At 38.2% G+C, this 60,948-nt stretch overlaps 1 protein-coding gene across 3 annotated transcripts; it reads right to left on the bottom strand.

Annotated features, from left to right (window-relative positions):
* Window positions 1-666: 666 nt before the first annotated feature.
* Window positions 667-44,590, bottom strand: PLSCR4 (phospholipid scramblase 4). Of its 3 annotated transcripts, none has more exons than XM_043474168.1 (9): window positions 44,181-44,583; window positions 23,443-23,470; window positions 22,841-22,948; window positions 16,579-16,814; window positions 12,507-12,549; window positions 11,374-11,600; window positions 8,588-8,749; window positions 5,300-5,458; window positions 667-2,788 (listed from the first exon to the last, which is right to left on the bottom strand). In XM_043474168.1, the coding sequence occupies exons 2-9, from the start codon at window positions 23,447-23,449 to the stop codon at window positions 2,732-2,734; spliced, it is 999 nt and encodes a 332-aa protein (XP_043330103.1). In that variant the 5' UTR covers window positions 23,450-23,470; window positions 44,181-44,583; the 3' UTR covers window positions 667-2,731. The 3 variants fall into 3 exon arrangements, with proteins under 3 accessions (XP_043330103.1, XP_043330104.1, XP_043330105.1); XM_043474169.1 differs by lacking the exon at window positions 44,181-44,583 and adding an exon at window positions 43,774-44,165; XM_043474170.1 differs by lacking the exons at window positions 22,841-22,948; window positions 23,443-23,470 and having other exon boundaries at window positions 44,181-44,590.
* Between the last annotated feature and the right edge of the window lie 16,358 nt (window positions 44,591-60,948).

Genomic DNA, 60,948 nt, shown 5'->3' with positions numbered 1-60,948 from the left:
AAGTTCCACCTTTCACCAAAGGCTAAACAGAAACACAATTCACCAAAGTTTTGTTTGTTTGTTTGTTTGCTACTTTACAGTAAGGATTGAATCTCTTCTAGTTTTCAATAATCAGTTCCTCATTTCCATCTTGGTCTTTATTGTCCATATTTCTACCAACATCCTATTCATGGTTAGATAGGTATTCTCTAAGAAGATTAAGGTGTTTTCTACAGTGTTCCTCTTTCTGAGCTCTCATCAGAATCATCTTTAAAATTCTGTTCATGGCAACCTATGTTTTCTTCAGTATGCACTTCAAAATTCTAGCCTCTATTCCTCACCCAGTACCACATTTTTACATATTTGTTATGCACCATTGTCACTTCTCAGTACCAATTTGTTTCTTAGTCTGTTTGGGCTGCTATTACATAAATACTGTAGACTGAGTGGCTTAAACAATGCATTGATTTCTGATGGCTCTGAAGGGTGGGATGTTCAAGATCAAGGTTGGCAGATTATAAGGGCACTAATCCCATTCATGAGGGCTTCACCTGCATGACCTTTCACCTCCTGAAGCCTCTATTCCAAACACCATCACACTTGGGTAACCCATAAATTTTGTTGAGGGAGGATACAAACAGTCTATTGCAAAGACTCAATCACAAGTCAAAAATAAAACAGTATTTCACTATAAACCATATTATATTTATTTAGAAGCCAAAAACAATATGATGAAACATGAAAACACACACATTTCAGAAAACAGCTTGTTGTGTTCATCAGTCTGATCAATTTTGCACAATGAAATATTGTGTATTTTTATATATTTCTTATTTTTATATAAGAAATATAAAAGTTATAATATAAACTGTAGTATAAAAACATAAGAAACTATTATTTTAAAGAAGGAAATTGCAAGAGACGTGTTACTACTGCAAAAACTTTAAATAGAAATTTTAAATGCCATGCTAAAACTAATTTTTTCCTAGTATTATGCATCAGGCCTTAGAATGTAGGGATGTAGCAAATAAAAATGAAAAGTTTATATAGTAAACTTTCTGAATACTATTGTCTCACTTGTTATATCAAATGTCATACATCATTATAAGAAATAATATATCCATCTATTTAAGACTACAAGTACCTTTCCAAATAAAATTATTATCTTAGAAAGCAACAGATTTTACTTTTTTTTTTTAGAAAGCTAACAGTAGCATATAAAAATGAACATTGCAAGAAACTGGGTAAAACAACACTTATCATGAAAACATGAATATAATTTAAAAATGAGGCATCTTTCTTTCACTTCAATACAAACTTCAATAGGAAATTCAATGGGCAAAGGCTTTCATCTCATACTTAAGCACATTCAGTCTTGCTTCTTTTAATAAGCAGCAGCAGAACACATTCCATTCTATATACTTGTTGTGTTGAAAGAACACAGTTCTTGTCCAAATAGGAAACTAAAGTGCAGTAGAGGCAAGCTGATTTATCAGAGTGTGTTCACTAAGTGTGCTTTTAGCTAATACAAATAAGTATAATTTTTACATTTACTATGTTAGTCTAAATAACCTTTACTGATAAGCTATAGATCCCAGAGAAGTAGCATGTTTGCTCTTTTATCATTTTCTTTTCCTAGATACAGATTTATCTATCATTTAAATAAAAAACAGCAAAGTAATATTACACAGTATCTGCTTTTGCAGTTTTTGCATTTACAAAATGCTACAGAGAATGTCACATTTCAAAATTTAAAAGTGAAACTCCTACTCTTGCAATTTGAACAGCCTGGTTTGAATCAGGCATCTTCTTTTAAGAGAAAAAAAAAATCATCTCTTCTGTGTCATATCAAATGAGATACAAAGGTTTAACAGGCAGTCCTAGAGATTTGACCAAACCTATTTTATATGTAAGTCATCTATAGCCAAGAGAGGTTAAATGTATCAAATGAAAGCTTCTCATAAGGGCACTGATGTCTCTAAATTGCTCAGAGATCCAGATTGGTCATGGCCCTGGTCACCTCTTTTCCTGATTGTCTGACCCTATCTTCATAGGGAGACAGCTCCTGATTGTGTATGCTAGTAAATGAAGCATGGGAAATATAACTTTATGATATAAAAAACATGTTTTATTTTGTAATAAAATAAAAATTTCCATGGAAATTTTCATAAGTTTGCAAAACAAATTTCTGATACATTTGCACAAGTAAAATTTTTCTTGTGCAATAAAACATAATATTTCTATCTGCCTTCCTTTTTGCTTTTAATAATGAAGTGTATCATTCTTTTCACCTGGAATCAAACTTGTCTTCAGCAACTGGACATGATGGAGAGGAAAGGGTTAGAGATAGAGCCTATATGACTCTATCTCAACAAAGATTGCCCTTAAAAGTCTATCATTTTACTATCAATTAGTGTAAGAGCTTTGGGATTCCTCTTATCTCATGTTTAAAGTGTTTGGAAGTTCACCATATATATGAATATATATATATATATATATTCACTTGGTTAATGAGTCATAGTTTTTTCATGGCAAACACCATGTCTACCAAGTAGACAGATAAGCAACTGAAACACGTTTAGATGTGTTCTTCCACTTACACTCTCAGCCTACCTGTCAATGCTAACATCCAACAACATTAATCTTCAAGAGCAGATAAATATATCTGTGAATAGTTGAGGGCTGACTATGAGCCCAGGCAACTTTTCTAAATTTTTCTTTAATTAATCACCATTGCTGATGTGCGGTTCCATCAATCATGATGAATGTTTGAACGTTGTGGTGGAGAGCTTTCAAAATACATGAAGTCCTGAAATTAGAAAAATAATTATAGGTGTAATAAATATCAAATTAGATAGATAAATAATTATATAAATAAAACAGTGCATAAGTAATTAAGTGCAATGCATAAAATGTTACTCTTTATAACTTAACAGGTAATCTTCTCATTCCAGGTAAGAATAAATCATGAAATCTTTGGTGAAATCTTCATGAAGAGAACCTAATAAGAAGAACAGCAATTGCAAATGTGAAACTGTGGAAAGTAAATAAACTTTCCACTTGGGGTACCAACTAACTAAATTTTCATTGTTGAAATGAGGAAAAACTTGATAATCTATATTAAACATGTTTTTTTTTTCCATTTATTTTTATTAGTTGGAGGCTAATTACTTTACAATATTGTAGTGGTTTTTGCCATACATTGACATGACTCAGCCATGGATTTACATGTATTCCCCATCCTGATCCCCGCCCCCAACCTCCCTCTCCACCCGATCCCTCTGGGTCTTCCCAGTGCACCAGCCCCGAGCACTTGTCTCATGCATCCAACCTGGGCTGGTGATCTGTTTCACTATAGATAATACACATGTTTCGATGCTGTTCTCTCGAAACATCCCACCCTCACCTTCTCCCACAGAGTCCAAAAGTCTGTTCTGTACATATGTGTCTCTTTTTCTGTTTTGCATACAGGGTTATCGTTACCATCTTTCTAAATTCCATATATATGTGTTAGTATACTGTATTGGTCTTTTATCTTTCTGGCTTACTTCACCCTGTATGATGGGCTCCAGTTTCATCCATCTCATTAGAACTGATTCAAATGAATTCTTTTTAATGGCTGAGTAATATTCCATGGTGTATATGTACCACAGCTTCCTTATCCATTGTCTGCTGATGGGCATCTAGGTTGCTTCCATGTCCTGGCTATTATAAACAGTGCTGCGATGAACATTGGGGTGCACGTGTCTCTTTCAGATCTGGTTTCCTCAGTGTGTATGCCCAGAAGTGGGATTGCTGGGTCATATGGCAGTTCTATTTCCAGTTTTTAAGAAATCTCCACACTGTTCTCCATAGCGGCTGTACTAGTTTGCATTCCCACCAACAGTGTAAGAGGGTTCCCTTTTCTCCACACCCTCTCCAGCATTTATTGCTTGTAGACTTTTGGATAGCAGCCATCCTGACTGGTGTGTAATGGTACCTCATTGTGGTTTTCATTTGCATTTTTCTGATAATGAGTGATGTATAGACCAATGGAACAGAATAGAAAGCCCAGAGATAAATCCACGAACCTATGGACACCTTATCTTCGACAAAGGAGGCAACGATATACAATGGAAAAAAGACAACCTCTTTCACAAGTGGTGCTGGGAAAACTGGTCAACCACTTGTAAAAGAATGAAACTAGAACACTTTCTAACACCATACATAAAAATAAACTCAAAATGGATTAAAGATCTAAATGTCAGACCAGAAACTATAAAACTCCTAGAGGAGAACATAGGAAAAACACTCTCTGACATAAATCACAGCAGGATCCTCTATGATCCACCTCCCAGAATATTGGAAATAAAAGCAAAAATAAACAAATGGGACCTAATGAAACTTAAAAGCTTTAGCACAACAAAGGAAACTATAAGCAAGGTGAAAAGACAGCCCTCAGATTGGGAGAAAATAATAGCAAACAAAGCAACAGGCAAAGGATTAATCTCAAAAATATACAAGCAACTCCTGCAGCTCAATTCCAGAAAAATAAATGACCCAATCAAAAAATGGGCCAAAGAACTAAACAGACATTTCTCCAAAGAAGACATACAGATGGCTAACAAACACATGAAAAGATGTTCAACATCACTCATTATCAGAGAAATGCAAATTAAACATGTTTTAAAAAGGATTAAACAAGTTAAATATATCAATTGCAATATGTTAAATAGATATTTTAAGGTAAATGCTACCAATTTTATTTCGATGCTTTACTTAATAATATTAGCCATTAATCAGATAGAAATACAGCAAAGGAATTGTACCTAATAAATATAGGATGGTACAATACCAAGGAGTATATTGACAAAGAGGTAATGGGTGAAGAGAAAGAACATAAGCTTTAGACTTATTTTATTTCACTAAGAAATCAAAGGACAGGCATCTTTAAGTAGTGAGAATAATAAGTAACATGCAGTGATGACAATCACATTGAGTGGATGCTTAGTATCTTTCAAGCATGGTCCTGGCTCCTTTACTAATATAATAGCTAATATTTATAACCCTGCAAAATACATATATATGTGTGTGTGTGTGTGTGTGTGTGTGTATGTGTGTGTGTATATACACATACATATTCCATTTCCATTTTACAAATGAGGAAACTGAGGCTTGCAAGTGTTAAACACTTTGCAAGACATATAACTCACAAAGAGTCGGACACGACTTAGTGACTGAACAAGACATAATCAGTAAGTGGCAGAGTCAGTTTCAAACCTTATTGCCTTTCATCATAAAGAATAATTCTCTCAGAATAGCTCAACAGCAAAAGGCTTACAATGAGGAAGCAAGCTCCAAAAATCATGGCTTTCATGGTCACATCCAGGTCTAATGGGAAGTGAATTTCAAAGTGGTCAGCATCGCTCATTGCTGATAACACACCATTCCACTTCCGAGTGATACTGCCAATAATGGAAACACCATCCAGGGACAGGATCTAGAAAGACAAGAATATGACTTCAGGATGATTAAAAGGTGTTAAAACATATGCTTTATTCTCCTGTTTGTAAGCAGTTCACCCTGAGGTCGCTTTCACTACTTTTCAGTACAAGCACAGGGCAGGAAATGAATATAGTAATAATAAAATTTCAAATAGGGAATTATGGCCAGGAAGAGTTAAGTGCCCTGGAACTGGTTAACAACCAAGCAGGGGAATATCTTACAATTCTCAGGCCTCATGTTCTTTTCTTCATCCTCCACTGAGTTATTAGGAAAGCCTTTCAGTGGAGGTACGATTTAAACTGATTTTGAAATTCTTTTCCTAAAGTAAAGGGTGGGAATTACAGATTGGGAGGGAGTCTCTCCACTGGAGGGAAACAAGCTAACAAAAGTAAGATGGTCTGTACTTCACAAAATCCCTGTAATCATTCAGACTTCTATGGGTCCTGGCTCTTCTTCTTTTTCTTTTTTCTAGTATTTATTTATTTGGGGCTTCCCTGGTGGCTCAGATGGCAAAGAATCTCCCCACCTTGCAGGAGACCCAGGTTTGATCCCTGGGTAAGGAAGAGCCCCTAGAGGAGGGAATGGCAATTCACTCCAGCATTCTTGCTTACAGAATTCCTTGAACAGAAGAGCCTGGCGGGCTACAATCCAAGGTGGTCTGCTTTATTGCACTTCATAGAATCCATGTAATCACTCAGGCTTCTGTGGGCGCTGTGTTCTTTAAAGTATTTATTTACTTATTTAGCTGCATCGGGTCTTAGTTGTGGTACACGGGACCTTTTGTTGCGGCGCGCAGACTCTAGTTGTAGCCCCTGGGCTCAGCAGTTGTGGTGCAAGGGCTTAGTTGCTCTGTAGTATGTGGGATCTTAGTTCCCTGACCACCTAATCCCCTGCATTGCAAGGCAGATTCTTAACCACTGGACCACCGGGAAAGTCCTAGTCCTGTCTCAGAATCTCAAAGGGCTTCAGCTTCTAAAAGGGAGATTCTGGCACTTGTCACAAGGAAAACACACAAATATCACTTTTTGTTAATTCAGTTCAGTTCAGTCGCTCAGTCGTGTCCGACTCTTTGTGACCCCATGAATCGCATCACGCTAGGCCTCCTTGTCCATCACAAACTCCCGGAGTTTACTCAAACCCATGCCCATCGGTGATGCCATCCAGCCATCTCATCCTCTATCGTCCCCTTCTCCTCCTGCCCCAAGTCCCTCCCAGCATCAGGGTCTTTTCCAATGAGTCAACTCTTCACACCAGGTGGCCAAAGTACTGGATTTTCAGCTTCAATATCAGTCTTTCCAGTGAACACCCAGGACTGATCTCCTTTAGGATGGACTGGTTGGATCTCCTTGCAGTCCAAGGGACTCTCAAGAGTCTTCTCCAACACCATAGTTCAAAAGCATCAATTTTTCGTCACTCAGCTTTCTTCACAGTCCAACTCTCATATCCATACATGACCAATGGAAAAACCATAGCCTTGACCAGATGGGCCTTTGTTGGCAAAGTAATGTCTCTGCTTTTTAATATGCTATCTAGGGTGGTCATAATTTTCCTTGCAAGGAGTAAGCGTCTTTTAATTTCATGGCTGCAGTCACCATCTGCAGTGATTTTGGAGACCAAAAAAATAAAGTCTGACACTGTTTCCACTGTCTCCCCATCTATTTCCCATGAGGTAATGGGACCAGATGCCATGATCTTAGTTTTCTGAATGTTGAGCTTTAAGCCAACTTTTTCACTCTCCTCTTCCACTTTCATCAAGAGACTTTTTAGTTCCTCTTCACTTTCTGCCAGAAGGGTGGTGTCATCTGCATATCTGAGGTTATTGATATTTCTCCCAGCAATCTTGATTCCAGCTTGTGCTTCTTCCAGCCCAGCGTTTCTCATGATGTACTCTGCATATAAGTTAAATAAGCAGGGTGACAATATACAGCCTTGATGTACTCCTTTTCCTATTTGGAACCAGTCTGTTGTTCCATGTCCGGTTCTAACTGTTGCTTCCTGACCTGCATACAGGTATCTCAAGAGGCAGGTCAGGTGGTCTGGTATTCCCATCTCTTTCAGAATTTTCCACAGTTTATTGTGATCCACACAGTCGAAGGCTTTGGTGTAGTCAATAAAGCAGAAATAGATGTTTTTCTGGAACTCTCTTGCTTTTTCGATGATTCAGCGGATATTGGTAATTTGATCTCTGGTTCCTCTGCCTTTTCTAAAACCAGCTTGAACAACTGAAAGTTCTCAGTTCACATATTGCTGAAGCCCGGCTTGGAGAATTTTGATAATCAGAATGATCCAAACATCCTGCCCTCAAAATCTGGCTTATCTTCATTTTCTACCTATCTACAATGGTCTTTTAATAAGTAAGTAATGGTTGACAATATACTTATGTAAAACAAGAACTAAGGGAAGTTTATTGGGTGTCATAGAAAATATTTGAATGAGCAATTTTAGATTATGAGTCTTGCTGAATTCCAAAGCATTAGGAAGAATGCTTTAAGGAGCCCAGGAATCTCCTTTGTCAGAACTGTAGGGTACTAAGATATCATTCGACTCCCTTAGGGCTTAGCTGGTAAAGAATCTACCTGCAATGCAGGAGACTTGGGTTCAATTTCTGGCTTGGGAAGATCCCCTGGAGAAGGGAAAGGCTACCCACTCCAGTATTCTGGCCTGGAGAATTCCAAGTTATGAGCACTGTATTGTGTTTTCAGGATGCAGCAGGCTTCTAGCTTCCACAACCTCAGGGATGCTCTATTTGTTCTGTGATATGTGGGGCCTCTTCATTACTCAGGACCTATATTCTGATTGGAAATCCTTGGTAAAATGGTCAGTGAAAAACATCCAAGAATAAAATGAACGCACTAGGTCAGCCTATTTACTCTCAGGTTGAATATTTTAAATGGTTTCTTCTTATTTTCATCCAATACGGAAATCAGAAAAAATGCTTGTGGAAAGCATTAAGCAATCCCCTAAAAATAATTTGAAAACTTCTTGATGTCAACCTGTTAGTTAACTCTTTCCTCACATTATTCATTCACACACATAAAAAAATCATCTAAAGCCAGATCATTCTGGGGCCTGTTAGTACTTTGGGAAAAAAAAAAATTGTAGAAACATGTTTATATTTGTTTACCTCAAAAACAGAATCTGAACCACAGCCATAGGTGGAACACGGCCCAAGTACTCCCATCATATCTTCTTTCTTCTCATTTTGGAGGCTGTACACGGCCCTGCACAGGTTCCAGTGTTCGGCTACAAAGCCCATGGTGATGCCGGGAGGACACTGCACCTCCAGCTGCCAAATGAAGCAGGGACAGAGGTGGGTGAAGATGCCATATTTATACACACACACACACACACACACACACACACACACGATGTGTTCTTAATTTTCTCCAGAACTAGGGAAACTGTCATTGGTGCAGAGTCTTCCATTTTTCCTGGGCTATATCTTAGGGTAGTGTATCAGAGATCAGCCTTGAGAGATGAGGCCATGTTCCCTTCAGGACAAAATTACTGCTAGTTATAAAATGGTCAGTTCTCTAGGCTCTGTGTCCCTCAGTTGTATATGGAGCATCTACTTGGGATCCTCTGAGTCATCTCTGTAGAATGTGGGGAGGAGGCAACCCATGCACATGTGCTGCAGCTCATGCTGCCTGGTGACGGTGGTTTGGTTGCTAGGTCCTATCCGACTCTCTGCTACCCTATGCACAATAGCCTGCCAGACTCCTCTGTCTGTGGGATTTTCCAGACAAAAATATTGGATTGGGTTGCTGATCCTTCCTGGGGATCTTCCCAGCCCAGGGATCAACCATGTATTTCCTGCATTGGCAGGTGGATTCTTTACCATCTGAGGCACCAGAGAAGTCCCTCATGCTGCTTACTGGGATGTAATAAAGTTCTTTGTCCCTGACCTAGGGGGCCATGTCTTGTGGCACAATCCACAAAAAAGTAACATGCTAGCTTCTCAGATTGACAACTCAGACATGACAATTATAATAGAAAACTTAAGGGAAAGAGGCATTCTGAAAATTAAATGCTGTGAAGACAACAGAATGTGCATACAAGTATCAGATGAGGTGGAGATTCATCTCAAATATTACAGTTGTTACAAAGACAATAGTGACAGAGGAGTAAGCTATCTGACAATTGCTAATATTCACTGAGCACTACACCATTTTCCAGGCACTGTGCTAACAGGACTTCCCCGTGGCTCAGCGGTAAAGACTCCGCCTGCAATGCATGAGCTGCAGAAGACACAGGTTCAATCCCTGGGTCAAGAAGTTCCCCTTGAAGAGAGCATGGTAACCCTCTCCAGTATTCTTGCCTGGAGAATCCCATGGACAGAGGAGCCTGGCAGGCTACAGTCCAGGGGGTTGCAAAGAGTCGGTCACAACTGAAGTGACTAAGCCCACACATACGCGGTAACACAGCTGACATTTATTTACTACATGATCCTCAAAATAATCATCCTATGAGATAGTACTATCAATATATCCATTTTATAGGTGAATAAATCAAGACTATAAATAATAAATAAATAAATAAATCAAGACTATAAATAATAAATCAAGGGCTATAAGTTAATTCTATTGCAAAGGCTGGTACTTAACATATAATTAAAATCTCAATAAATCTAAGGGATATTGTTCTGCCCAGGTCATGGATTAAGAACACTGAGGCTCAAACAGGCTAAATCAGGCATCCCCAATCCCCAGACCATGGACTGGTACCAGTCTGTTGCCTGTTAGGAATGGGCCACATGGCAGGAAGTGAGTGGCAGGCATATCTGTATTTACAGCTGCTTGCTTCCCATCACTTGCATTACTGCCAGAGCTCCGCCTCCTGTCAGATCAGTGGTGGCACCAGATTCTCAGGGAAGCATGAACCCTACTGTGAATTGCGCACGCTAGGGAACTAAGGCTGTGAACTCCTTATGAGAATTATCTCCAAACCATCCCCTGACCCAGGTCATGGAAAAATTCTCTTCCATGAAACTGGCCCCTGGTGCCGAAATGTTTGGGGACCACTGGGTTAAGTAAATTGCCCAGTTTTAAGTCAGTGGCATATCTGAAATTCAAATTCTCTTGGATCACTCTCTGAAACTGCTTTTCTTTTCCTTGCAGCACACAATTTTCCAAGGGTAGTGTGGATTATAGAAGAACAACCAAAGTGTAACTTGACACATTTGCTTTCTAGTTCCACCATCTTCCAAATGTAACACCATCCTCCAAAAAAATTTTTTTTGTAACACCACCAAAAAAATTATTTTTTTGAGTCACCCTTTCTTTATCTGTAACAAGGTGTAGATATAATGGGTAAAGTAAAAGTATCTGAAGTTCCTTCCGATTTTAGAAGTGTGTCTATATTTAGTGTGAACTTATTTAGGGATATATAGGAACATTTAGATAAATGAGTTGTAGGTAATGGTCTTTCCGCTTGCCAATGCAGGAAGGAGATGTAAGAGAGGAGGGGTTGAGCCCTGGGTTAAGAAGTTCCCCTGGAGGAGGGCATGGAAACCCACTCCAGTATTATAGCCTGGAGAATCCCATGGATAGAGGAGCCTGCCCGGCTATAGTCCATGGAATTGCTAATTTCTAGTTCAACAGATACAGCTGATAGAATTTCAAACACTTGACTGACTGCATGCGTGCTGTCACTTCAGTAGTAAATAACCTTAATTGGTACTTGATCCCCCTAATTAGCACCCAAAGACATGAACCCACTAGAAAACTGCCTTAGTGATTCTTCATAGGTAGGATTATTTGGCATTTGGCTCCCTTCCTCCCCACTAGCTTCCATTCTGCTTTGCTATGAAAGTCCCCTCCTGAGTGGCTTTGGAAGGAGCGTAACTGCGCGGTGAAGAATTGAATCAGGAAAAAACAATGGGTGAAACCTCTGTCTCATCTGTCCTCTTACCTCTTGCCTGGTGGAGGGGCAACAGAAGCAGCAGCAGGTGCATCTGAAAGGTCTTTGCATTGTCATGACTTCCCGGCCCATACAGTCAGTGACCCGGAGCACGAAGGGCCTCAATGTCCGGTAAGCATTCCTGGTGTAGTCATCTGTGTCTTCAGTCACAAAGTAAACCATCTGGCCCATGTTGTTTTTAATATCATATCTATTATTAGTTTCAAAACCTGTTATCACTAAAAATAAAATGAGAGATTTCTTATTTTAGAAGCAGTTAAAATGGGCCCCACGAAGTCTTTCTGTAGTATTTGACAGGGGTCTAAAACAAAACAGCTTTTTAAAAAATTCCTAATGAAAAATATGCAATGATTAGAATGCCAATAATATTCACCTGTCCTAAAAGTATATAAGTTATTTTGAAAATTTATAACATTTCTTTTAAGACGTTCAGTATAAACTTTTCCACATAGAAACAAATACTGGAAATGATATACCTGTAGTATTTGAATTCAGAAAACTTTAATTATAAAACTATTTAAATGAAATTATCCACTGGACCATAAATGAATGAATCAGCTCATGAAATATGCTGAGATGATTAGGGTCATCACTAGTTGTAAATAAGAAAATCAACCAAGACAAGTTAAAGGCTCCATGTAGTGGTCAAGTGAATGAAATGAATCTCGTACAGTGAGGGTCAGGAAATTTGGGAGAACAGGCATTGTGTTTACCTTGATTTCTTCTTACTTCCATAGCATGGACTTAGAACTCAGCAGACGGAGACTATTTCCAGCTCCTCCACTGATTAGCTGACTAGGGTGCCCTTGGCTAACTCAACTAATCTCTTGGCTTCTTCTTTCCTTGTCCATGAAAAGTGAATATGGAGGAGTTAAGATGGATAAAGGATAGGAGATTCGACCAAATAAAATATAAGTCCTTTTGAAGTCTTAGGTATGATGTGTAAATAGACAAAATTACACAAGTAAGTCCCTTTGTTACTTTCTTGAAGATAGGGCAATAGAAAATAGTCTTTTCTCTTTAAAACACTAAAAAATGATCAATATAAATAAGGAACTAGAAGTTGGATAATGCAAATTTTCACCTGATTCAAATATTACTGGACACTACAAAATCATACATACTTTCCAGGGGTTCAAAATGCTGAAGAACGTGTATGTTGTCCAACTGTTGGGATAGAACAAAGCAATTAATTAGGAGAGAGAAATAGCAGACATAAATTAAACCCATATTAGAAAAAAAAAACTAATGAGATAGAGGCTAAAACATATCAATGGATACAAGAACACCTTTTTGAAACTGAATGGAATCAAAAACATATGAAGTGAAATTAGCCTATTGGCACTTGACCAGTCCATCCTAAAGGAGATAAGTCCTGAGTGTTCATTGGAAGGACTGATGTTGAAGCTGAAGCTCCATTACTTTGGCTGCCTGATGCGAAGAGCTGACTCATTTGAGAAGACCCTGATGCTGGGAAAGATTGAGGGCAGGAGGAGAAGGGGACGACAGAGGATAAGATGATTGGATGGCATCACTGACTCAATGGACATGGGTTTGGGTGGACTCCAGGAGTTGGTGATGGACAGGGAGGCCTGGCGTGCTGTGGTTCATGGGGTCACAAAGAGTCAGACATGACTGAGCGACTGAACTGAACTGAACTGACCTGATCAGGTGGTTATTAACAGAGCTATCCAGAAAGAACACTTTCCTTCAGTTCCACCAAAAAATATTGAAACATTTGTTTAAAATATTATAAAATCATTTTCTTGCTCCAGTAACAGCATCTAGAATAAGCTGTGTTGACATCAATTGCTCCTAGCATCCATCATGTCACCTACAGACTGGAGATATCAGAAAGTTCAGGACAGTTTAACATAGACCAGCCACAGAGAAGCCAATTTTCTTCCACAGGAATGTCCAATCTTCACAGGTACCTCTGAAAGAGGTTAATACACCAACTTCCATTCACTTGAGCTGCTGCTTCCCTAGTGCCTACTTTAACAGGGGAGGACCCAAAGAGCTGGAAGTATGTGATTAGGAATAGGGCAAAGGAGAGGAAATGTTTAGGGATTTGATCCCTTGAAAATGGAGGTTGGGCATACCATCGGATCAACTTCTTCCTTAACTTAGGGGTCACTGTAAAGATAAACAGTTTGACTGGCCCATCATCTGTTATACTTAAGAATATTCTAGCAGAAAAGAAACCCCCTTAAAGACAGACTAATCATATCTCTGTAATTTTAGATAACTTACATAATTTTTGTTGCTGTTCAGTTGCTAAGTTGTGTCCAACTCTGAGACCCAATGGACTGAAGCATGCTAGGCTTCCCTGTCCTGCACTATCTCCCAGAGTTGCTCAAACTCAGGTCCATTGAATCAGTGATGCCATCCAACCATCTCATCCTCTGTTGCCCCCACTTAGATCATCAGATCATTCCTAATCCTTGAGTCCCAAAACATTGCCTGAAATGCCATATTTCACCAACTATTTGTTGAATACTCTAATTAATGAACACCACATTAATGTGGTAATAAGCAAAATTTAAAATAATGTAAACAGACATGAAAGTTTTGTGGCATGATCAACTACAGGAGGGCATAGAGAGGATACAATCTTTATTTGACTAAAATATTTTCTTTATAAAAATTCAATCAAAAAAAAAAAAAATTCAATCAGGTTAGAGTCTAAACATGTCTTATAAAATTATCAAAGGCGGCCACTCAGGGTTGCTTTACAATCCCTTTGAAAAAATCTAGGGGCTCTCTAATACCTATAACTAAAATGTAAAAGTATTCACTGCTTGGTAAGAGCTTCCACTGCTGAGCAAAATATGCTAAAGAAATGATGCCTATTAATGTGAATGGAGTTTATCAAGTAAGATGCTATAGTTTTAAGAAGCAGTACTAACCAAGTGTGAAGTCACTGGCCAATCCAGTGTCTAGAAATAACGTAAACCTGATAGCCTGGATGTTAAAGTGTCAGGATAGTCCTGAGAATGATTCATGTAATTAGCGCATGAGATAGCAAAACACTAGGACAGGGACTTCCCTGGAGGTCCAGTGGTTAAGACTCCAAGCTTCCATTGCAGGGGGCATGGGTTCAGTCCCTAGTCAGGAAATGAAGATCCCACATGCCTTCAAGTGGTGCAAAGAAAAAATAAAAAAGAGAGAGAGAGAAAGAAAACTATATAAAAGAAAATGCCTGGATGCTTGGCTCTTTGTCTTCCATGCATATACATAAGGTGTTTCAAGTAATAATATCTGCACAGGTTATTATCCACTGGGTGGGTCCTTGTGCCAGAAATATCAGGCATATTATAAACTTTATCTCATTAAAAATTCTCCTAACAGCCCAATTGGGTAGGTATCATTAGTACTATTTTATAGATGATGAAATTCAAGCACCAAGAGGTTAGAAAAGTTACTAAAGGTAGAACGAGGAGGGCACAGAGCTAGAATAAAAAGCCAGGTTTGTCTGGCTGTAAACCTGTTTTGTTTCTTTTACATTTTTTTAAACTAAAAACACTCCTAAAAGGGAAAACAGTATGCATAAAATATGTTCATTTAACTTAATTCAAAATAATAGAAGAAATTAAGAAAATTTTTAAATATTTGAATGAACAATATTAAAGCTATACATTTTTTTAAAAAATCACATCAGATATTGGATTTCTAAGGAAATTTTCTGTTTTTAGAAAATATGAAAGTTTATGAAAAAATAAACTTTTTAAACCTGATTAACTTATAAGCATTTTATAAGCTTCCAAAATAATACAGGGGTTATTCTAGCACTTTACCTGAAGGCTCTGTATTTCATCAATATTTTGTCAAACAATAATTTAATGAAGTTTTTGGTTTATGTAAAATCCAAATTTTCCTGATCTAGTGGTTTTATTTTCAAGATCAACACTATAACTTTGTAACAATGGTTTTCAGGGCTCAGGATTAACAGTCAGTATTGCCATTTCCTTCTCCAATGTGTGAAAGTGAAAAGTGAAAGTGAAGTCGCTCAGTCGTGTCCGACTCTTAGTGACCCCATGGACCAGGCTCCTACCAGGCAGCCTACCAGGCTCCTCCATCCATGGGATTTTCCAGGCAAGAGTCCTGGAGTGGGGTGCCATTGCCTTCTCCGATATAAAGTCAAAGAGAAACATGTCAATGCCAAGGAACATTTGGTTGACTATGTGGGGAGACAAGTATTAAATGAGCAAGTCCCTTGCTTTTAAGATTTTTAAACACTTGCTTTTTCTAAATGTGAACATAATTTAGTAGTTTCTAAGGTATTTACAATACTAGGTTTATCTTATTTTCTTTAAGCAACATTTTTGTTTCTGACATGGGTTTTAAAACAATACCATTCAGTACACAAACATGTTGGCATATTGCTCCAGTTTCTGAAATAGCTGTCTTGATCCTAAAATGTCCATATACATGAAAATTAGGGAGTCTCTATGTTGTGAAAAGTGGTTCTCTGGAACTTGGCCTGAAACAATATCCTTGCTATTGTTGTTGTTGTTTAGTTGCTAAGTTGTGTCTGACTCCTTGAGACCCCATGGACTGCAGTATGCCAAGCTCCCCTGTCCTCCATTGTCTCTCAGAGTTTGCTTAAATTCATGTCCATTGAGTTGGTGATGCTATATAGCCATCTCATCCTCTGCCATCCCCTTCTCCTTTTGCCTTCATCTTTCCCAGCATATGGACGATATTCTTGGATGGCTTCTATTTTTATTTACATTGTATGTTTTGGGAGGCAGCAGGACTGGCTGATGAAAACTATGGGTAGTGAAAAAAAGCAAAGGCACTGAGTGATTCACTCACTGTCCTCTGTTCTTTGTAACATTGCTTTTCTTGTTGTTCACCCTTTACTTCTAAACAAATGACAACCTAATTAACATTTTCATAGACTTTCTACTATCCCTATTGCTATTTTTTAAACTGCGTTCAACAGGACATTGTGAATGTCTTAAAATTCAGCACACACCCTTCAGGAGAGTCATATTTGTACCACAAAAAACAAATCCCTATCTTCTTTCTTCCCCATTCCCATTCCTGAAATTATCATCACCATTCCTATAGTCACACAAATTAAACATCTGTCATCACTGACCCATTACCTTCATGTACTCTATCCAGTCTCTTCTTCTTGGATCCCCAGTCATCCTTTCTAAGAAAATAATTTGGATTTGTGTGGAGTACCTGGGCAAGGCATTCCAGACCCGGAGGACAGTGTGGTATGGGAGTCGGCGTTGGCATCCATATTACTGGAGCAGAAAGTTGTGGTGCAGGATATTTTCCAGGTTGGTACTGGATGGGGCAGATACTTCTAGTCTGCATGTACAAGGGGAAGGTACTGGGCTGATGTGGACCATAGTATCCCATAGGCAAGCCTCCTGGGTAGCCTGCAGGTGGAGGGATAGCTGGTCCAGTGGGCCCTGCATTCAAAAACAAATGGAAGAATTATACATTATGAACGCTACAATATGTGGTGGTGTCAGCATGACTTTTTACATGGAAATGATATGGATCACACAACCATCACTTAAAAATAACAAGGTGTTCCATTTTATGAGTATATAGAATGTACTGAAATGCACTAAGGGGATTTATCCTTAACTCATTTAATACTTTTAAATCTTATGAAGTAATTATTTCCATTTCATAGGCATAGAAGTAAGGTTCAAATATCAAGTTAACATGTTAGCCTTTATGCATTAGTTTCCTTCTTTGGAGATGATATTCCTACTTCACTGGGCCTAGCATACAGTTAGAATGGCAAATTTTTTGCTACTGTGTTTATTGGTACTATTGTTTAAGGTCTTCTCTGGTAGCTCAGATGGTAAAGAATATGCCTGCAATGGGGGAGACCTGGGTTCAATCCCTGGGTTGGGAGGATCCCCTGGAGGAGGGCATGGCAGTCCACTTCAGTATTCTTGCCTGGAGAATCCCCATGGACAAAGGAGCCTGGTGGGCTGTAGTCCATGGGGTCGCAAAGAGTCACACAACTGAGCAACTAAGCAAACACACATATTGTTTACAGTCAGAAAGATGGTAAGGTCTACTTAACTGCAAAGGGGTTCTTTTAAAGACTACTGTCTAACTCCAGAATAGTTCATCACCGCCTAAAAAATCCTATACCAATTACCAATCATTCCCCACCTTTCTCCCAGGCCCTAGAAACTACTACCTCCACAGATTTGCCTAAACTGGACATTTCATATAAATAAAATCATGTAATACATAGCCTTTGTACCTGATTGCTTTTTGTGGCATATTTTTGTTTCATCAATGTTGTAGCATGTATTAGTACTTCATTAATAAAAATAAGATGAAAACTATTACTAGAGGTAAAGGATATTTTATAATAACAGAAGTGGCACTCTGTCAAGAAGACCTAACAATTATACATACCTAAAAACAGAAAAACAGAGTTTCAAAATATATCAAGCAAAAACTGACAAATATAAAGTGAAATAGGCAATTCAGCAAACAATAGTTAGAGATTGCAATATCCCATTCACAATAATGGGTAGAATACATGAGCAGAAGACCAAAAAGGAAACAGAAGTGTGAACAATACTACAAATGAAACTAGACATAACAGAATGTATAGAACACTTCACCCAACAATAAACTCTATAACATTCTTCTCAAATGCACACAGAACCTTCTCAAAGACAGACCTACTGGCTGAGCCACAAAACAAGTCTCAATAAATTTAAGACATATGAAACCTAAACAAAATATATTCTATTACAATGGAGTAAAACCAGATATCAATAATAACAGAAGGAAATTTGGGAAACCACAAATATGAGGAAATAAAATAATGTACTCCTAAATTATCAAAGGGATAAAAAAAAATCATGAGGGAAATTAGAAAATACTTTGAGATGAATAAAATAAAAACATTATATACCAAAGCTTATGGGATGTAGTTGAAACAGTGCTTAGAGAGCAATTTATAGCTATTAACACCTACATTAAAAAAGAAATATCTTAGACTTCCCTGGTGGTCCAGTGGTTAAGAACAATGCAGGAGAAATGGGTTTGTTTTCTGCTCCAGGAAGATTCCACATGACTTGGAGTGACTAAGCTCACGGGCCACAATCACTGAAGCCTGCAGGCCATAAAGCCTGTGCTCTGCTTTAAAAGAAGCTACCACAATGAGACGCCCACACACTACAAAAAAGAATAGCCCCTGCTTGCTGCAACTAGAGAAAGCCCATGGAGAGCAACAAAGACCCTTGCAGCCAAAAAGAAAGAAAGAGACATCTCAAACCAGTAACCCAACTTTCCACCTTAGAAATAAACCAAACTCAAAGCCACCAGGAGGAAATGATAAAGATTGAAATGGAAGAGAGTGAAATGAAAAAATAAAGATAGACAAAATCAACAAAACCAAAAGTAGGTTCTTTTAAAAGATCAACAAATTGAGAAATCTTAAGCCACACTGACCAAGGGAAAAAATAGACTTCAATTACTAAAGTGAGGAACGAAAATGGAGCCATTACTAAAACCTTACAGAAACTAAAATATACCATAAGGAAATATGACCTTATGTATGCAAAAGGAGAATACTGCCCATGATTTCTGCACACAGCACAGCTAAGGGGGTGGGCAGACCACCCCCTATGCGTCCTGTCCAACCCACTGATTCACCCCTTCCCTCACTCCATTTAAGGGACTACCTCACCTACTTGGCACCTGTTACTTGTTCTCACTTCCTCTTGCTGTAGCATGAGCCTCAGTAAGCCCTGTTTGAATTTCTCGTCTGGCATCTTTTCAATTTCTATTGATTAAATAGTCCGAGGACCTAGGTCTATAACACTCACATAGGTAGACGCATGGTGGATGAAGGGATTAAAGAGGAGGGGCAAGGAACTGAGGCAGAGGAGATACCCTATGATCTAAGTGCTGACACATGAGACCCAGTTAGCACCTTCACGACTGGGAAAGGTTTTAAGACATAACAGGCACAAAATGAGCAGCTGCATAGGGAAAGCTCAGTACCACATGGGTAAAGGCCTTATGTGAAGATTTAGCAAACAAAGCAGAAAGGAAGGTGGGAGGAAGGGATAATGATGAAAGACCTCTACTCTGTGCAAAGGACTTTATGCTGATAACATGCAAACTGGAGTGACCAGTTTTCCATTTAGAGGAGAGGGAGATGGGAGGGGGGATCGGGATGGGGAATAAGTGTAAATCTATGGCTGATTCATATCAATGTATGACAAAACCCACTGAAATGTTGTGAAGTAATTAGCCTCCAACTAATAAAAAAATTAAAAAAAAAAAAAAGAAAAGTAGAGCCTTTATGAATAGGAAGGTTGGCTGAGGCAGGAGGTGCCTGAAAGAGTCTAGATGGGAGGTAAGGAAATTTAATTATGATGAAAGGAGTAGAAAGTGGAAAAACAATGGTCGACTTTAAAGAGACCTATTGTCTTGGTAACATGATATGAGGAAAGGGTCTCAAGTTTCTGACTGCAGGAATCTAGTGTAGAGAAAGAATAGGGGGTATGTGTTTAGGAACAAGATGCCAAAGATGTATTGAGGATCACTGAGTTTGAGATCCCAGGTCACTAAGGGCAAGTGGTCTACAGGCGGGTAGAAATGTAAGTTTAGAGCAGGGGAGACTGATTTGGGTGGGAGCTGAAAGATTCCTAGGGCTTCCCTAGTGGCTCAGTGGTAAAGAATCCGCCAGCAATGCAGGAGACAAGGGTTCAATCCCTGGGCTGGGAAGATTCCCTGAAAAAGGATATGGCAACCCACTCCAGTATTCTTGGATAGAAAATCCCACGGACAGAGGAGCCTGGTGGGCTACAGAGTCACAAGAGTCAGACACAATTTAGCAACTAAACAACAACAAAGGGATTCATAAGTGGTTAAAAGCAAATGAAACCATGGGATATTCCCAAGATTACGAATGAGAGTGGAAAAAGACAGGTAAACGAAAGAGCTGAGAGAGGGGACAGGGTGGTGCAGCCGGGGGCTGGACAGGGAATCAGACCAAGGACCTCTGGGAACACCAGTTTTTAAGTGTAGTTTACACAGAGCTCTTGATGGAGACAGACTCAGGAGAGACTAAAGGAAAATAACAGCAACTAGAAACAATGTCAAATTAGAGCTGAGTGAGAAAAAAGAGCTAATGTCTTTAGAAAAAATGGAGAAAATTCAGTTTGTTGTAAAGAATGTATTGGGTTGGCCAAAAAGTTCATTTAGTTAGGGAATATATTGGGCAATAAAGTTCTTGGTGAAATGAAAAATATGCCTTTTATTTGTACTTAAAACTGAACGAATTTTTTGGCTAACGAAATACTTTTAATTTCTTTAAGAACTATGTTCAAGAGTAGCCAAACTGGAGTAGATATTGGATCTCTCTCTCCTCTTTAGAACTATTATTAAAAAACGTCATACAAACTATCTCAAAAATACTAACTGTTATATCGTTTTAATGAGTTGATGATTAATTGTTGTGGTATTAACCATGTAATCTTAGGATAAAAGTATCTCATGGAACAAAATCTGAAGATCAACAAATTAGCAAGAAAATTACTATTTAGATTATGGTGCTATTCAGTATAGAGACTATATTTCTAAAAAAATTATATAAAAATGTATATAATCAAATGATTTATGTTATAAGAATGCATTATTCTGAGATGTTAAGAGAAGAGCGTGATACATGAGGGAAATGGTATATGTTTTATACTCCCTTTTAAGCTTTAAAACTGCTCTTAAAAGTTCTGATTGTTCTGCAAGAAAACACAACACAATAAAACATGTTTAACTTTGTATAACTTTGTTTTGGAGCATTGTCCTACCACTACTAGTGTGAGAAATACGGCTTTATGGAATTTGTATCTTCTTAGTCATTTTGACTATTATTATCCTTTTTTACTTTAAAAATACATGTCATTTTCTCTTCCAATAGACTATACATAACAAAGGTTTCTTTATTAACTATTCTTTTAAATATATTTGGGTCAAAATTATTTTCAGTGGGAATAAATATCCAGTAATATAATGCAAATGGAATATATAATTGAACCTTAAGAAATTCATTAAAGCTAAGTATTTCAAGTATAGTATTTCCAGTTCCTTAATGTGAATTAAAGGGACACAATTTGCATCAGTATAGGCAAGTATATCGTTCAGCCACTAGATGGTGATCACAGTAAATTTTTGTTGGCGATTTTCATATATGAAAATTCATTAGCTCTTCATCATAATATTTTTCAACTTACCTACTCGTTTAATTTGAAGACTGTATCCTGCTCTCTTGCTAATTTTTTGATACAGAAGGGAACAGACACTTTCCCAGATGCACAGAAGGTGATTTATAGCCAACACTTACTTCTTAGAAATGGTATAGTTTCTGTTCTAGTATAACCTAGGTACTTGGATATAGAGTGACTGGTGAATATAAGATAGATTATGTAGATAATTTGATAGCCACCAAAGTAAAATACAGTAAAGATACAGTGAAATTATGACCCAGGATTGTCAAAAATTTGGATTTAGCAGGCATTAAGCAGTAATGAGCATACAGGGGCTGTATGCTCAGATTCATATAACACACATACACATGAGGGAAAGAGGAAAAGGAAGCCCTAACTTCAGAAAGCACCGCAAAGACAAAGGCTACCTGAGCTCCATGGATCGTATGTCTGGAGCCAAGAGAACACCCTTGCCAGTATTCTGTGGACACCGGGGTTTCTTCCGCTCTTCCACAGCCTAACACTTGTTTCTATCTCAAAACATATACTTAAATATATATTTAAAGAAACAGCACTACACTTTATCATTTTCTAAATCATTAAAATGTGTATGAATATAATCCTGATTAAAACTATTTCCTCAGTCAAAGACTATCTAATTTTTAAAAAGTTACATACTGCCCACATACTTATGAGCATCCATTTTGCTGAGTCCCTGAATACAGTATGAGTTTTCAGACTTACAAAAATAGTTGCAGAACAACAAGCTCCTTAATCAGAACTTGAAGCCATTCGCCTCCACTATTCTGCACTTCTCCTGGCCTTTGTCCCATGAATGCCTCAGACCAGACCATCATGACCATGAGCTTCAGGACACAGTGTTCTTTCCTTTGATTGAGAAATTTCTCATTGTGCCAGTAAAGCTTGATTTCCTCAGTGCTTCCCTCCAATCCCCCATAGAAGCGTTACTGCTTTTGTGCACTTACAACATTCATTTCATTCTTAAGCAAGAAGAATGCCATCAATGTTTGTGCAATTTCCTTCCTTAGTTGCCTATAAATCCTATGAAAACAGGAATAGGATTCTAATTAACATCTAGTAAACTACTTGGCCCTCTGTAGGCATTAAATATTTATTTACTGAATCATTCAATTAATTAATTAGTTAATTTTAAAAGCAATCTTAACTATGAGGATGGTTTTCTGGAGAGGGGGAAGATTCTTTCCGAATTTTTAACCTACCTGGTACAAAACTGGAACTGTACTCAGGAGGGGCACCAGGCCTTGGATCAGGTGACTTTATTTGATTCTCTGTTTCATCTGCAGGTTTCTTAGGGGTTGTGGGGAGATCTTAGGGGTGAGAAAGGTGGTGCATGGTTTACAATGGAAATGATAATATGATTACAGAATATATTCATTTTTTCTGTTGGTATGCATCAATGAATATGACCAATATTAAATACACTCATTTCTTATAAAAAGCAACTCAGTATGTATATTAGATATCAACCTATCAATATATTTTTAACTATTACCTCTCTTTGCAGACTTACTTTCCCACCTGCATTTTTCCTTTACCTAATTTTCCCCCACATACAATCAGAAATTTCTTTCATTACCTATATGCCACTCTAAATCCCTTTTAATCCTTTTCTGTCAAAGATAAATAAGAATGCTCATATATATAAATGAATAAATAAATGTATATATGTATATATATTCTTCAAATATTAAACACGAATAAGTAACTTCAAAAGGAAATAGAATCCAATTTTTTAAGGAAAGGAATCACACAATTCACAATTGAAAATACAGCATATTGAAATGTATTCACAAAAACTTACCTGACATTTTGAAGAATTCCAATTAAACCTGAAAACAAAACAAAACAAAAAACCTAATTTTTACCTTATACATTTACATAGTTACTATTATTAATTAGTGATACAAGTAAGAAGTTCTGTGATTCTTTTAGTCTCTAGTTACCTTTCATTCATTCCTTCATTAATTCAACAAATATTTCCCTAGCACCTATTTTCTACGTGGTGTTGAAAATGCAGCAGTAAACCAGATGGGCACTCTGCTAGAAATTATATTCCAGTGGGGTGGAACATGTCAACAAATATTTAAGATTAAATTTAGATAGTACGGTTATGAAGAAAACAAAGTTAAAGTAAGGAAAACATGGATGGGGAGCTCCCCGAGGGTCAGGGAAAGCCTCTCTCAGGAGGTGACCTTTCAGCTAGCTGAACTATGGGGAAGAGGTCCAGAGAGACAAGAAAGTTAAATGAGAAGGCCCTGAGATAACAGTAAGCTTGTGATATTCAAGGGAGAGAAAGAGTTCAGGTGTGACAGGAATACAGGGAAAGAAGAGAACCAAGGTCAGAGGTGGAGACAGAGGTCTGATCATACCTAAAACTCATGGTAAAATGTTTGGAATCTGTTGTAATTGCAGTGGGGGAGTCTTCAGGAGACTTTAATCAGTGGAGTGATCAGATCGATTTAAACTTTATCTTGAGGGTGCAGGATTGGAAGCAGTGGAGTAGGGATGGCAGCAGTAATCCATGTGAGAACTGATGCTGGTTTAGACTGGAGGTGACAGAGAGGGTCAGATGTGGTCAGACGCATAAAAAGATTTGGGAGCAGAACCTATAGGAGTTGGTGATGGACTCAGTAAAGAGAGGAGTCAAGGATGAGTCTCACTTTCTAACCCAGGGTATCTAAGTTGATGGTGATGCCAGTAACTCCACTAGAGAGGAAGATGGTGGGAAAATTGGGAACTGGGGAAGGTAGGAATCAAAAGTTTAAATCAAGACATGTTATGTTTAAGATGAGGCTAAAAGAAGACATGTTAAACATTTAAACAAAAACTATGTTAAAAAACATTATGAGAATAATTCAAAGAAGTAAAAATGTTGAGATGATATTTGAAACAAGAGGTGGGTTAGGAGAGAGATTCCATTAATTAAATCAAGGGGAAAAGATTATTATTAGAGAAAGGAATTTCAATATTTCAGGTTTCTTAGTTCTGTGTGATGACAAATAAAGAGAGAACATCATCAAAAGTTATACTGAATGCTTACTAAATGTCAGGAAAAGGCAGAGGACTTTTCATGTATTATCTCCAATTTGCACAGCAAAGGAAACTATAAACAAAATGAAAGGACAACCCACAAAATGGGAGAAAATATTTGCAAACAATGCAGCCAATAAGAGGTTAATCTTCAAAATTTACAAATAGCTTGTGCAGCTCAATATTGAAAAAACAAACAACCCAGTCAAAAGTTGGGCAGAAGATGTAAACAGCCTTTCTCCACAGAAGACATACAAATGGCCAACAGGAACATGAAAAGATGCTCAACATCTCTAATTATTAGAGAAATGCAAATCAAAACTACAATGAGGTCTCACCTCACACCAGTCAGAATGGCCATCATCAAAAAATCAACAAACAACAAATGCTGAAGAGGATGTATAGAAAAGGGAGCCCTCCAACGCTGTTGGTGGATATGTAAATTGGTGCAGCCACTATAGAGAAAAGTCTAGAGGTTCCTTAAAAAACTAAAAATAGGGCTACTATATGATCCAGCAATTCCACTCCTAAGCATATAGCTGGAGAAAAACATGCTACAAAAAGATACATGCACCCCAATGTTAACTGTAGCACTGTTTACAATAGCCAAGACATGGAAGAAGCCTAAATGTCCATCAGCAGAGGAATGGATAAAGAAGATGTGGTGTATATATACACACAATGGAATATTATTCAGTCATTAAAAAGAATGACATAATGCCCTTTGCAGCAACACAGACGGATCTGGAGATTATCATACTAAATGAAGTAAGTCAAGCAGAGAAAGACAAGTATTACATGATATCACTTTTATGTCAACTCTAAAAATATGATATAACAAACACGTACAAAACAGAGCCACAGACTTAGACAACAAACTTATGGTGACCAGAGGGGAAAGGTTGGGGGAGGAATAGACTGGGCATTTGGGATTGACGTGTATGCACTGCTATATTTAAAATAATTAATCAACAAAGACCTACTGTTGGGTAGGCACAGAGAACTCTTTTTGCTGTAGTATCATAAATGAGAAAAGAATTTGAAAAAGAATAGATACAGGTACATGTGTAACTAAATCACTCTGCTCTACAGCTGAAACTAACACAACATTGTTGATCAACTATACTCCAATATATAAGAAAAACTGAAAACAAAAAATAAATAAAACAGTATAATAGTGGAAGAAACAAACAAAAACCATCTAATACATAAATGGAAAATGTTGCTAAACTTAAGTACTTTGAAGTACTTTCCATGTTCTTTCCAATGAATCATCTTGCTTATCAGAGTACAGAATGTGGTCATTTGTGTTGTTCAAGTAGAGCAGAAAAGTTACCAATACAGAATAGATATGTCAAAGAAGCACTGGAACACTATATGAGTGAGTAGTCAATATGGATACTCAGTCGACCCAGTGAATGTCACCACTGCATAAGCCAGTATGCAGATTCTAGGCTCTTGCCAAGCCTGGCCCACCAGTCTTGGCCCAGTTCCTCTCCTTCTCTGGAGCTGGAGTTAATTGTGTCTTAAAAGTAAAAGTGAACGTGTTAGTCACTCAGTAGTGTCTGTCTCTTGATGACCTCACGGACTGTAGTTGGTCAGGCTCTTCTGTCCATGGAATTCTCCAGGCATGAATACTGGAGTGGGCAGCCATTCCTTCTCCGGAGGATCTTCCCAAACCAGGGACTGAACCCATGTCTCCTGCATTGCAGGTGGATCCTTTACTGTCTGAGCCACTAGGGAAGCCATGAAACTAAAGATGTTTGCTCCTTGGAAGAAAAGCTATGACAAACCTAGACACAGTACTAAAAAGCAGAGACATCACTTTGCTGACAAGGGTCCATCTAGTCAAAGCTACGATTTTTCCAGTAGTTACATATGGATGTGAGAGTTGAACCATAAAGAAGGCTGAGTGCCAAAGAATTGATGCTTTTGAAATGTGGCACTGGAGAAGAGTCTTCAGAATCCCTTGGAGTGCAAGGAGAGATAAAACCAGTCAATCCTAAAGGCAATCAACACTGAATATTCATTGGAAGGGCTGAAGCTGAAGTTTCAATACTTTAGACACCTGATGAGAAGAGTCAACTCATTGGAAAAGACTATGATGCTGGGAAACATTGACGGCAGGAGGAGAATGGGGCAACAGAGGATGAGATGGTTGGATTGCATCACTGACTCAATGGACGTGAATCTGAGCAAACTCCAGGATATAGTGAAGGACAGGGAAGCCTGGCATGCTGCAGTCCATGGGGTCACAAAGAGTTGGACAAGAGTTAGTGACTGAACAACAACAAAAGTAAAAACTTTCCTGGTACACACTGCAAATACAGACTCAACTACAGGCCAATCAAGAATTCTAGGAACTGGTCCTATTCCTTTAATGATGGTAATATCTGGTGTTTAGGAAAATGCCCATACCTTTCTAGAACCTTAAATTCTGGACATTCCTAGGATTGTACCCTCAAGTGACTGCACAAGTACACACAGGTATACATGAGAATGTTCTTGACATACTACATATCAAAAGAAACTGAAAACATTCCCAATTTCCATCAGTTGTACACTGGATAAATAAAATCTGGTATATTCACAAAGTGTAACAGTATACGGTAGAGAAAACAAAGTACAGTTATACTCATCATGTGTGCGTGCACGCTCAGCCACTAAGTCATGTCCAACTGTTTTCAACCCCTTTAACTGTAGCCCACCAGGCTCCTCTGTCCATGAGATTTTCCAGGCAAAAATACTGGACTGGATTGCCATTTCCTCCTCCAGGGGATTTTCCTGACCCAGGGATCTAAGCTGCATCTCCTGCATTGACAGGTGGCCTTTTTACAACTGAGACCACTGGGAAGTCCTGCCATACCCATCAATACTGATATATCTCAAAATTACAACACACAAAAAAACAAAATAAATCATAGGAGAACACATATGAATCCATTTAAGAATATTCAAAAGCAGGAAAATGAAACAAAAACTTTTTTCTGATACATGTATGGGAGAAAACTTAAGAAAAGTTAGGGAATTATTAACACAAAATTCAGGAAAATGGTTACATATGGAGGAGAAGTGATGTAGGACAAGTGTTCAGCGCTGATCCTCAAGGGGCCTGAACTTCCTGCTAATGTTCTAGTTCTAACAGGGTGGTATGAACAGGGGTGATGGGTTATAACTAGTTTTAAAAGAGTATATGTATGTTTAAATTTGCATATTTGTATGTATGACATTATTCACAATAAAAAGGGCTTTTTTTATTGTGACGAACCATGTGACAGGTATATGTTGAGTGTAAGTTTCTAACTAAACTTACGTTGTTCCTTTCTATATTAAGCCTGGGGATTGCTGTCAAAGATATGTGACAGAAAGTAACTAGAACAGATTATTGAGTGCCTTAGTGAAAAGGGGCTAAATTATCTAGATATCTATCCAACTGCCTATTCATCCATCCATCCATCCATCTATCCATCCATCCGTCTATAGTGACAAACAGTACATAGCATAGTACAAAATGACAAATGTTAACAACTGCTAGAGCTAAGTGAAGATAGAAATTTGAATAATTTTATTACAAAAAGAACTTAGAGGATGGAAATTCCCTGGTGGTCCAGTGGTTAGGACTTCATGCTTTCATGGCCAAGCATGTGGACAGGGAAGGAAGATCCCATAAGCGGAGTGGTACAGCCAAAATAAACAAAATAAAAACATCTTTGTGAAAAAAAAAAAAAAACTCGAAGGAAAAATTATGCAATTCTGGACGCCAAAAGCAAGGTAGAACCTCTGGGGTGCGGGCCTGGAAAACTGTATTTTTAACACAAGGCAAGGAGATCCAACCAGTCCATCCTAAAGGACATCAGTCCTGGGTGTTCATTGGAAGGACTGATGCTGAAGCTGAAACTCCAATACTTTGGCCACCTCATGAGAAGAGTTGACTCATTGGAAAAGACCCTGATGCTGGGAGGGATTGGGGGCAGGAGGAGAAGGACGACAGAGGATGAGATGGCTGGATGGCGTCAGCGACTTGATGGACATGAGTTTGAGTAAACTCCGGGAGTTGGTGATGGACAGGGAGGCCTAGTATGCTGTGATTCATGGGGTCACAAAGAGTCGGACACGGCTGAGCGACTGAACGACTGAACTGACCTGAAGTGAACTGAGCACAAGGCAGGCGAAACCTTTGACCAGGCACGTTCGGGTTGTCACAGTGTAAAGAAAAATAACAGTTCTCAACCACACCAGGCAGAAATTAGCATTCAAATGTGATTTGAGTGATTGAAAAACAGCTTGAAAAAATAAACAAATCTTGAAAAACTTTTAAATCTATAAAAATGTTTTTTAAAGTAATGGATATCAATGAATTTAAAGTAAAGTACACCTACACATTGCCTCACAAGCTGCAGGTACTCATGGAATTCACCTCCTCCCTTCTTTGAGCCACTGGTTTCTTTTTTTCACCACTCTAAATTCTTTCCCCTTTCATGTAAACTTTACAATATGGTTTTTATCAAGAATGTTCTATAAAGCAGGATAATGTTCAACTGGTACAATCACGAATGTTGCTAACTTAATCTTCTCTTAAAATTCACTGAATTGTTTCAGATTTCTCACTCAGCAAGGTGAAAAAGTGCCAAAAGTTGAAGAAAGGCTGACTTTTGGCTTTCTATCAAGTGAAAATCAGAAAACTGAGCTGTGTCTCCGTAATAGGCTAGCATTACACGGTCCACAGATCTCTTAATTGCAGAGGCCTTGGCATTTTCAAGGCTGAGGTTACTTACAGGTTAACTGAAGCCAAGTGAAATGTAATTAAGAGGGAAAAGAGACACGGACATAGTAGGATGAGGTTGGGGAAGCTGGTTTGCGGCTGTGCAAGGCAGCGCTGATATCTTAAATGGCATCTCCCAGCAAGGAGCATTTTCCAGAATACTGCTTGCTGTAACAAACACTGCAGCTGTTTTATATTCTCACTCTGCAATTTCACCTTTGTAAACAGTGACACACTGGCAAAGTTCAATAAAACCACAATAAAGCCCTACAGCCATACCAGGGATGTCTGAAACTTCAATCACAAAACTAAAAAATGAGCAGCAGCTCTTCACAGTTGAATATTTACCAGAATGGCTTCCCAGGTGGCACAGGGATAAAGAATCCACCTGCCAAATGCAAGATACGCGGGTTTGATCCCTGGGGTGGGAAGATCCCTTGGAAGAGGAAATGGCAACCCACTCCAGTATTCTTGCCTGGAGAATCTCAGGGAGAGAAGAGCCTGGCGAGCTACTATTTATGGAGTCTCAGAGAAGGACATGACTGAGCGACTAAACAACAATTTACTAGAATCTGTCCTAGTCTCTCGGAGAAGGCAATGGCACCCCACTCCAGTACTCTTGCCTGGAAAATCCCATGGATGGAGGCCTGGTAGGCTGCAGTCCATGGGGTCGCTAAGAGTTGGACACGACTGAGGGACTTCACTTTCACTTTTCACTTTCATGCATTGGAGGACATGGCAACCCACTTCAGTGCTCTCGCCTGGAGAATCCCAGGGACGGGGGAGCCTGGTGGGCTGCCGTCTATGGGGTTGCACAGAGTCGGACACAACTGACGCGACTTAGCAGCAGCAGCAGCAGTCCTAATCTCTTGGCAAGAGAGACTCTGGGCACATGAGAATCTTGCAGTTCTTTAGGCACTAGGCTTGGAAACCTGCATATGAAATCTAAAACCTTGGGCTCTGCCTGCCTCCAGTGCCTTCCACTGTGAGAAGAGAGAAAAGGAAGCAAGAGGTCCCTGTCTATACAATTTCTGAGTAGTCTGAAATTTCTGTCTATTCAGTTTCTGAGTAGCAGCAGGAAATACAGCTGGTTCTTGCAAAGTCCTAGTCCATCTATCACAGTCCCTTTGTTGTTGTTTAGTCACGCAGTTGTGTCTAACTCTGTGATCTCATGGACTGTGACCTGTCAGGCTCCTCTGCGCATGGGATTTCCCAGGCAAGAATACTGGAGTGTGTTGCCATTTCCTTCTCTAAGGGATCGTCCCTACCCAGGTATCGAACCTGCATCTCCTGCATAGGCAGGTGGGTTCTGTACCACTAAGCTACCTAGGAAGCCACCACAGTCCCCTAGTTGGGTTTAATATATAACCTTTAGGGGGTGATATCCTTTGCAGACAAGATAGGATACTTGGAGGAGGGTAGCTGGTAAACTGTGTATGCCAGCGCACTTCACACAGGATGGATAGTGGCTCAGACAAATCAATCCCAGACAGACAGATAGCTCTGTGACCTTGAGTGACCTTTCTGTTCCTCAGTCCTGTGTGTCATAGACATGATGACAGTTGGATCCACCTTACAAACTGTTGTGAAGACTGACCAAGGTTACATTCGGGTAGCATTTAACACAGTGCCTGGCACAGAGCAAATCCTGGACAAGTATGCACTTCACTAGGTAAAATTAACTAACTGGTAAAGAGACCAAGAATACATGTCTGTATTAAAATGTAGTTTAAAAAATGCTGTCTGTCATTCAGTCATTTATCATGGATTACTCAGCATCCATGTGTAAGACTTTATCCTGGGTTTTAGGCTGACACCAAAAATTCCCATCTCCTACCATCAGAGATTAGGGTTTTAAGACAGGCTGGAAACTGGAACCCTCATCTCCTTGAGCAACAGAATACAAACTATAAGGGACTGAAAATAACTACAGGCCTGCAGAGTGGGGCAGTTATGAACAGTAAGATACAAAAAGACAACAAACCATTTCTGAAGTGCCTAGAGCAGAAGAGTACTGTGCATGGTCACTGCACACAGCACCACGGGAGGGGTGGGCACGCCACCTAACTATGCCTCCTCTCCACTCACTGATCCGCCCCCGTCCTCAGCCCATTCAGGAAAGCAGCCTGCCCCCTCCTTGGGGAACTAGCAAGGCCACCTGCATTTGGTTCTCGCTCCACGCGCTGCAGCATGAACCCCAATGAAACCTTGCCTGAACTTCTTGTCTGTCTGTTACCAATTTGTTAAACAATTTATTAAACAATTTGTTATCAATTTATTAAACAGTCCAAGAGGTTAACTGGATCAGTAGCTGTTTTACCGGATGTGATTTCATGAGCATTGCTTGTAAGGAGTTTCAAATTGGAAAGAACTAGGAGAAAGAAAGTGGAGATACTGCTGGAGAGCTTTTTTGTATTTGCCACTAAAATAATGACAAATGAGTAAAGCACAGCTTAAGTGTCTGCAGGATTTGCTTCTAGTTTAGGGCAGTGACATTAATTGTTATGTTATTAAGATAAATGGATTTATTTAGTAACACACTTTTAAAAGAGCAGAAAATTAAAACTATATTAAAGATATCACATCTTTGTCACTTATTTCAGAAATACTGTGGATATTTGTTTAAATGTTAGGTACCAATGACTGTAGCTTAATTTGTTCAAACTATTCCATGTTTATTGTTTAGACTTTTTTGGTATTATGATCAATGCTATAAAATTTCTATTTACATAAATATTTGTACATTATCTCTGCCCATTCCCTAACACTAAAACAATGTAAGAAGGATTCATGTTCTATAGGTGAAGGTTTTTTTACAGTTTAGGGAATATTTTGTTATTTTCTAACAAGTATTCTTCAGTTTAAACATAAATCATATCTAAGGGACCATCTCAATATTAAATACTATCTTCCTTTAAACTTTGCCCATATACTATGGAAATTTTTCTTTTGTATTACCATCCCAGTGAATAGAATTCTTAATTCCTTAAATATTAAAAATAATAATGTGCTCCTCTGAAAGAGAAAGTTTAACTGATATGATGGCTTAATAGATTTTAAAGAACCACTAATGCAAAAGTATTACAAAATAGTAGGTACTCAGAAACTTTTCATTGCAGTTCAGTTCAGTCGCTCAGTCGTGTCCGACTCTTTGCAACCCCATGAGTCGCAGCATGCCAGGCCTCCCTGTCCATCACAAACTCCCAGAGTTTACTCAAACACGTGTCCATCAAGTTGGTGATGCCATCCAGCCATCTCATCCTCTATCGTCCCCTCCTCCTCCTGACCCCAAACCCTCCCAGCATCAGGGTCTTTTCCAATGAGTCAACTCTTCGCATAAGGTGGCCAAAGTACTAGAGTTTCAGCTTCAGCATCAGTCCTTCCAATGAACACCCAGGACTGATGTCCTTTAGGGTGGACTGGTTGGATCTCCTTGCAGTCCAAGGGACTCTCAAGAGTCTTCTCCAACACCATGATTCAAAAGCATCAATTCTTTGGTACTCAGCTTTCTTCGCAGTTCAACTCTCACATCCATACATGACCACTGGAAAAACCATAGCCTTGATTAGATGGACCTTTGTTAGCCAAGTAATGTCTCTGCTTTTTAATATGCTATCTAGGTTGGTCATAACTTTCCTTCCAAGGAGTAAGCATCTTTTAATTTCATGGATGCAATCACCATCTGCAGTGATTTTGGAGCCCCCCAAAAATAAAGTCAGCCACTGTTTCCACTGTTTCCCTATCTATTTGCCATGAAGTGATGGGACCAGATGCCATGATCTTAGTTTTCTGAATGTTTAACTTATATTCAAAAGAATTGTTGATGCTTCCTTTTATAAGTGACCCTTTAAATATCTATTGCTCCTGAGCCACTGGGGAAGATCCCACATCATATTAAACTTGTTAATTTATTCAAACAAAGCAAAATAAAGACAAGTGTAAATTTGATGGCTGCCTAGTGAAACAGCCCCCATATTGGAGGTTTAAAAGCAACAGATGCATTGTCTCTGATTTAGCTTGCCTGTGGATTCTGGATTGAATATTGTAATAGCTGGTTAACTACTTTTTTGAAAGAAAGAAAATCTAAACACACATGTTTAGGGGTAGCCTCCTTGAAATCACTGCTGAAAACAAACTAGTTCAAGTCATATTTGACAGAGGCATCCAGAAATATGGCCTCTGATCCACCCCAAGTTGTATACATTTAGGGTTTAACTAGATTCTTGCAGTAAATTCATTAGATGTATTATGTGTTCTTTTGCTCTCTTTTTTTTTCTTTTTTTATATATATATATTTTTTTACATTTTTTACATTTCTTGATGGATGAAAAGGACTGGAGGCCCAAAAACTGATTATTATTTTTGTAGCCAATATATCAAATCAGATCACCCATTATTGTTGATCCCTTTCTATCTTTAACTTGTATTCAAAAAAATAATTTAAAAACATCTTCATCGGAAGTTTACAAATATTATTTTCATAGAAAGCTTTATAGAAGAGATACTAAAATAGAGGTGAAAACTTGAGGCACAGAGAAGTTATTAAAAAGGCTCTTCAGGCTTCCCTGGGGGCTCGGTGGTAAAGAACCCACCTGCCGATCCAGGAGACACGAGTTCAATCCCAGGCCCAGGAAGATCCGACATGCCACAGAGCAACTAAGCGCATGTGATACAACTTCTGAGCCTGTGCTCTAGAGCCCAGGAGGCAAAACTACAGAGCCTGCATGCTGCAACTACTGAAGCCGGAGAGCCCTAGAGCTCATGGGCCCGTGTTCCAAAACTGAAGTCAGTACAACGAAAAGCCCATGGACCATAGCAAGAGTAGTCCCACTCCCTGAAACTAAAGAAGAGCCACGAAGCAACGAAGATCCAGCACAGCCAAAAATTAATAAACAAACTTTTTTTTCTTTTAAAGGGGTATTCTCCAAGGCCTTTCACTTTCTTTCTTTGTGTCTTCCCTGGTGGCTCAGTCTGTAAAGAGCCTGCCTCCAACTCCCGAGACCTGGGTTCAATGCCTGGGTCGGGAAGATCCCCTGGAGAGAAAATGGCAACCCACTCCAGTATTCTCGCCTGGAGAGTTCCATGGACAGAGGAGTCTGGTAGGCTACAGTCCATGGGGTCACAAAGAGTTGGACACAATTGAGTGACTAACACTTTCACTTTTCTCCAACACTGTATAGTTACTAAGAAGTTCAGGCAGAATCAGACTGGAGATCCAGTTCCCCTGAGGCTAGACCATGTTACTATTTTGCCCGGGCTTTTCTTTTACTCAGTGCAGCTGCCTGCCTTTCCTGCACACCAAAACTCTTCAATATTTATTTTTGAGGTGGGACAGAGCTGAAAGTAGAACAATACCGCTGACTCTGAACAACGAGGACTCAAGGTGCTGACCCTCAGCAGTCCAAAATCCACCTATAACTTTCTGGTTCATCCTTTTGTCCCTGGTTCACTTTCGTCCTCAGATTCAATTAACTTCCAATCATGCAGTTCTATAGCTCTTATTTAGTGAAAAAATTCTGCATGTAAGTGGATCCTCACTGTTCACACCTGTATTGTTTAAGGGTCAACTGTATGTACTATTCAATGAGCTTTTTGTTTCTGTGAGGCACAGCATTCTGGTGACAGACAATAAAATCATAAAGCAGAAACAACTAATTCAGAGATGCTACTCATCTGAATATAAAATTCATTTTAATTGGGTGAGTCTGGCTTTTGAAATGTTTTTTACAGTAATGGTGATACATTTATATTAATCTATCCCTTTTGGCTCAGCAAAAGTTTTGTGGATTATAGAGACTAATTCATATGTAACGTTACCATGGATAATAAAAATGTTTGCTGTAAATTTTAAACTGAGTCAGTTTATGTACTTTAGTAAATGGAATGAGGTAGGTGAAGAATTCATTTTACAAAAAAAATTCTGCAGCAAGATTTCTTGCCATATAAATAGAGCTTAGGAAGAAGATGAGCTTCCCAGCTGGTGCAGGGGTAAAGAATCCGCTTCCCAAGCTGGAGATGCAGGTTCCATTCCTGGGTTGGGAATATTCCCTGGAGAAAGGAATGGCTACCTGCTCCAGTATTCTGCCAGGGAAATCCCATGGATAGAGGAGCCTGGCGAGCTACAGTCCATGGTGTCAAAAGCTTTCGAACACAACTGAGCAAAGACAGATTCTGGATCATGAAGGACTACAGGACATATGCACTTTACACACCAGTTTCTCTGGAAAAAAAAAAGGAGGGGTGGCATATTCTAAAATTTCCTTTCTTTAAAAGCTTTTTGATTGTTAGTTGACTCACATGGAGATAGTTCCCCTAAATTTTTAAATTTTTGTCACTTTTGTATTGTCTATAGTATTATATTTTTGTGCTCATCATAAAAATTACAAATGTAATTCTCTTGACCACATACTATTTCTACAACTTTGTATGTAGTGATAACTACATTAAATTATTTATATAAACTAAATATGTATTTTATATACCAAACACATGACATATAAACTGTTTACCTGTTATACACATATTTATATATGTAAATATGTTCCCCAGGGAAGCCTAGGTAAACAAGTCATATTTCTAAATTCTCAAGCAGATAACTGTTTTTACACTTCAGTTTAAAAATACCTTGTATGTGTGCTTAAGTCGCTCAGTCATGTCTGACTCTTTGCAACCCCATGGACTGTAGCCTGCTGGGCTCCTTTGTCCAAGGGGATTCTCCAGGCAAGATGACTGGGGTGGGTAGCCATTCCCTTTTCCAGGGGATCTTCCCAACCCAGGGATTGAACCCAGGTCTCCTGCATTGCAGGTGGAGTCTTTTACCGACTGAGCCAGCAGAGAAGCAAAAATATCTTGAATGAAGCCAAATAGAAAATCGGATTTTTAAGTGAAAAATTTTAATATTTTTTAGAGAATATTTAAAGCAGTTTTTAAGCAGTAATATGCTATTGAGAGCTAATTAATTCCCCAACTGAACTGATACAATACAATATACATAAAATAGTATCATTGGGTCTCAGTTTTAGATAACAACTACTAATTATCTATGAGATTTTAGGAACTTTGCATACATTGCTTGAGATGGCTTGTAATTATCATTACATAGGTAAGGAAACAGAAGCCCATGAGTTTAAATAATCTAATTAAGGTCACAGTTCTATAAACTGGGCAAGGGGTTGTTCAAAACCATCATCAGAGGCCAGGTTAATATTCCAAATGGACTGAAAACTACTTTCTGCAACTCACTGCTCTCTCTAGCTCTCCCCACTACGATTACTGTACCCTCCTTTTACCCTCTAAAATGAAAACAGGCTCCTCTACTGAGCTCCCTTTCAACTTCCCTTTTGTAAGGTTTTTGAAGTATGTGTATAATTAGGAGAGAAATGGTCCATGAATCCAGAGGAAAAAAATTCTTCAGAGGTCACATGTTCCAGTTTTGGGTCAGATTCAGTAAACATATACCACCGAATGCACTTAATCTAGACAAAATGATTGGGCATTCGAGGGTCCTGAAAATTAAACAGTAGCAAGAGCTTGGGTGAAGAAGAGCATAATGGGAAACGCTCTCCAACCAGAATCAGTTTCCTAATTTTTCTCTGGTATTCCTGATGTAACACTATTTTAATGCAGCCTGACACACAGTAGCAGTTGCCAAGTGGACAGAGTCCAGAGAATTCCTGCCGTCTTGGCTAAAGCAGAGGGAAAGAGGAATCCCCATAGCTCAGTAAGAGTTGCAGAATGCCCCAATATTTTCTCATTTTCTCTATTCCCTCATGTTGGGGGTGAAGATTCAATTTTTAAGTAAAGGAATTAAGTATCATTTCTACTGTGCATATTTAATTATTCAAGTACAGAAACATATATTTATGTACCTATTATAAAGAACTAAGAAAATGATGCCCTGAAACAGGGACATGATCAACCGTGCAGGTGTTTTACTTCTTTTCCACTGGGAAAACTTCTTTCAACACCTTTATAAGTACATAAATTTCCAACATTAAAATAACTCAAAAGCAACTGAGACATTAAATTTGAAATTAAAATTAACACCTCCTGTAGACAAACTTAAAGAGGATATTTTGTGTAGGTTTTTAAATTGGATCAAGTTGTTAAAGATATTTTTAAATGAATAAATATTTTTAGATTATGACATTAAATCAAGTGTCTTTTTAAAAATTTTTGTTACAATGCTATTCAAGGGTAATTAGCAGAAGTTTTCAAAAGGATTAAGAGGCTATGCAATGCTTCTACAAGGATTTTCCAAACATTAACTCATCATTTGATGTTACTACTTTCAAAATGAATGTAGATATATCTTTGTCTTAAACACTCCACTCTTATCAAAAATATTTCAGAAAGTCAAATTTGCTACATATATTATGCAAATAATATAACTCCGTTTGTTCTCATGAGTGCAAAATTACAAAACTTTCATCATGTTGAAATTGAAGAAAAACTATGCAAATATTTCATAGAACTTGTGACATACAGAACACACCCAGACAAGAATGTAAGTATACCTGTATAATTAATTTCCAAAGTTTCTTCTTGCACAAAAGTCCTGCACCTCAGCAATCACATATGATGATTTTCAAGGATGAGGTGGATAATTACATAAAAGAAGTTTGGAACTGTTCCAAATATGACTTAGGATGAGCTGATGCTGTTGGTTCACTCTGAGAATCACTAATTTTAGAAGACTTTTTCACAAAGCTTATGAGGTTTGAAACCATTTTCCAAGTGGTTTTTACATATCCTTCACTGCCCCCTCTCCCACTGACACCCTCAAATTTGACCCCCTCAAATTCAGATCTATATGTGTCTATCCTTCACTCAAAAATACCCCTCTTCTAAAAGAATTATTACCTTAATAAATTCGATTAAACCTTCAGTTTACTAATACAATACCTATTTTTTCCCCTCAAACTTCATTTGTAAACCCAAGTAAATTTCCTCTAAAGGTAAAGAGAAATCCAAAATATTGTTGTAGGATTTTAAGTGATACATTCTCATTCTCACAAAAGTAGTACAGAATGAAACAGTAGTAATTCTAAACTACATAAATATCTAGCACAATAGCTAAGAAGACACATTATACTGAAACATTATAAAGTCACATTTCTTTAAAAAGTATGGTCAGAAATAATTTGCAAAATAATCAAAATGCTTATAATAATCTGCATAATTATAACATGGATAGCTTTGTCTTAAAAATGTATTAAAGATCTAGAGACACTAAAATACAAACCATATTTCCTTTACAATTTTTTCTATAAGAAATGTATAACAGAATTTACAATCTGAAATGAAAACAAATAAAGAGAAACAGAACTGACAATCTACTCTCCTAAAGTGATTTTAACTAAAAAGAACTCAGGTTCACCAAAGATGAAAAGTTTACACACACTTTCAAGCACAATACTCTTTATAGATTTGAAACCAAAGTCTTGGCTCCTGTGGTGTACTGCGGTGATTAGTTTTATAAGTGTCTTGATTACAAGGGGACTGGATAGTTGAGTGGGTTCAGTATGAATAAAGTCCAGTGATTGCGAACAAGTCAGTCATTCTTATTTCACGCTTGCGCAACTTAATAGGTTGCTGTTACATGCACTGGAATGAAGAAACTATCTTACTCAAAAAGCAATTACAGAGGCCTGCACTAACAAGATAAACTTAGGTCTGTTATCTTGGAATAAAACACACAATTTAAGTGTCCCAGAGATACATGGAATCTAGAACATGGAATAAATATTTAATTATATATTTGCATGAAATCAGTCATACAATATTAAACAGTTATTTTCATTATGAATAAATGAAAATGTTGGCAAAATCTGATCAATGTATATTAAGTTTTTATATTTTATACATTTTTCTTATTTTAGTCTCATCATGGTTCCTTCCAAACAAAAGTCTATGACAGGATATTTCCTTCATTTTAGGAAGAAGTTGGTTATGTGGCTTTATTTTAAAACAAAAGAATTTGATTAAACAGGAGCAAACTGATAGTCACAGTTGATACATAACTTTTACCAAACAGTTTAACTGTTTAAAAGAGAATATCAAGCTTCTTTATTTTAATTTTCAGAGGGGCATGTTACTCTGTTACTTGGAGTATAAGAAATAGCAGAAGAGTAACATAATCATGATGTTTTAGGAAACATGACCATGCCAATCATGATATCTGAAAGATTACCAGAAAATATATTATTTTGTCATTTTTTGGTTAGTCTTCTAGTGTCAAAAACTGTAACAAAACAGGAAGACCTACGATAAAATCATACTAAGAAATCTTACACGTACAAAAATAGCCATTTAAAAATATTATCAGCAAAAGTACACATACTCTTATCACAAAAAGGATCCCTCCTACCTACACCCTACTTCTCTTTGCATTTTGTGTCTTCCAAGAGGTTTTCTAAGCAAACACAAATGTGTGTGTGTGTGTGTGTGTGTGTGTGTGTTAGTCGCTCAATTGTGTCCAACTCTTTGAGACTCCATAGACTGTAGCCTACCAGGCTCCTCTGTTCATGGAATTCTTCAGGCAAGAATGGAGTAGGTTGCCATTCTCTTGTCAAGGGGATCTTCCTCACCCAGGGATTGAACCTAAGTCTCCTGGCAGATTTTCTACCATCTGATAACTTCTAATACAAATGGTAGTCTCCTATATACTGGCTTTTATTTTGCTTTTTCATTTATTAAAATATCTTGATGTTGATTATACTTCAGTTCATATAACCTTATTTTTTTAATGACTACACCACAGTTCAACAGGCTATTTGATGAAAATTTAAACTGTTCCCAATTGTATGCCATTACAAACAATGCTGAAATAAATTTATATGTACTTCTCTGTGTATTTGTGTATTAAATCCTTGGAAGCACAATTGCCTGTATAAAGTTTTGAGCATTTTTATTTTAATATTACTATAAAACTCTTCTCTATGAATCTGAATCAGCTCACAAACCAGACCCAGACAAAATTGTGTTACATTCCTAACACTATGTTTTATCAAAAGTTTTGTCACTGCAAACTGAAAGGTGAAATATTTCAGGTTTATTTTCCATATCTTGAGCAGTTTTTATTATATGCTTAAAAGTCACTTTCAGTTACATTTCTGTGAACTGCCTGTTTATCATGTGCCCATTGTACTGTTTGCTAGTTTTTATAAATTATTTTTATGTTATTTATCTGAATATTATTAAAACTTTAAGAACATTTTCTTGAATTTGTTATTAATTTTTACTACATTTTTGCCATACATTCTTTTGACTAAAAAGTCAAAAAGAATTAGACTACTACAAAAATGTAGTCTAATTTTAAATACTTTCCTTTTTAAAGGACAGTGTCTCTCTTTTCCTGAAGAATGAGTACTATAAAAGTGATTTTAGGACAATGCTACTTTAATATAAAAGGTATGAAAATTACAATGTTTTCTGTTTATAAAAATGTTAACAGGCTGTGAAATCGCTCAGGCAAAACTTTTCAACTTTTCAATTGTGTGCCTATAGGAAATCATAGCAATCAATACTAAGGAACCAGATAAAGGAAGGGATTTTCAAGAAAGAACCTGAAAGAGAGCATTCAAAGAGAAAGCAAACTGAGCAAGCAAAATGAAAAGCTTTGTGATAGAAAATATATTTCTTCTACACTGAATGACTAACATATCCATCAAGATCCTTACTATTATTTTATTTTTCCTATTATAATAACATTACTTTTCATTTATAAACATGCATATATTACGGAACTATGTAACAGAACATGAATATACATAATAATATACTCATCCTCAGAGCTATCGCAGGTTCAATTCCAGACCATGATAAAGCACACATATATATAATAAACATACAGATGTACACAAACATTTACACATACTGTGTTTCAACTTGTTTCTTTGTTTCTGTTTGCGTTACAATTTATAATAAACTTTGGACATATTTTCACTTTAGAACACTTAGAACTAACAAATGTTTTAAACTATTATTATCCACTGTAGATGTACAATACGTTATATAACCAAATTCCAATCAATGGTTACAAAACTATGTGCAAATTTTCTATTAAAAACAATCCTACTGTGACCACCTTTGACACGCATATTTATTTATTTATTTATATATTTATTTGCACACTTAGGAGCATGATGAATTTCAGTAAGTGAATGAGTATTTGAAAATTTTGTTATCACCATAAAAAAGTTTTATCAATACATTTCCACTAAGAGTATATTTCTCTCATTACATTATTAGAGAATTATCACACTTTCAAAATCTGCGAAACAGGCAAAGTCTATTTTACTTTGCATCTTCCTGATAGTTAACATGGCTGAGGGTCTTTCTACCACTTGTCATTTGTGGTTCTCTTACTTTGAATTGACACTCTTTATTCTCAGATGGTAAAGAATCTGCCTGCAATGTGGGAAACCTGTGTTCCATCCCTGGATCCGGAAGATCCTCTGGAGAAGGGCATGGCAACCAAATCCAGTATTCTTGCCTGGAGAATTCCACGGACAGAGGAGCCTGGTAGGCTACAGTCAGTGGGGTCGCAAAGAGTCGGACACCACTGAGCAACACTTTCCATTCTCAAATTGGATTGTTTAATCCTCAGTCCTTAAAGAGAGTTCTAGGCACATTAGAAAATTAGCTCTTCTTCTATTAACAATTGCCATTTGTATGTTTTTTTCTTTTTCTTGCAAATGTTAAGAATCGTGTCCCTACATGGGCTTTAGGTTTTTCTATCAGTCTCAAAAATGCTTTTCCACATGCCACACTCACAAATACTCATTCAGTTTTTCTGTTTCATATATTTAAGACTTAAATTGTTTAAATCATCTACATTTCATTGGTATGTTAAAAGTGAGGCAAAGTTCAAGCTTTATTATTAGGCTACCCAAATAAATACCTAATTGTCCTATATGATCAATTAAATGTTATTTCTTCTCCATTCCCTGACTTTAAAAGTATTCTTATCAAATGTAAGCTTTCCTTTTACTCTTATGTCTCTTCAGTTTCCTTGTTTGGTAGATCTATTCCCTATTCTACAGCCTTTAAATCATTATGGCTTTATAATACCTTTTATTGTATAGTAAAAATCCCCATATATATATATATACACTTTCCTTTGAATTGAAATTTTCCTGGCATGTAGTTGTTTTTCCACTTGAGCTGAACAGTTGTTTTGAAATCAACCTTCCCCCCCAAAAATTGGTTATGATGTTGTTTAATTTATATGTTCTTTCAGAGAAATTATATCTTTAGAACAATGTATTTTACTGTATTTTCAACCTATACATTCTCACATGTAGCATATTTTCATCTATGTCTCTAGAGCTTTATGTCTCTTTATAAATACATTTTCCAAGTTATTTCATGCCAATTAAATGGCTTATTTTGTCTTAATCTATATTCTATTTTAGATATATAATATCCATTGAAAATTTAAAATTGTGGTTAGATGCAATTAGACACTTCATTAAATTCTCTCTTTTTTATGAGATTTTAGGTTGTTTTCAAGGTACACAAATGCATTATGTGTAAAAAGGGCTAATTTTGTGTCTTCTTTTCTAATCAGAATGTTAATGTGTTCTCCTGCCTACCTCATTGGCCTACACAACAACGTCACAGGATATGATGATGACTATTCTTTGCTTTTCCAGGTTTCCTGGAAATGATGCTAGTGTTCCAAGTTTTCCCGTGACAGGTTTATTGTGATAGATAGATGGAGGTTATCCTTCTGCTAATGTAGTCACACCCAATAAAAAATACTAAAGCTTTACCCTTTTAAGAAGGTGGGAAAACCTTACTGCATAGTATCTTCATCTTTGTACTAGTTTGAATGGATACCTACTAAACATGCAACAAAAAAGTAAAAACTAAATTGTAGATCCTAAGAGAAGATAAGACCAGAAAAACAAATGAAAGGAAACTCTAAGTCTTGAAATATAAACGTTTTATTCTATAGAAACAAAGCAACTGCTCCCCGAAACTCTGCAAGCCCCCTCCCCCAGGTATGAAGTGAAGTTGCTCAGTTGTCTGACTCTCTGCGACCCCATAGACGGCAGCCCACCAGGCCCCTCTGTCCCTGGGATTCTCCAGGCAAGAATACTGGAATAGGTTGCCATTTCCTTTTCCAATACATGCATGCATGCTAAGTCTCTTCAGTCGTGTCCGACTGTGTGTGACCCTATGGACAGCAGCCCACCAGGCTCCTCCATCCACAGGATTCTCTAGGCAAGAATACTGGAGTGGGTTGCCATTTCCTTCTCCACCAGTTTACCTGAATGTAAAAGTGATGGGTTCTGCCAGAAAAGCACGTCCGGAAGTGACTGCAAAACCTACCTGCGAGTCGACCTGACCCAGGTCCCCAGCGCTGTGCCGAGGGAGGGCCAGCCCGAGACCCCAGTGGAGCCCAGTACCGCGCAGGATACGCGGGAAAGGGGCGCAGCGAGTTGGCGCAACACAGCGGGTCTCTGGGGGCCGCTTCTGCGCAGGAGGGACGGTCTCCCCAACAGAGCCTCTGTCCCAAGGCCACGGCCGCCGACTTCAGACCCGGGGGGAGCACCGATCCCCCCACCCCCAGCGCCGGAGACGGCTCCCTCTGGACGCCCCAAAACTTCGGGAACCTCCCGAGGATGCGGCGCGGAGCGCATCGAGCCCAGGACTGCGCGCGCCCTCGAGTCCGCCGGCCTCGAACCTCTGTTCTCGGCTCCCACGACCCAGCTCTCCGCCCGCCCGGTCCCACTCACCGCCCGCCAGCTGTCCGCTCGGCATCCGGGACGCCAGGCCCGGGGTCTGATTTTATCCGCGGAGGAAGACAAAGGGGCGGGGTGGCGAAAAACAAAGAAGGAAGAAAAGGATTTTGAAATGAAAACCCGAAGAGTCCCGCGGGGGAGGGGCGCGGGCCAGGGGCGGGGTCCCGGGCAGGGACCCTCCCCGGGTGCCTTCCCCTCCCCGCCCCGCCCCTGCGCTGGGAGGTCCGCGGTCGGGGTCAGCGGTTCCGGGAGGCGCGGCCGCGGCTTGGAGCCTGCTAGCAAGTAAAAACACCAGGCGCAGGCAATGAGGAAGAATTAGTTGTCACAGCTCTCCTGTGAGGTTAGGAAAGTCGACGGCGGCCTGTAATCAGAGAGGCACTTTCTAGAACCAGTGAGGCAAGGCTTCCAGACAGAGATTTCAGAGTCCAGGACGGAAAAGAAAAAACCAGTCTTTCCTAAGAGCCCTGTTAATTTGCATCTGTTCCCCCCCACCCCCACCCCCCACCAGCCCTTTGGCTTGGAGACTTGGCTTTGGCGATGCAGTGCTGGCTGGAAACCCTGGGGCGCCGGGCCCAGGCATTTGTTTTCCTTTCCACGGGGTTGGAGTAGGCCAGTTTGATGTTGGAGGGAGCGAGCAAGGGGTGCCAGGAGAGAGAGATGGAGGAGCTGAGTTGCCTATGTTTTCTGAGAGAAAAATGGCATTTGTTAATTACTTTTGTTAGGCACAAGTATTGTTTTCAAACTGCAGAGGTTCAGGTCTGTGGTCCAAGGGGACGAAAACAACCTACTGACAGAAACTGGGGGTCCCTGACACTGTAAAGAAACAGAACTGGACAAAAGTAAGTTAGATTAAGTTCTAAAGAGAGCTTGGCAGTGCCCCTACTATGGGAAAAGTTTAGTTAGGGGAAAGCATATGGGAGTGGAGTACTGGAATTTTCCACTTTTCTTTTATGTATACTATCTGCAATCATGCTTGTGAAATAGATTTTTAAAATTCGTATTGTATCTCTCAGTAGTAATTACATGGGACATTAGCCACATACTGAAATAATGTTAGATTGAAAGCATAAAACGGAGTGGTGCCAAAAACTACAGCTAAATATAATACTACTTGTTAGTTTTGTTTTTAATTCATGAGAGTGATTCAGAAATGGAGTTTATTAATGCAAACATCTATGATGGTCATATGAACGAGCCCCAGTAATTCAAGAGTGAAACGTGTCTCATGGAACATACTGCTTTGGGGAGGGATAAAGAAACAATTGAAAGTAAGTCATATGCCCCAAATCCCAAATTTTGAGAGGAAGAGTAATGATGAAGCCTATGTCTTTCTGAAATTCCTTATCTGGTGCTGATACAACTCAAATCCTTCGGGGGATGAAAAATTTTCAGTTCAGTCGCTCGGTTGCTTTCTACTCCTTGTAACCCCATGAACTGCAGCACACCAGACTTTGCTGTCCATCAGTAACTCCCAGAGCTTGCTCAAATTCATGTCCATCAAGTCAGAATTGCCATCCAACCATCTCATCCTGTGTTGTTCCCTTCTCCTCCTGCCTTCAATCTTTCCCAGTATCAGGGTCTTTTCAAATGAGTCAGTTCTTCTCACCAGGTAGCGAAAGTATTGGAGCTTCAGCTTCAGCATCAGTCCTTCCAATGAATATTCAGGACTGATTTCCTTTAGGATTGACCAAGTTTGATCTCCTTGCAGCCCAAGGGACTCTCAAGAGTCTTCTCCAACACCACAGTTCAAAAGCATCAATTCTTTGGTGCTCAGCTTTCTTTATGGTCCAACTCTCACATCCACACATGACTACTGGAAAATCCATAGTTTTGACTAGATGCACCTTTGTCGGTAAAGTAATGTCTCTGCTTTTTAATATTCTGTCTAGGTTGACCACAGTTTTTCTTCCAAGAAGCAAGAATCTTTTCATTTCATGGCTGCAATCACCATCTGCTGTGATTTTGGAGCCCTAGAAAATAAAGTCTCTCACTGTTTCCATTGTTTCCCCATCTGTTTTGCCATGAAGTGATGGGACGGGATGCCATGATCTTAGTTTTTTGAATGTTGAGTTTTAAGCCAGCTTTTTCACTCTCCTCTGTCACCCTCATCAAGAGGCTCTTTAGCTCCTCTTCACTTTCTACCATAAGGGTGGTGTCATCTGCATATCTGAAGTTATAGATATTTCACCTGGTAATCTTGATTCCAGCTTGTGTTTCATCCAGCCCGGCATTTTGCATGATATTCACTGCATATGAATTAAATAAGCAAGGTGACAATATACAGCCTTGTCATACTCCTTTCCCAATTTGGAACCAGTCCGTTGTTCCGTCTCTGGTTCTAACTGTTGCTTCTTGACCTGCATACAGATTTCTCAGGAGGCAGGTAAGGTGGTCTGGTATTCCCATCTCTTTAAGAATTTTCCACAGTTTATTGTGATTCACACAGTCAAAAGCTTTAGTGTAGTCCTAAATCCTACTTTCAGTGCTTCTTAACTACATCTCTTTGTATTATTTTTTTATTACATTACCACAGTCTGCTTAGACTTAAAATTTAACTAAAATTAAGAAGTTTGCAAAGCACTTTTCAGTGCCTCAATCCTATATGTCATTGCTATAGTGTTTTACATGCACACAAATTATAAACTATGGAATTTAATGTTATGTTTTTCTAAGGCAACCAGTTGTCATTTATAATTATTAACAGGTGAAAATAGTTTTCACATTTATTCACAAATATGTAATAATGTGCTCTTCATTTTTTTCTTATAGATAAGGAGTTTTGTCTGTTTTTACTTCCCTTCAAGCTATGGAATTTCTTTTAGTACTCCTTGCATTCTTGTATTCAGTATATCTTTCCCTTTTCCCCTTGACTTTTGCTTCTGTTCTTTCCTCAACTATTTGTAAAACCTCCTCAGACAACCACTGAGGTTGCCTTCTTGCAGTTCTTTTTCTTTGGAATGATTTTGGTCACTATCTCCATATAATGTTACAAACCTCCCTCCATAGTTCTTTAGGCACTCTGTCTACCAGATCTAATCCCTTGAATCTATTCATCACTTTGCCTGTATTTCTAAATAAGGGATTTGATTTATGTCATAGCTGAATGGCCTACTGGTTTTCCCCGCTTTCTTCAATTTAAGCTTGAATTTTGCAAGAAGGAGCTCATGATCTGAGCTGTAGTCTGCTTCTGGTCTTGTTTTTGCTGACTGTATAGAGCTTCTCCATCTTTGGTTGCAAAGAATATAATCAGTTTGATTTTGTTATTGACCATCTGGTGATGTCTGTGAAGAATTGTCTCTTGTGTTGTTAGAAAAGGGTGTTTGTTATGAGTAGTGTGTTCTTTCGACAAAATTCTGTTAGGTTTTGCACTGCTTCATTTTGTACTCCACGGCCAAACTTGCCTGTTACTCCAGTTATCTCTTGACTTCCTACTTCTTCATTCCAATCCCCTATGATGAAAAGGACATCTTCTTTTAGTATTAGTTCTAGAAGATCTTGTAGGTCTTCACAGAACCATTTGACTTCAGCTTCTTTGTCATTTGTGGTTGGCACATAGACTTGGATTACTGTGATGTTGAATGGCTTGCCTTGGAAACAAACCAAGATCATTCTGTCATTTTTGAGATTATACCCAAGTACTGCGTTTTGGACTCTTGTTGCCTATGGGGGATACTCCATTTCTTCTAAGGGATTCCTGCCCATGGTAGTAGATGTAATGGTCATCTGACTTAAATTTGCCCCTTCCTGTCCATTTTAACTCACTAATCCCTAAGATGTTCATGTTCACTCTTGCCATCTCCTGCTTGACCACTTTCAGTTTATCTTAATTCATGAACCTAACATTTCAGGTTCCTATGCAATATTGTTCTTTACAGCATCAGACTTTACTGTCACCACCAGACACATCCACAACTGAGCATTTCCACTTTGGCCCAGCCACTTCATTCTGGAGCTGTTAGTAATTGTCCTCTGCTCTTCCCTAGTAACATATTGAACACTTTCCGACCTGGAGGGCTCATATTCTGGTGACATATCTTTTTGACTGTTCATGGGGTTTTCATGGCAAGAATACTGGAGTGGTTTGCCATTCCCTCCTCCAGTGGACCATATTTTGTCAGAACTCTTCACTATGACCTGTACATCTTGGGTGGCTCTGCATGTCATGGCTCATAGCTTCATTGAGTTATGCAAGCCCCTTCACCACAAGGCTGTGATCCATGAAGGGGAGTTTTGGTTTACATATATTTAAAAGGCTTCCCAGGTTGTTGCTAGTGGTAAAGAACCTGCCTGCTAATACAGGAGATGTAAGAGATGCAGATTCAATCCCTGGGTTGGGAAGATCCCCTGGAGGAGGGCATGGCAACCGACTCCAGTATTCATGGCTGGAGAATGCTATGGACAGAAGAGCCTGGCAGGCTACAGTCCATTGGGTCGTAAAGAGTTGGACACAGCAGAAGCAGCTTAGCATGCACACAGGTATATTTAATATAATTGCTAATTCTTATATCTTATCAAATGTTTCTTAATAAAGAAATAGCTGGGCACAACTCACATGGTGGAATTAAAAAGAATTAATGAATGTTCTCATTTAAGCTTTTTTTAAAAACAGTACTTAATGATCACACAGTTCTTTATAAATTACTTATGAAACACTTCATCTTTAGCCTTTATCAAGCCCAAATTAAACATGAGAAAACTTAAACTGAGAGACTTAAATAATACATTTATAAGTTTGCTCTATGTTGTTGAATGACTTTATGAATATTTTTGCAGGGATTTAATCCAGATATTTTGATTTTAAGTCCACTGCCCTTTTTATTATATCAATTGATATCTATTAAAATAAAACCCTAATTGGTAAGCTGCTAGCATTTATGCAAAATAAATAAAACTCTAAATGATTGAGTAGACTCCATGCTCAGTATGATTTAGCCATCTCATGTGCCTTGATATAAATTCAGTCTCCATTAGGACATATCCAGTGTCCAGGCAAGGAAGGGCACCTAGTTTTACTATAATCTGCAATGCTCAGAACGTGTTTGAAGTATCACTTAGTTCCTGGGACCTCATCTCAAATAGGTTTGTGGAACTTGAAGTATTTTAAAGAGTCATCTTAGAGTTTGTCTGGATATATGACTTTGTTTGAAAAGCAGAGGATGTTTAGTACAGAAGAAAGATTTGGGAATAAGGAAAAGATACCCAGTTATCTTAAAGTATTTGAACTATGTGGAAGTAATTTTGCATCTCAGTGTGTTAGAGCTGAAAATAAGGACTGGAATTTTCAGGGGAGGATGACATATTTTCAGTCACCTTCTAATTCTTACTACACTCCAAATGCTTCAAAGAGCACTTGTCAAATACTTTGTACAGAAGATTCCAGACCTGCATCCAGCCCCAAGCAGTTTAACTTGAGACGAGAATAGAGAGACTCATCTCTTAGTGCAAGACTTTATATTAGATCCAATACTTTAACCATGGAAAGAGTTTGCCTACAAATACTGATAAGATGATGATAGTGTTAATGTTGATGTGATGACAGTAAATTATACCAATCATGTGTTTTCATATTTGAAAAATTGAGTGCACTACAGTCATTCTCTTGTTCTTTATCACTCTTTTCAAAGTAATATCCTTTGGCATTCAGGAGACAAACAGGAAAGCTGATTTTTAGTTAATGCCCTCAACTTAGGAGCTACATCTTTAAGAGAGAGAGTACCCTGGAGCTAAAAATTTAATTCTTGGCCTGCAGTATCCTGGCAGAGGTTAGAGCAGACAGCCTTTCCTGAGCAAATCTTTCTGTTGAAAGCTGTATGGTACTCACTGAAATTGAGTTGTTTTGTCCTTGCAGTATCATTTTTAATAGCAAGGCAGTATAAAGATCCAAGTATTCATCAACACAGAAATGTAGAAACAAATTTTGGTATATCCACAAAATAGGACAGTCATTATAAAAGTGTACTGACTTAGAAACTGCCTACTATAAATATATATTAAAAAAACAGCAAATTACAGAATGGTCTCATGAAAAAATAGGAAGCAAATAAACAAGCACCCCCTCTCCCTAAGAAAACAAAAAATAATCTCCTAAATTACACACACACACACACGTATATTTGAATAAACATAGAGAAAAGTTTGGAAGTATATGATTACGTACTGGGGGGATAGGATTGGAGGGTGGAAGAAACTTCATCTTTATATACTTTTGTTAAAGTTTATTTTAACAAGCATTTTTTTTTTTTGCTTTTACATGTAGTAATATTTTTTTAAAAGCTGGTACCAAGGTTATGGAAAGTAAACATGAAAATTACTTTTTAGTAAACAGTTGTTATTTGCAAAAAGAGCTCCCTGACCTGAGCAATGTCAGAGCTCCACTTAGCAAGAGCACTGCAGACACAGATGAACACCACTGATTCCTTTTTCTGTGTGAGTTCAGCCAGCGAATGAGGTGCCATGAATCCTGAGTGGAGAAGTGGCGTCATCCAAGCCCTCCTGACCTTCAAAGTTAAGAGGGGAACTGGCACATTCCCCTGGATCTCATGGCAGTTCCAGACTGAAATACAACCTTCTGGCCCCCATTTCAGTGAACTGTGGAATCCCTTATAAATAACACTCCTTATTTAACAATCTATAACTTTTAGGTGGTGAGGGGTAAAATTTTCTGGTTTACTGCCTGACCTGAACTAATTATAGAATGGCTCCATTTTATTTTTTTTTTAAGCTTTTCATTTTGTACTGGGGTATAGCCAATTAACAATGTTATGATAGTTTCAGGTGAACAGGGAAGGGAGTCAGCCATATACATACATGTATCCATTCTACCCCAAACTCTCCTCCCATACAGGCTGCCATATAACACTGAGTAGAGTTCCCTTTGCTATATAGAAGGAACTTGTTGGTTATCATTTTAAATATAGCAGTGTATACATGTCCATCCCAGATCCCCTATCGCTTCACTCCATCCCTACCCTCAGTAACCATAAGTTCATTTTCTAAGTCTGTTTTGTAAGTTCATTTGTATCATTTCTTTTTAGATTCCACATATAAGTATTTCATATGACATTTCTCCTTCTCTGTCAGACTTACTTCACTCACTATGACAAGCTCTAGGTCTATCTATGTGGCTGCAAATGGCATTATTTCATTCTTGCTAATGGTTGAGTAATATTCCATTGTATATATGTACCACATCTTCTTTATCCATTCTTCTGTTAATGGAAAATTATGTTACTTCCTGGTCTTGCCTATCATAAACAATGCTGCAATGAATATTAGGGTGCATGTATTCTTTCAGATTGTGTTTTTCTCCAAATATATGCTCAGGAGTGGGATTGCAGGGTCATATGGTAGCTCTATGTTTAGTTTTTTTTTTTTTTTTTTAATTAGTTGGAGTCTAATTACTACACAACATTTCAGTGGGTTTTGTCATACATTGATATGAATCAGCCATAGATTTACACGTACTCCCCATCCTGATCCCCCCTCCCACCTCCCTCTCCACCCAATTCCTCTGGGTCTTCCCAGTGCACCAGGCCCGAGCACTTGTCTCATGCATCCCACCTGGGCTGGTGATCTGTTTCACCATAGATAATATACATGCTGTTCTTTTGAAATATCCCACCCTCACATTCTCCCGCAGAGTTCAAAAGTCTGTTTTGTATTTCTGTGTCTCTTTTTCTGTTTTGCATATAGGGTTATCGTTACCATCTTTCTAAATTCCATATATATGTGTTAGTATGCTGTAATGTTCTTTATCTTTCTGGCTTACTTAAACTATAAAACACTGATGAAAGAAATCAAAGAGGACACAAACAGATGGAGAAACATACCGTGTTCATGGATTGGAAGAATCAATATTGTCAAAATGGCTATTCTACCCAAAGCAATCTATAGATTCAATGCAATCCCTATCAAGCTACCAACGGTATTTTTCACAGAACTAGACCAAAGAATTTCACAATTTGTATGGAAATACAAAAAACCTCGAATAGCCAAAGTAATCTTGAGAAAGAAGAATGGAACTGGAGGAATCAACCTGCCTGACTTCAGACTCTACTACAAAGCCACAGTCATCAAGACAGTATGGTACTGGCACAAAGACAGAAATATAGATCAATGGAACAGAATAGAAAGCCCAGAGATAAATCCACGAACCTATGGACACCTTATCTTTGACAAAGGAGGCAAGGATATACAATGGAAAAAAGACAACCTCTTTAACAAGTGGTGCTGGGAAAACTGGTCAACCACTTGTAAAAGAATGAAACTAGAACACTTTCTAACACCATACACAAAAATAAACTCAAAATGGATTAAAGATCTAAATGTAAGACCAGAAACTATAAAACTCCTAGAGGAGAACATAGGCAAAACACTCTCCGACATAAATCACAGCAAGATCCTCTATGACCCACCTCCCAGAATATTGGAAATAAAAGCAAAACTAAACAAATGGGACCTAATGAAACTTAAAAGCTTTTGCACTACAAAGGAAACTATAAGTAAGGTGAAAAGACAGCCCTCAGATTGGGAGAAAATAATAGCAAATGAAGAAACAGACAAAGGATTAATCTCAAAAATAGACAAGCAACTCCTGCAGCTCAATTCCAGAAAAATAAATGACCCAATCAAAAAATGGGCCAAAGAACTAAACAGACATTTCTCCAAAGAAGACATACAGATGGCTAACAAACACATGAAAAGATGCTCAACATCACTCATTATCAGAGAAATGCAAATCAAAACCACAATGAGGTACCATTACACGCCAGTCAGGATGGCTGCTATCCAAAAGTCTACAAGCAATAAATGCTGGAGAGGGTGTGGAGAAAAGGGAACCCTCTTACACTGTTGGTGGGAATGCAAACTAGTACAGCCACTATGGAAAACAGTGTGGAGATTTCTTAAAAAACTGGAAATAGAACTGCCATATGACCCAGCAATCCCACTTCTGGGCATACACACTGAGGAAACCAGATCTGAAAGAGACACGTGCACCCCAATGTTCATCGCAGCACTGTTTATAATAGCCAGGACATGGAAGCAACCTAGATGCCCATCAGCAGATGAATGGATAAGGAAGCTGTGGTACATATACACTCTATGTTTAGTTTTTAAGGAAGCTCCAAACTGTTCTCCTTAGTGACCGTACCAATTTACATTCCCACCAGCAGTGTAAGGGTTCCCTTCTCTCCACACCCTCTCTAGCATTTATTGTTTGTGGATTTGTTTTTTTTTTTTTTTTTTTATGATACCCATTTGGACTGGTTTGAGGTGATATTTCATTGTAGTTTTGATTTGCATTTCCCAATAATTAACAGTGTTGAACATCTTTTCATGTGCCTCTTGGCCATGTGTATATAGAATGACTCCAATCTAAACTCAAGGTCTCATTTACATCCTGAAGCCCCAACCCTTAAAAGGGAAAGGCACAAGCAGAGAGAGGGAGAAGTCTTGGAAAGCAGCCAGGATGGTGTGGAGTCTGGGGCACTTGGTTATTGCTTTTCCTATCAGGCCCATGTTATAAGGGTTGTATCAGAAGTATAGAAGTCCTTTGTCTGCTTTGAACCTAACAGCATCCCAGGTTTGCAAAGCTCTTCTTGCCATAATATCTCAACTGTCTCCCACAATAAGCCTGGGGTCTAGAAGAGCTATATCAATTGTAGTTTACTGATGAGGAAACCAAGACTTAGAGGAATAAAAGCAATGACCCTAAAGTCACTCAGCAATTCGGCCACAAAGTTCATATCAGAATCACGTCTCTTTTTTCTGCTATCTCCTATAGCCAGAGCCTCATTTTTATCTTTGCTTCAGTTTCCAAGGTAGATTTTGTTTGATAAAAGGGATCTGCTGCTTTAAAAGCTGTGAAAGCTGATGATCCAGAATAATTTTTCCAAATCCCCAACTGATATTAACATTCATCATTCAGGAATGACAGATTGGAATTTCCAGGAATTCTCAGAAATTCTTGAAATCAAAAATTATTCCACATTTTCATAACATTGTATTTACATGCTTTCAAATAATGTGACCATAATAATAGTGAATAATTTTCTGTGGTGGTATGATGTTACAATTTTCAGCTGTTTTGAGTAAAAAATGTGTTTTTATAGTCTGTTTTTATTATGAACCAATATATCATGACAGGATTATTTTAGTAACAGGTAAAAATGATCTCTATTTGATATAGATACCAGATATAGAAAACATTTGGAAGAAGAGAACATTAAAGTAAAATAAATGCCAAATGAAATCACTTAAAATTTGAAAAAGAATAGCAAAATTTTTTTGGTATATGAAAGTTATTATTTTTTAATGAACTTTAAAAACACAAAGTATTAATTGTTCCATCTGATAGTCTTGATCTTTGTTTTGTGACAAATATTCCAAACAGAAAAATTTCTTTCATTTTGTATTGATGGTTGAATGAAAGATAAAAGTGTGCCCCTCATATCTTCAAGTGTTAGAGTACTTGCTTCACAGAAGCTCCTGTCCTTGGAAACAAGATTGTTTTTTTGTTTGTTTGTTTGTTTGTTTTTAGCTGCACTGGGTCTTAGTTGAAGTACACAGAATCTTCTATTTTCGCTGAGGCATGCAGAATCTTTTAGCTGCGGCATATGGGATCTAGTTCCCTGACCAGGGATTGATATTAAATCCCCTGCATTGGCAGTGTGGAGTCTTAGCCACTGGACCACCAGAGAAGTCCAAACAAGTTTTGGACTACTCTCCTTTTGCTGTCTTAACAGGTCAACTAGAATTGAGTTTTGTAATATAGCTTTATATCTTTGCAAGTATTCTATATCATTTAGATTTGGGTATTTCCACCTTTTTGGGTGGTTTTATAAACAGCAAGTAGATGTTGGGTTCCCTGGACTTGCAGTCAGACAAGACCAGCTCTGCTACTTGATGTATATGTGCTCCTATATATGTCTTCCTCTGGAGTAATGAAATATTAATAAAGCTTACCATTCAAAGTTGTTTGAAGGATTTAACATAATATACAGTAAATAATAAGTGCTGAAAATCAGTTGTTTTGATTGTATTCATACTTATTTCAGGAAAGTATGTTTCCATAGTCTTGGGTAGCTCTGTGAAGAATCCAGTGACAGCTTTGTGTTATACAGCTTTTTCGGATTGTTGGTTTGTCAGTTGTCTATAGTAAAGTATTGTTCTTTGAAAAATATCATCAGTTACACAAAATCCATTGTAAACTGTCATATTAATTTTTGTAATAAATGCTATCTATTGGGATGTAGAAATAGCTTCATTTTAATTTCTTTTATTATTTTCTTTGTGATATAGGAAAGTGAAAAGATACTGTGGAATTTGGTCAAGAAAATTTTAGTTTTAGCTTGTGGAGCAAGAATTCTGTGAAGTTGATGACAGGAAGATAGCTCACTATCCTCCACCATCAACTCCTGTGTGTCTGTTTCTCCTGAGTCAAATAGATGCTGATGCCTGCAGGTGTCTGTGTGTAGGTGAGGTCACTGTGTTTCATGGTAGCCATGGTGTGGACAACTGATGCAGAACCATGAACTCTTGGACTGGATTAATCCTTGGAAGCCAGAGGTCACATAGAAAAGTCAAGAAGAAGCTGAACAGATCTTTCCTGCTCTGTGCAGAGGGGATTAGTAGTACACTGAGTCATCAAGAGTTTTTCTCCAGGTACCTCATTAAAGAACTATTGACTTGCTTGGTTTTATTCTATCAGTCTTTGCACAGTCAAAGCCCGTGAACTACATGATCTGGCAACTTGAACATCACCTTGCATTGCTCTCTCAATCTTACTTTACAGCAGTCAATGGCATCAATCTGATTCTTGAATATCAGAGTCATACTCCTACCTTAGGTTCTTTGTAACAGTTGTACCCTCTGTCTTTTTCAAGTACTATGTAATATACTCATTTAAAATTTTTATATCTATGAATGCATTTATTACATTTATTTTCTGCCTCTCTCAAGCAATGTCATCTCCATCAGTCCTTGAAAAGTCAAGAGTTATAAAAAATACTATGCACAATGGGGACAATTTTGGAATTTAGGGATATATTTAACAAAAAAATTGATAGGACCTTTATGAAGAAGACTGAAATTTTAATGAATGTTGTAAAATATAGGAAATATAAGCAATGATTTTGGATGAGAAGAATCAATATTTTAAAAAAATCAATACATTAAAATTGATATGTTAACAATTCACAACAATTTCCAACTTTTAAAGAACTGGCTAAAGTGATCTTTTAATATACAGAGGAAAACATAAATGTTCATGAATAGACAAGGAAAATACTGGAAATGTAGTTCAGTATATAATTCACGGTAACAGGGCCACTGACTATGTTTTCTAGTGACTCAATATGAAAAATGATTTTGCCAACTATGTCCATTAGCTTTCAAATCTGATTTGTCAGCAACTCAGCTATAAATACTCACAAACATATTTGTAGAAGGAAATGACAACCCATTCCAGTATTTCTTGCCTGAAAAATCCCATGGGCACAGGGGCCTGGTGGGCTACAGTCCAAAGGGTCGCAAAGAGTCAGACATGACTGAGTGACTAAGCACACACGTACAAACATACTACAATTATTAAAAGTTTTGCTAATCTATTTCTATTCTTGCTTAATCCTCATAGTATATTGCCTCCTACCATAATTATACTGTGGTGACTTTTAAATCTTAGGGACACAGACTACCAGAAATGGATTTATTTATAGATTCTAAAAGCAAATAGTAAAAAATTTTAAAAAATAAGTCTATTAATTTCTAATGAATATATAGAATTAGTTTGCTTTCAATGTTTGTATATATTTTTTCTGATTAAGTATGTTACCTGTGAGTCTAGTGCCTTCTGAGTTAATGCAACAAGAAAGAAACTCTGTCCATTCCCCTCCCATTGAATTTAGTCAGATATTTCTCTTCAACTTCTCTCACCCACTGATTCTTGTTATGTTCACAATATTAATAGCAGCATTCTTAATATTTTTCTTGTTGTAAAAATGATCCATATTTATTATGAAGATTCAACCAATACAGAATAGAAGAAACATGTACTCAAACACACACACACACACACACACACACACACACACACACAAGTGCAGGATAGAAGAGAAAGTTAAATTCATTCTTAATTTTAAGACTGTACTTACTAAATACAAAGCAAACAATTCCAGACTGGAAATAAGTGAAATTTAGGTGTTGCAGGCTGTCTAGCCAAATCCATCTTAACTAACCAACCTGTGTCAGTACACTGTGCCAACCTCTGTACCTTTCTGGATTGATAACATGTATCAGGAACCATCTGTCTTCCTCCTATCTCCTCTTCTTCAGTCCTGGCAATTCATCTAAATTTTCCACTCCTATCCCTTTGAAATGTCTGCCTCCTATCTCTTCAATTTCTTCCTCCCTTCTTTCCTTTCTTTGCCTTAGCCAAAATTTAGGCTTATCCCTCCCATCCAAAAATAATCTGTTGTCACTCCTTTTCCCTGTATCCACCATAGAGTCTCTTCTCATGTCTTAACTAAAAAGCATTTCTGCTCTCTTATTTTCCATTTATTTCTCAATTACTTGCAATCTGCCTTGCTTTGCCAACTCTCTATGGAAATGATTCATAGTTCAACAATGACCTCTGTATTTCCAAATTCACTGAAAATGATTGTCTTTATTTACTGATCCTCTTTGGCTCTCTGTTGCCTGACATCACATCATTCTGGTTCATACACTTTTGCAGTTGTCTCTTTTACATTTCTCACACAACACTTAAAAGCCCATGTTCCATAGCAGCAAATTATTTGTTAAAATGAGATGGATAATCTCATCTTTGAAAATATTTTCAATGATTACCCACATATACAATAATTCCCCAAACTCTAGCTCCTATAGAGATCTCTGACCTCAGCTACAGATTCACAAACTTGGTTAGCTATTGGATGTTTCCATTTGGGTATGACAGTGGCATCCCAAATTGAACAGATTTAAAACAAAACTGATTTTACCTTAGGCACCTTCTTGTATGTTCACTGTCTTAACTGGTGGAACCATAATCCACTTAGTTAGAAACCAGGAGTTTTTCTCAAAATTTCTCTATCTTTCAGGTTCAGATCAAGATGGCAGAGTAAGAAGACATGGAACTCAACTCCCCCATGAACACATCAAAGATACATCTACATGATGAATAATTGTTACTGAAAACTGGTAGAAGGACTTCTGTATGACCAAAATGGTGAGAAATAAGCACATATAATTGAGTAGAAAGGGGAGGAAAGTGATTGAGTTGGGACCTGCACCCCTGGGAGGGTATCAGAGGGAAAAAGGACTTCACCTGGGCAATACCTGCCCTGAAGAGTAGCAGGTTGAGCCACAGGTTGAGACCTCTAGTCCTAGGAACCTCCACAGGGGAGACAAGCCTCCTTGGCTGGTTGGAAGACACCGAGACAAACCAAAGGGCTGTGGGAAGCTTGGATTCCATTCATGGGGAGTCTGCACATGCTGGCTGGCCCACGAGGCTGGACAGAGAGGGGTCTGTTCTAGTGGCCACCGGGTTTTCCACAGCTATGCTGTACACCCTCCAGCCCAGGCCGGGTGAATGCTGAGGCCCTACTCACTCATGTCATGTTATGGCACTGGATCTGGGATGCTCACAACCCAGTAAAAGACATGACCATGGGATGCAGAGGTGACCCAGTCCCAGGACAGAGACTGTTTTGGGTAGTTTACTATAGCTCGTGTTTACTCAAGGAGTGCCTCAGAAGCAGCCCAGATCTGTGACGGGGCTGCTCCACAATAGCTCACCTGGCAAACATGCAGGGAATCGAAACAGGCCTCACCTGGCCTGCAGAGCAGTTCCATGACAGGGCAGGGATGGCGGAGGCTGCAGCATCACAGTCTGTGAGGGACAAAGGGAACTTGCATCCAGAGATGCATGGGTTCTTGCACACTCCTGCACAGCTCCTGGGCAGAGACGTGGGTTCCTGCACAGACAGAGCATAGGTACTCTGTCTGCACATCCCCATCAGCACTCCCCATCTCCAGGACAAGGGTCCTGGTATGAGAAGAAGGAAAAATACACCTTTAAAGGGAACAGAGAAGCTTGGGCCCAATCCACAGGGCTTCTGCTCTAGCAACTTGGGATCAGACCCTGCCCCAATAAGGTAGTGATGACCACTGAGCAGATGGAAAGATGTGCCTCACACCACAAAACAGCTCTAGTCTCTTCATCTCCAGCTCCACATCCCAGCAAGGTGATAGCTGCCAGCACAGAGAATCCCAAATAAGATGAACCCGGACAGACCCACATTAAGACTTATCATAATAAAAATAGCGGAAGTTAAAGAATTCTAGACACAGTAACACACAAAAAAAGAGTCGTGTACAAGGGAATCCCCATAAGCTATTAGCTGATTTCTCTGCAGAAACTTGGCAGACAAGAAGGGTATATATTCAGATATATTCAGAGTGCTGAAAGGGAAAAACGTGCAACCTAGGATACTCTACTCCGCAAGATTATCATTCAGAATAGGGGACATACAGAACTTCTCAGACAAAAACAAGGATTCATCAATACTAAACATACCCTAAAGGAAATGTTAAAAGGTCTTTTCTAAGTGGAAAAGAAGGAAGAATCTATAGAAAAGGGAAAAATCCCACTAGGAAAGGCAAATAAATAGAGATGATAGGATCAACCACTTAAAGGAGACAGTATGAAGATTAAAAGACAACAAAAAAAGTAAAAATAGCTATAACTAAAATAAACAGTTAAAGGATAAAAATAAAGATATAAAATATGACATCAAAAACACAGAATGTCAGAGAGCAGAGGAAAGAAATGGAGATTATTCAGGATTGTTTGAACTTAAATGACTACCAGCTTAAAATAAGTAAATATAGGTAATCATTTATGAACCCCAAGATAAACACAAGTCAAAAACCTACAACAGATATACAAGAACTAAACAAGAAGGAGCAAAATCATATGACTAAAAAATGTCAACCACAAGGGAAGAAACAGAAAGAATAAATATAGAAGAACTACAAAAACAACTGGAAAGCAAGTAAGAAAATGGCACTAATATACATACCTATCTATAGTTACTTTAAATGTCAGTGATTAAATGATCCCATAAAAACACATAAGGTTGCAGATTGAATAACAAATGGCATGGTGCTGGCACAAAAACAGATATATATAGATCAATGGAAAAGAACAGACAGCCCAGAAATAAACCCATGTGTCCTCTGGACAATAAAGCAACAACAAATAAGACAAGAATAAACAATGGAGAAAAGACAGTCTAACAAGTGGCATTGGCAAAATTGGACAGCTGTACATAAAACAATAAGATTAGAACATTTTCTCACACCATATACAAACATAAACTCCAAATGGATTAAAGAATAAAATGTAAGACCTGAAACCATAAAAATCCTAAAAGAGACACAAGCAAAACACTCATTGACATAAATTATAGCAACATTTTTTGAATCTGTCTCCTAAGGCAAAAGAAATACAAGCAAAAATAAATAAATGGGACCTAATGAAACTTAAATGATTTTGCACAGTAAAGGAAACCAATGACAAAATGAAAGCTTCCAGAATGGGAAAATTATTTGCAAATGATATGACCAACAAGAGGATAATATCCAAAATACATGAATAGACAACTCAATAAGAAAAAACAACCCATCATAAAAGGGGCAAAAGTTCTGAATAGACTTATTTCTAAAAAAGACATACAAATGATTAACAGGCACATGAAGAAAT

Source organism: Cervus canadensis, chromosome 7, assembly GCF_019320065.1.
Source record: "Cervus canadensis isolate Bull #8, Minnesota chromosome 7, ASM1932006v1, whole genome shotgun sequence".
Lineage (NCBI taxonomy): Eukaryota > Metazoa > Chordata > Mammalia > Artiodactyla > Cervidae > Cervus > Cervus canadensis.
The sequence above is the reverse complement of the archived record's forward strand: the minus strand, read 5'-3'. Positions and strand labels throughout refer to the sequence as shown.

What these genes read in the sequence shown, in the direction of transcription:
- PLSCR4 (XM_043474168.1), bottom strand. An exon ending in GTTCAGATTCTGTTTTTGAG is followed by an intron (nt 5,459 to 8,587) that starts GTAAACAAATAT and finishes TTGTCTTTCTAG; the next exon opens with ATCCTGTCCCTGGATGGTGT. An exon ending in TTGGAGCTTGCTTCCTCATT is followed by an intron (nt 2,789 to 5,299) that starts GTAAGCCTTTTG and finishes TTCTAATTTCAG; the next exon opens with GACTTCATGTATTTTGAAAG.